Genomic DNA, 72,089 nt, shown 5'->3' on the forward strand with positions numbered 1-72,089 from the left:
AGAACTTGATCATCAGAATTTGTGATCAACAAAGGAACATCCTGATTTATAGGCTTCTTTCATTCCTTATCCCTCCTTTGAGTAGAACCAGACAATCTCTGATGTGAACCTGTCTGTTGAAAAGGAATCCTGCTCAATTGCTCTCCTTGACTGTGACCTCTACTCTTATCAAAGTTTCCCTGGTCATCACCATGATCATCCTTTTTCTTCAGTGTCTTGATTGGTGAGCATTTGGACTTAACTACCTTCTCCCCCTTTTTGGCATCATCTGTCAGGAGTAGAGAAAGAAGGAGTTCCACTGAAGATTAGATTTCATTGAGCTGTGTTTGGTGAGAGGCTTGATTCTGCAATACCTCATCTAGTTGAGCTTGCTGCTTGATTTGAACTTGCTCAATAGCATCCACTTTTTCTTGAATTGGTCTGATAAACCTCTTCTTGTCTAGTTTGTACATCATGTCTAGCTTATCAACTGTTTCCTGAAGTTTACCAACCTTTTCATGAGTCTTGGAGTGTAGACCTTGAAGAGTTTTTGTACTGAGAGCAGTGACTTTAAGTTGTGTTTTGAATTCAGAATTTATCAGCAACTCATCAGCTTTGGTAACATGATCTGTCAGAACAGTTGTGCTGGGAATGAAGTCAGGTTCATTCCACTTCTTTGTCCATTCAACTCCTCTAAAGGTCTCCTCCCATGGAACTGGAGCCTCTTCCTCAAATTGGAATAATGCCTCCTTTCCTGTAGGCAATGAAGTATTTACTGGAGCTAACTCTCCATAACTTGCTAGAATCTCCTCATCTTGAAATAACACCAAGGTGTGTATGGCTGTAGGAGACTCTGAAGCATCTAAATTCTGATCTTCAGTATCTATATCTAGAATTGGAGTTGATGGTATCTCAGCCTGTAGAATTAGTGAAACAGGAGATGTTGGTTGTTTTGCTGGTGGAGCTTCCAGATAGAGAACATAAGGTATATTCAAATTATGAATATCTATTTCAGGACTTGTCTCTAGTTCTTCAACATCATCTATAGCTTTGATTGGAGAGTGAGATGGAGAAGTCACAAATTCTTGTACAGGTTTTGATCTGTGGTCTTCAGGAATTTCAGATTCCTTTATCAGAACTTCCTCAGCTACTTGTAGAGCTTCAATCACAATAGGTTCTTGTGAGATCAGAGATTCCTAATCCCCTTCCTCAGCATCTTCAGCATCCTCAAATTGAATTTATGCAATATGCACACCTGCTCTAGTCTTCCTTGATCTTCTAGATGGAGGAGTGACATGTTCTGTATCAGAATTTGAAGATCTTTTCCTTTTCAAAATCCCAGAACCCTCAGCTTCATCCTGTTTCTGAAGAGTTACCTCTTCAGCTTCTAATGTCACAGGTTCTGATGCAGGAACCTGGACTTGTTCTTCCTCATCAGATTTATCTCTCGTAATCATCTTTCTTCTTCTCCTAGGTGGAGATTTAGGCACAGAGATAGTTCTTTTGGTTTTGGGCCTAGAGGATGTGTCATATTTTATAACTGGCACCTTTTGAGAAGTACCAGAGGTTGGTTTAGTTTTGGATTTGAGAGGTGAGGTTCTGATAGTAGGTGCTGATGGTTGTGGTTGAGAGGATTGTGCTGGTTGATAGTAGGTTCTGATAGTAGGTTGTGGTTGAGTATTGGAAGGCTTAATTGGTGGAGGTTGAGAAGTAGTAGGTTGAGTAGGTGCAACATCAGGATATATGGTTGTGTATGTGTGAGGATCAGAATTTACTAAGAATTGTTTGACAGATTGGGGAATTTGGAGGGGTCTTAGTATATCCTTCTTATTATCAGCAGATAATAAGTCTGTGAAGGCCCTTTTGTGAAGTTTAAAGGGTTCAATTAACTCACTAAAGTTTTGAGATGCATCAGAACAACAGAAGCTATATATAATCTTACAGAATCTAGCAAAATATACTATGTTGCTATCTTCTTTCATTCTATCACCTATAAACCCTAGCACAACACTAGCATAATCAAAATGAGTTTGATTAAGAAGAGCATACCCGATTTACTGACTCATGATTGGAATATCATCAAAATTTGAGCATTTGTTGGTAAAGGCTTTGGTAATACAATCGAAAAAGAAACTCCACTCCCTCCTGATGTAGGGCCTCTTCAGTTGTCCCAGCTTGGACAAAGACTTCTCGTAGCCAAGATTTGCCATCATGTTTTGAAGAACTGACTCCCCAACTTGTGAATTGTAAGTACAGTTTTCTGGCAGATGCAATGCTTGTCGAACAGTTGACAAGGTTACCAAGTGCTCATCTTCCCCTATTATAAAAATGATGCTTGGGGACCCACTTTCACCACCATTATCGTAGACTTTAGACCTTCAAAACTCCAGAATTTGCTTGCCTGAGAGAGTCCATGGTTGGGTCAGAGCATACCCAAATTCACTTTGAGCGAGAAAATCTTGAATGAAGTGAAGTTCTGAAGGAGCCTCGTCCTTGTTGAGAATAACCATATAGTTGTTGGGGACAAACTTGGCTCCATCATAGATAAGATCATTAGGTGCCATTTCTGTGAGAAATTAAGTGAAAAGTTGTGTGTGTATAGAGTGTTTGATAAAATGCCTGTGAGAAAATAGCTTCAGAGAATAATAAAGAGTGAGAGAAAATAAGAGAGATTAGAAAAGAGTAAGAAAGTAGGTAAAAGACTGTAAAATATTTTATCTCTCGTATATATATTCTCTCCACTAATTACAACGGCTAATTTCTGAAGCAGAACCAACATTTGACACCTGGCAGCATGTAAACAGTCAAAACATTATTAGTGGGCACGGTAAACGTGCAGTAATTAATGCTCACATGCGGTTACCAAAACAAAGACGCAACCTATTAACCAAATTATTATCACTATTTTTATATCACTTATTATTTTCTGATAAAATGACTGTTACAGTAAAAAACTAATAAAGAATCAACCAATTAAAATGTGACACGTAAGCATCAGAGTTTGTATCAGAACTTGACTATTATCAGAATTTAACTGTCATCAGAACATGGCTTCTGTACTCAAAAAGTGAATGACTGTTTCTGTGATTCTTCACACAAATATTAACTGGTTTCTTCAGAGTTTAATCATCAGAACATAATCGTAACTTATCCTCAGAATTTATGCAAATAATGCTTAACTGTTTATCAGAAACATCTTAATCACCACAGTAATTTTCATCATTCATATGGAGTGATAGTGTTTGTATGTGCAAATGATCAGATAAAGATTAAAGTCTGATAAACTTCAGTATATCTTAGAAATAAGGCATAACTAAGAAAAATGCTTAAATTCTGTTTTGAATTGTGAAGTCTACTATAGAATAAAGTTATGCAAGAATCCACCTCAACTGTTTGTGCTTATTTTATGCATCTTTTAAAATTCTTTTGACAATGGCTTCTCAGTGTAAATGAGTTACAACTGTCATCAAAATTTATGCTGTTATCAGAATATTTCTCCAGTAATCAGAGAATGTGAAAAGTCACCAAGAAAAATTAATTTGCTTTTTAATGCATATAACTTAATACCAGCAATGCACTTGGATCTTCCCTTTCACATATTACTCTAGATCTCAAAGGAGTACCTGATTTCAATTTTTCTTTTCTTTTATTTTCTTCAGATAATTGAGGCTTATCAAGCATGTAGTTCATCCTTAAGATTTACTGACATCAGAATTTGATATATAAGAAGCAATAATCTAGTTTGTGACTTAGTAATAGGATATAGGAAGTAAATTTGACTAAGATCAAAATCAGAATTTGCTTGTGTTATTGATTTCCACATAAATAACTAATTCAAACATGGGATACATAGTTTGTTCAAGACTACTAAGTCAGCATCTAACAAGATAATCCTCATTGGATTGAATAGTCACAGAACATTCAAAACACTTTCAGAGTTTATAGAATCACATCAGATAATAAGCAGTGTTTAATATGTTACAATTTAGGCACAGATTACATTGAGATAAAAAAATCTTTAAACACTGATCATAAAGTCTAATGTATGAAAACAAAAACTAAACATATTTTGAGAAAGAACCTGAAACCATTCCAAGTTCATTTACCAGTCTTGTAAAAGTAGCTTCACATAGTGGTTTTGTGAAGATATCTGCTAGTTGTTGATCTGTTGGAACAAAATGCAATTCCACTGTACCTTCCATCACATGTTCCCTTATGAAATGGTACCTAATGCTGATGTGCTTTGTCATTGAGTGTTGAACTGGATTTCCTGTCATAGCAATAGCACTTTGATTATCACAGTAAATAGGTATTTTAGAAAATTCTAACCCATAGTCCAGTAACTGATTCTTCATCCAAAGAATATGTGCACAACAACTTCTTGCAGCAATATATTATGCTTCTGCAGTTGATGTGAAAATTGATTTCTGTTTCTTGCTAAACCAAGAAACCAATCTGCCTCCAAGAAATTGGCAGCTTCCACTAGTGCTTTTCCTATCTATTTTGCATCCTGCAAAATCTGCAACTGAGTAACATATTAGCTTAAAATCTGATTTCCTAGGATACCACAATCCTAGATCAACTGTACCTTTGAGGTACTTGAAAATTCTTTTCGCAGCTATTAGATGAGGTTCTCTTGGATCAGCCTGAAATCTTGCACAAAGACAGGTAGTATATATGATATCTGGTCTACTTGCAGTTAAATAGAGTAAAGAGCTAATCATACCTCTATAGTTAGTAATATCTACTGATGCTCCAGTATCTTTATCTAACTTGGTGGTTGTGGCCATGGGAGTGGATGCAGTTGAACTGTCTTGCATTCCAAATTTCTTGAGTAAATTTCTGGTGTACTTGGATTGATTTATGAAAGTACCTTCTTCAGTTTGCTTGACTTGAAGTCCCAGAAAATAGCTAAGTTCTCCCATCATACTCATTTGATATCTTGACTGGAGCTTTGAAAACTTTTCATAGAGTTTGGCATTCGTAGAACCAAAAATGATATCATCAACATAAATTTGGACTAAAAGTAAGTCCTTACCATGGTTGATATAGAACAGAGTTTTATCAATTGTGCTTCTGGTAAGTCCACTTTCCAGAAAAAATTGTGCCAGAGTTTCATACCATGCTCTTAGAGCTTGCTTCAGGCCATAGAGTGCTTTATCAAGTCTGTAGACATGATTAGGAAATTTTGGATCTACAAATCCTGGAGGTTGTTCAACATATACCTCTTCTTCCAATTCTCCATTGAGAAATGCACTCTTTACATCCATTTGAAAGACTTTAAACTTATTGTGAGCAGCAAAAGGCAAAAAGATTCTTATGGCTTCCAATCTAGCAACTGGAGCATATGTTTCATCATAATCAATACCCTCATGTTGAGAATATCCTTTAGCAACCAGTCTTGATTTTTTCCTTATTATTATGCCATCACTGTCAGTTTTGTTTCTGAACACCCATTTTGTACCAACAATGGATCTGTTCTTGGTCTTGGTACTAGGGTCCAGACTTTATTTCTTTCAAATTCATTTAACTTTTCTTGCATTGCTTGCACCCAATCAGCATCTTGAAGAGCTTCTTCCACTTTTTTTGGTTCAGTCTGAGATAAAAAGGAATGATAGAGACATTCATTTGTTGTTGTTGTTCTAGTTCTGACACCTGCTTCAGGATCTCCAATTATTAAGTCAGGTGTATGTGATTTAGTCCACTTCTTTGCAGATGGAAGTTGATCTCTAGAACTGGATCCTCCCCCATGATCCATGTTATCTCTATCAGCATTTTCTGATGCTCCCCCCCGAAGTTATGCTCTATGAGATTCTAGAATTTGTGTTGGATCCTTCAGGAATTGAAGAATCAGAGTTTACAGAATTGTCAGAATTTGGCTCATCAGCACTTGATGAATCAGAACTTGAAGAGCCAGTGGCTGGTTCTGATGCTTCTTGAGAGTCTTGAGTTGTGGTATGATCATCAACTTGCTCCCCCTGAACAGGTGCATTTTCCTTTGGAGCAGTTACCACAGTTTCAATGACATCATAATTTAACCCATCAGAACTTACATGATCAGGATTTAGGTCATCAGAATTTACATCTTCATTTTCAAATCTGCTGATCAAGATCATTGAAATCTTTAAGTCCGATAATCTATTTATCATCAAAAGATACATTGATAGATTCCATGACATCCCTTGTTCTTAAATTGTAGACTCTGAAGGCTTTTGTGGAAAGTGGATATCCAACAAAAATTCCTTCATCAGCTTTAAGATCAAATTTTGACAGCTGTTCAGGATGAGTCTTAAGAACAAAACACTTGCATCCAAATACATGAAAGTATTTGAGATTTGGCTTCTTTTTCTTCACCATCTCATATGGTGTTTTTCCATGCTTGTTTATGAGTGTAGCTATCACGCCCCCAACTTGACAATACATATTATACAAATTATTACAATAGCTAACAAAAGATAGTAAACACAACCAAATTCCAAGATCTTACAGTTTAGGGTTTGGAACAGCCCAACACTATTAACTATTACAATCTGATTTTTAATATCGAGTCCTCACACAAACTATTTCTTATTCTACCTGAGCTCGAACATACGCATCGGCATCACAAGTCTTATGTGCCGTCTGCTTGAATCTAACCATAGCTGCTAGCTGTAATATCAGGGTGAAAACAAGTAGTGAGCCAAATGCTCAACAAGTGCTATACAATAAAACAAGATAAAAGAATAATAATGTGAAGATAGAGCTAATAATTACAAGAGATGGACTGTTGGGTGACGACATCATTTGTTTGTATCAAAACATTTCCAAAATCATTTCTTAATCAAAAACCATTTTATGACGCTACAGATTACAGCTGGTGATCAGCCGCGAAGTAATCCCGATCCTCGCTTGTTACGACCGGCATTTTGTGTAATATTATTTGTGAACTTTGTATAATATTAGAGCCGATTATAAATATATGTAGTGATTGTATGCTTGTGTGAATGGAATTTGCTGCGTTATAAGTTGCTTTATGTAGATTATAAATTTTTCAAAGCAAGAGTTTTATTATTTGCCTTTATTTTTGATTTATAAGGAATATTCTATACCTTGGAAAATTTTCTTTTAAAAATTATTTCATTCATAAATTTCAAAAGTGATCTCATAAAATTTTTAAAAATCCAAGTTATTTTATGGTACAACTTTTATAATTTTCGAATTATTAATTTCATTTATAAAAATTATTCTTTACAACTAAATGTTTATTTAATTTGTATTTTACTCTTTTGCCCATGCATGCAAATCACTTCTAATTCAACTCAAGGGCACTAGAGTCAATAAACACCCCACTAACCACTTCTACCAAGGCCACTTTACCAAAACACCCTTGCATGCATTTTTACTTTCAATAAGAGAAGGGAGATAGGGGTAAAAGCACACTCCACTCACTAATTTGCATAAGTATAATGATTTAACCTCAATCAAACTCACACTCAACCACATTCACTTCACTCCAACTCATCTCTTTCTTTTTCTCTCTTCTTCCCCCTCCCTCTCATTGCTCTCGGCCGAAACCCCCATTCCCCACTCCCTTCCATCATTTTTCCATCCCATTTCTCATCTTTCCTAGTGTAATCCCCCTACCTACATTTATTTTATATACTTCCCAAGAGTTTTGTGATTGGGAGATGAAGTTTCATGGTTGCATGTGTAGCTTTTGTGTGATCTCCAAAGAGAAACTCTTGATTCTTGTGAATTTAAGAGCTTTCTATGAGATACATTTCATATATGTTTTAACCAAGTGTTTTATGGAGAAACCATGCCTTAAAAATCTTTGCATGATACTGAAATTTCACTATATAATCATGTTTAGCCATGCATGCTAGTTTTAAGATGTTAATATGATGATCAACCATGTTGTGTATGCTACTCTTCTCGAAATCATGTTTTCATGTTTAAAAATCTATAAATTCGAATTATTTGTGCTTGAAATAGATTGTTTCCATGATATATTGCTTAATAATAGTTAAGAGAAGATACATTTCATGATTATTAAGGTTGAGTAATAGGTTCAAGTCGAATTTACAAGAATTTAAACTCCATGTTTAGTCGAAACCTTGTTTAGTGTTTTCCATGAGTTGCATGTTGTATTTTTATTTGCATGTCGGTGTTCTAGGGCATGGATGATCTCCACTCCTGTTGAGGCACTATTTTAGGATGTTGATGCACTAGGTTTGCTTTGGTAAAGGTTGGATGCTTGGTTAATAAGTGGGAGTTAAGGTGGAAAGGGTTTAGTTAGTGTTTGTATTTTTCCAGAATTTTGCACTAGGAGTATATAATAGGTTTTAGGTATTTGTTGGAGGTTTGTAAGACGTTTGGTTAGGTGCACGAGTGGAATCACAAAATCTGTCCAGCAGGGGACAGTTTTGTTGCAACTAAGAAATGGGAAGTTTTGACCATGTCATAGGTAGGCCCTCATTAGGCCCTGTTGGGCCTTAGTTAGAGGGAGTGTCAGAGGAGTTTTTTCAGCCATAGTTCATAGGATTTGAGTTAGAATAATGTGTCACAAGTTAGTTCAAGTCAGGACCTTTTCTGCCCAGAAAAACAGGGGAACCATGGACTTTAAGCTTAGACCCAGGGAGGCCCAAGCTAGGCCCTTGAGCCACACCAAGTTTGGGAGTTGCCTTATGATCAGAAGAGTCTAGTGTAGAAGTTTTGGAGGTAAACTTGTAGTGTAAGAGTGTCTAATGCACCCAAGAAACCATAGATGTCATTCTGAAATTTTCTATAGTAAGCGCCTTCATTTATCACATAGTTTTAGAGCACTTATGAGTGAGGCCTAGGTTGACCACTATGGTTGCAAGATAGCTTAAAGCCAGTAGAGTGAAAGGCCCAAGTGAGGGTCAATAGGATTTGGATGGTTTAGTAAAGGCACATCGAGTTAGGAGGCCAAAATTTGGAGATTTTGTCTAGTTTAGCGATCAAGTGACCTAAGTTGTGGAGCGAGATCATCCAAGCCTAGTGTTGCAATATGGTGTGTGTGATATTGTTTGGTACTTAAATATGGTATGTGAGCATATGTGGCTATGTGTACTATTATGTTTATAAGGTGATTATAAATTGCGTGCATATAGGCCTAAGCGCCATTTGTGTTTAATTTCGGGTTGTAAATAGGTTGCATTGGTGAGAATATATTATAATGAGATTATTATTAATTGTGTAGGATATCGAGACGAGGGTAAACTTGCCATAAAGGTCGAGTAAAGCTTCCAATTGCTCCTACTTGCCAGTCCAGTCCAGTCCATCCTTTCTCAAGGCAAGTGATTCAACCTACTTTTTTGTTTACACTGCGAATGTGTGATAACTAGTTCCTATATATATGATGCGAGTATCCTGATTTATCTTGTTATACTTGAACCAAGTGATTCTCAAATCTATCTTCGTATTATATAGAAATGCCATGAACCCTCAAGTATTTATTGCAAGTAGATCAAAAGTCATACCATGCTAGTATACCAAATTAATGGTGATGCCATGATAAAATATAGATTTGTTATAATACTTTATTGATCCTTTTGATTAACATGCTATTGATTCCTGAGAAATCTTGATATTGCACCCTGATGCTTTGATTCAACTCTTGTAAGAACCTCGATAGAAACTTTATCTTAATACCTAAAAGCCAGTTATTCTTTAAAGTCGTTCATGATTGTTTGATAACTCTATCCGTACCCTAAAGATTGATACCCTGATATACCTTGAGCTGATGATCACTTTCTTTGTATTTTTACACCTATATCATACCTGGAACCAGTAATGCTTATCTTCTTGATATTTTAATACCTATACCTTATTTGAAACTATTGTTTTAAGCCTAGTCTGGCATTACTCTTCCATATTATCCAATAACCCTACTAAATCTCCTAGTCAAAGTCCTTGTAAATAGAAACCTTCTAGATTACCCTGATAGAGTAAAGTCTAGTGGATCATGGCCCTGAGATTTAGTGAACATATTTCCAGTGTTTTAAAATTTATCTATAATCCCTTGATAAAGATGTTTATTGTTTAAGAAATTTATTATCAATAGGCATCAGTTTTTGAAATGATTAAAAATTTGGATTTTCAGTGCCAAAGGGGGATAAATGTTTTCTTTAAACAGTGGATCTAGACTGAGACGCAAGTCCTTTCCACACTTAAATTGTAACACCCCCAGATCCGGGGTTAGGGATCCGGGTCATCACGATCTTTCTTTCCACAATTATCACTTAACTTAATTAATAATAAACAACCTCAAGCTGTGACCCCACACTAACACACACCACCACACGTCATAGTCTCAGAGATGAAATTGAAATAAGTACAAGTCCTTGAATCCACAATTAAAAGTTATTACAACCCAAAATGATTACTTGATAAATTTACAGTTAATTGCCATTATCTGCCACAAGTTATAGTTATACAATATTTGGTTCCCAAAAGTAGAATGTCTGATCTAAAGGTAGATCTACCTCTGCAGCTATAGCAGCTACGATCTCAACGGGAAGGCGCGGGGCGCTTCCCACGCGCTTGCGCTGGGTCTGCTGGAGCCTGGCCATCTTTCCTAACTGTTGTTGTGTGATGAAGAAATGAAGCAAGAGTGAGCATTACAGCTCGCAAGATAATATATAGTGATAACAATAATACAAGTATCTAAATGGATACTTACTAGAATCCTTTATCATGTGTAAGGTAATTACTTACTGGATATAAGTTTAAAAGAAGATACAGTTACCAATTACTTCACTATACTTATACCATTTTTAGAAATCTACTTGAACTACTACTGTTCAAAGTATAATAAGATTTAAGAGGTCATCCCATAGATGAGACCATAAATTAAAACTTGAATATATTCAATCTTTGAAATATTTTTAAAAGAAATGAAGTTACGAGATACTTCATTCAAAGGAAACACCAATAATACTGTTTGACCCTGTCAATGCTTCGGTAACCACCCATTCGTAGCCTTTCGATCGAAATGCTACGGGTAGTGTTGCAGAATTATCCAACTGGATGATGAACTCATTACGGGAGTTTGCCGCGCCAGGAAGACCACTTACGATGATCAGTTGTAGTAGTACAACCCCACCATTTTCTACATGTAGAGGACAACCTCTCGGATTTACTTGTCAACCGAACACTGAACTCCTAAGGAATGGACCGCCTTAGCGGAACTTCCAGGCCATTTGGGCCAATATAATAAGGCTGGGCCGGCGCTACTCGACCACTTACGCCACTCCTAGTTCAGATGAAATCCATGACTCTGAAACGTAAAGCTCGTCCCCACTTTCCCCAAGTAGAAACTTGTTGATACGGCTCCACCAAGAAGTCGTATCTAGTTGGAAAGGAAAACTCATCGATATTTCCCAGGCGATGCCTGTTAATGGATTAACTTGTTCCAAGAATTTTACTTCCCGAGTGTTGGGTAAGTAATCAAAATTCTTTTATCAAGACAACAACCTTGTTGCGAATATAAAACACACCACAGAGCCGGATCCCTCAGGTTTTGAGCGAGTATTTAAATCCCCTTCGAAAGGAGGATCTTAAATATAAAAATGAGTTTTGGGATCCGCTCTAACTTTTAAAAATCATTTTGAAGACTCGCAAAACATTTTTGAGAATGTTCGGAGTGATGCTGATTTAACAAAATAAATCAGTCCCAATATATTAGAAAATATCTGAATATTATTATTTAAATAATATTCCCATAAAGAATAATCTTTATAAAAATAATTGAAGTATATGTTGTAAAACTTATACTTGAAATGAGTATTAAATAACCAAAGATATACTTATACGAAAGTACTATCTTTATTTGAATCATCAAAGATAAGTCTGATTATCGACACCTTATTCTTTAATAAAATAAAGAATATATCTCAGCAAATAATCGGAGTCATAGATCCTCAAATGAATATTCAAATAATATTCAATAAATAAAATAAGCTGAGTCATAAGCCCTCGAATGAATATTCGAAATAATATTCAATAAATAAATAAGCTGAGTCATAAGCCCTCGAATGAATATTCGAAATAATATTCAATAAATAAATAAGCTGAGTCATAAGCCCTCAAATGAATATTCGAAATAATATTCATTAAATAAATAAGCTGAGTCATAAGCCCTCGAATGAATATTCGAAATAATATTCAATAAATAAATAAACTGAGTCATAAGCCCTCGAATGAATATTCGAAATAATATTCATTAAATAAATAAGCTGAGTCATAAGCCCTCGAATGAATATTCGAAATAATATTCATTAAATAAAATAAAGTTATCGAATAAACCTTATTCGATTAATAGTTTTGAAAACTATAACCATATATATATAAATATATATATATATATATATATATATAAAATCTACTCGGGATCCTCGACTCCCGGTTTTAGAAAATGTTTTCACCTTTGGGTCCCTATACTAAGGGTATATGCAAATTACCTGTAATAACCCCCAAAATTTTGAACTTTTTGTAACCCTTATGAATAGTGTTTTAGCTGAATGAGAAAACTTTTCATGCCACACTATGTAGGGGTTCTGTTATGGATATTCTGAGATTTTATTAGTACTCTATATGGTATATAAGTGTATGTAAAGATCGTCAGAATCCAATTCCGAACACTTTGATTTTTCCCGGAAATCCACTAGATACGGAAAGAATTGAGTATATGGTAACATGATAAAAACGATTTAAATTAAAGGATTATAAGAGAGGATCAAAAAAAGGAATATAATATATTGAGAAAGGTTAAGGGAACCTAAGTAATAAGATCACGGGTATGATCCCTCAAACGATAAACGAAAACGAAAGTTAAGAGAACCGTATAGCAGATCAGCGGTCATTAGGCAAACAATTAGGAAGTTAATCAAAGGGATTAGAGAGGATGATGTCACCCAACCAATGAGAAGAGGACAAGGAGGGGAAGATGACATCATAGCATGACATAAGCATGACATAGGAAGGAAGGAAATATGGTGGATTGTTAACCACACAAAACCAAGGTTAAATTGGTAATTAACCTAAAATAAAACTAATCTAATTCAATCAACCAAGCCAAACATTTCATTTCATCAAAACAAAAAACACAAAACCTCTTATTTCTTCATTGCTCTCGGCTTTTGCCATTTTCAAGAGAAAGAAATTTCAAAACTCAAGATCAAGGCTTCCTAAATTGGTAAGATAATTCCCTAGTCATCCTTATGCATAGTTATGGCTATCTTATGAGTTTAAGCCTTCAATTCTTTCTCAATCTTCTTCAAGAAATCAATGAAAAAGATAATGAATAGTGATTTCAAAGTTTTTAACTTGATTTTTTCTTGTTTTCCTTTAAGATCCAAGCATCCCTAAGACTTCTCAAGGCTTCTTAAGGCTTCCTAGCTACTCCCACCACTTCAAGGAAGGTATATCATCTCCAAACCCTAGATTCCTTTGTATAATAAGATGATTTTGATTGTTATGGTGATATAGTAGCTTAATGCTTGTGGTTTAGAGTTTGGGTTGGAGTGGTAGTGAAATGGAATGGTGAATCTTGTTGTTTTGGTTAAAAGAACTTAAGTATAGTTAAATTCAAGCTTAAGCATAAGTATAAATGTTAATATTGAACTTATTGGGGATGTTATGATGTGATAAGGATGGACTTTGGTTGTATGAATGGATTGGGGTTGTTTGGTGATGAATTGGAGTGATATAAAATTGGGTAATCGCGTAAACATAGCCGTCGTAATGTCTGATTTACTTTAGACTGCTTTTGTTCATAACATTTGGACCCGAGAACTCCCTGCTAGATTTTGACCATTTCCATGTTTAGATAGTTCATGCTACGAGCTTCGTTTTGATATGTAGTTCATTTGATTCCGATGCACGGTTTAGGAGAAACGACCGTTTCAAGTAACGGCGTTTCGCGAACGAAACTTTTTCCCTCGCCTTACTTTGAAACCTAGGTTAAAGACCTTAAAGGACTAATTGAAGTATGAAACAATTATGGTAAGTGTGTTAGGCAGTTGGTAAGACACTCGCGAAAGAATTGCCTTAAAACTCGTAATGGTTAATTTATTAAAAATGGTGGAGCCGAGGGTACTCGAGTGACTTAAGAGAATTAGTAAGCGCAAAGCGAGCGTTAGAGTCTAAGTTGGTTAATGTATAGATTTACAAGTGACTTTGGTTTAATTCCAACTTACTTGTTGTTTATAGGTTACCAGACTCGTCCCGAGCCATTTGTAACCCCCAGTCGCTCAGGCAAGTTTTCTACCCGTTATACTGTTGTTGTGATGTATACACTTGTATATGCATTATCTTGTAATAGATGCATGATGGTTATATTAGCAAATTCTTGCGATATATTGTAGCATGTGATATGGTACATATGCATGCCTGTTTCGTATTCTTTCCATATATATCTGTTGGTTCAGTTGATAATACCTATGCTAGAGAATAGCGGTAATTTGCATATACCCTTAGTATAGGGACCCAAAGGTGAAAACATTTTCTAAAACCGGGAGTCGAGGATCCCGAGTAGATTTTATATATATATATATATATATATATATATATATATATATATATATATATATTTATATATATATATATGGTTATAGTTTTCAAAACTATTAATTGAATAAAGTTTATTCGATAACTTTATTTTATTAATGAATATTATCTTGAATATTCATTCGAGGACTTATGACTCCTTTATATTATTTATTGAATATTACTTGGATATTCATTTGAGGATGTATGACTCCTTTATTTTATTTAATGAATATTATTTATAATATTCATTCGAGGTATTATGACTCCACTTATTATTTATTAATATTCTTTATTTTATTAAAGAATAATGTTCAATAATCAAACTTACTTTTGATATTCAAATAAAGATATTACTTTCGTATAAGTATATCTTTGATTATTTACTATTCATTTCAAGTATAAGTTTTCCAACTTCTACCTCAATTACTCTTTATGGGAATATTATTTAAATAATAATATTCAGATATTTCTTTATATTGAGACTGATTTACTTTATTAAATCAGCATTATTCCAAACACTCTTTAAAGTGTTTTCAAGTCTTTAAAATGAATTTCAAAAGTTAGAGCGGATCCCAAAACTCATTTTTATATTTAAGATCTTCCTTTTAAAAAGGGGATTTAAATACTCGCTCAAAACCGGAGGGATCCGACTCTGTGGTGTATTTTATATTCGCAACAAGGTTGCTATCTTGATAAAAGAGTTTTTGATTACTTACCCAACACTCGGGAAGTAAAATTCTTGGAACAAGTTAATCCATTAACAGGCATCGCCTGGGAAATATCGGTGAGTTTTCCTTTCCAACTAGATACGACTTCTTGGTGGAGCCGTATCAACAAGTTTCTACTTGGGGAAAGTGGGGACGAGCTTTACATTTCAGAGTCATGGATTTCATCTGAACTAGGAGTGGCGTAAGTGGTCGAGTAGCGCCGGCCCAGCCTTATTATATTGGCCCAAATGGCCTGGAAGTTCCGCTAAGGCGGTCCATTCCTTAGGAGTTCAGTGTTCGGTTGACAAGTAAATCCGACAGGTTCTCCTCTACATGTAGAAAATGGTGGGGTTGCACTACTACGACTGATCATCGTAAGTGGTCTTCCTGGCGCGGCAAACTCCCGTAATGAGTTCATCATCCAATTGGATATTTCTGCAACACTACCCAGAGCACTTCGATAGAAAGGCTACGGTTGGGCGATTGTTGAGTGTTGGCAGGGTCAAGTTTTCAAAATGATGTTTGCATCAAATGAAGTATCTCGTAACTTCATTGTATTTTGATGATATTTTAAAAGATTTAATCTATTCAAATCTGGTCTTGTAGTCTCATCTATGTGATGAACTTTTGAAACTAATTATAACTTGAACGGTGGTAGTTCAAGTAGTATCTGGAAAAGATATAAGTATATTGGAGTATCTTGTAACTTCACCGTTTTAAACTTATATCTAGTTAATGGTTGTCTTATGAATGACAGAGACTTTCAGAAAAACGTTGAGACAAGGTTAGATATATGAGATCACCTTGCAACGATATTTTTTTTTATATACAGTTATAAACTGGAACTTTGTGTATATTATGCATGGAAGAGGACTTCCAAGATTTTGAAAAGTATATATGTATATATACTGAATATTTTGTGACTTCATCGCATTAAGATATCAAACTTGGTTCATTTCTTTTGACCAAGACTTTCATGAGTACTATGAGAAGGCTCATATATTGCTAATCATATTATATATTATTTTGGTGGGCTTCTTGCTCACCCTTGCCTTCTTCTTTCATCACACAACATCAGATAGACAAGATGAACAGGACCAAGCTCCCGATTCGCAAGCGGTTAGAAAATGTTCTGCAGTCTTCGGGAAGCGTTGATGCCGCTGTAGCTGAGGTAGGAACTACCAATAGGCTAGGCTTTCAACTTTTGATGTACCAGACTCATGTATAATATGAATTGTAATAATGGCAAAGAAAATGTAAATTTATCCAGAAAACCTTTTAAGGTGTATTGGCAGATAATTGTGGAATAAAATGACTTGTGATTATTTTTGGATGTTCATCTCTGAGACTATAACTTGTGGTGTGTGTGTTTATTGTGGGGTCACAGTACAGAGTAGTTGATTAATTATTAAGATTGGGTGTTATTAAGGGAAATGGAACTCGTGACAACCCGGATCCCCGACCCCGGATTTGGGGGTGTTACATTACCGCTATTCTCTAGCATAGGTATTATCAACTGAATCAACAGATATATATGGCAAGAATACGAAACAGGCATGCATATGTACCATATCACATGCTACAATATATCACAAGAATTTGCTAATTTAACCATCATGCATCTATCACAAGATAATGCATATACAAGTGTATACATCACAACAACAGTATAACGGATAGAAAACTTGCCTGAGCGACTGGGGGTGATTAATGGCTCGGGACGAGTCTGGTAACCTATAAACAACAAGTAAGTTGGAATTAAACCAAAGTCACTTGTAAATCTATACTTTAACCAACTTAGACTCTAACGCTTGCTTTGCGCTTACTGATTCTCATAAGTCACTCGAGTACCCTCGGCTCCACCATTTTTAATAATTTAACCATTACGAGTTTTAAGGCGATTCCTTCGCGAGTGTCTTACCAACTGCCTAACACACTTACCATAATTGATTCATACACTAATTAACCCTTTTTGGTCTATAACCTATGTTTCAAAGTAAGGCGAGGGGAAATGTTTCATTCGCGAAATGTCGTTACTTAAAACGGCCGTTTCTCCTAAACCGTACATCGGAATCAAATGAACTACATATAAAAATGAAGCTCGTAACACGAACTATCTAAACATGGCAATGGTCAAAATCTAGCAGGGGGTTCTCCGGTCCTAACGTTATGAACAAAAGCAGTCTAAAGTAAATCGGACATTACGACGGCTATGTTTACGCGATTTCCAAAATTTAAACCATTCCAAATCCACCACAATTCAACCTCAATTCACAACCCAGTCAAAACTCCATCCAAACTACATTACAACAGCCCCAAATCAACTCATTATAATCAATTTACTTAATCCTAAAACTTGAATTTAAACTATACTACATTCTTTAACCAAATCATAAGATTTCAACAATCCATTCACCACCATTCCAACCCAACTCTAAACCAACCATCACTAAGCTACTCTAATACCATATCAACCAAAATCATCCTAATATACAAAGTAAAGCTAGGGTTTGGAGATGATATACCTTCCTTGAAGTGGTGTGAGTAGCTAGGAAGCCTTAGGAAGCCTTGAGGAGTCTTAGGAATGCTTGGATCTTAAAGGAAAAGCAAGAAAAATCAAGTTAAAAACCTTGAAATCACTATTCATTGTCTTCTTCATTGATTTATTGGAGAAGATAGAGAATGAATGGGATGCTTAAACTCATAATATATCCATAACTATGCATAAGGAATACTAGGGAATTATCTTACCAATTTAGGAAGCTTGGATCTTGGATTTTGAAAATTTTCCCTTTGAAAAAATGCAAAAAGCCGAGAGCAATGTTCTTGGTGATGAGAAATAGAATTTTGTTTTGGTGAAAAATGATTTGTTTTGGCTTGGTGGATGTAGTTTTGTTTTTGTTTTGGTTAATTACCTTTTTAGCCTTAAACTTTGTGTGGTTTTAATTCAACCACATCTCCTTCCCTTATGTCATGCTTATGTCATGCTCATGATGTCATCCTCCCCTCTTTGTCTTCTTCTCATTGGTTGGGTGACATCATCCTCTCTAATCCCTTTGATTAACTTCCTAATTGTTTGCCTAATGACCGCTGATCTGTTATACGGTTCGCTTAACTTTCGTTTTCGTTTATCGTTTGAGGGATCATACACGGGATCTTATTACTTAGGTTCCCTTAACCTTTCTCAATATATTATATTCCTTTTATGATCCTCTCTTATAATCCTTTAATTTAAATCCTTTTTATCTTGTTACCTTATACTCAATTCTTTCCGTATCTAGTGGATTTCCGGGAAAAATCAAAGTGTTCGGAATTGGATTCTGACAATCTTTACATACACTTATATACCATATAGAGTACTAATAAAATCTCAGAATATCCATAACAGAACCCCTACATAGTGTGGCATGAAAAGTTTTCTCATTCAGCAAAAACACTATTCACAAGGGTTACAAAAAGTTCAAAATTTTGGGGGTTATTACATAAATTGTAGGCTTAAAAGTTTCCTAGGGATCCCATTAATATTTTAGAACCCAGCGAGGTTCGGGATTACTTCGCGGCTGATCACCGGCTGTAATCCGTAGCGTCATAAAATGGTTTTCGATTAAGAATTGATTTTGGAAATGTTTTGATACAAATAAATGATGCCATCACCCAAAAGTTCATCTCTTATTACTATTAGCTCTATCTTCACATTGTCATTCTTTTATATATCTCAATTTATATTTTGTACTATATTGTTTAGCACTTGTTTAGCATTTGGCTCACTACTTGCTTTCACCCTGATATTACAGCTAGCAGCTATGGTTAGATTCAAGTAGACATCACGTAAGACTTGTGACGCTGATGCGTATGTTCGAGCTCAGGTAGAATAAGAGATAGTTTTGTGTGAGGACTCGATATTAAAACTAGTTATAATAGTTAATAGTGTTGGGCTGTTCCAAACCCTGAACTGTAAGATCTTGGATTCGATTGTATTTACTTTCTTTTATCTATTATAATAGTTTTATATTATGTATTGTTAAGTTGGGCGTGTGACAGGTTTTGGTATCAGAGCTACGGTTTAGAGTCCCTGGACAGCCCAAATAGGTTATAGGATATATGTATAAGTTATACATATTATGCGAGAGAGTAGGTTAAGTAAATTTATTATTAATACTCCTCTTATATATCTATGTATGGTTTGTCAGCAAAGGGCGCACTCCTCGTCATCCTCTGGGTCGGACGACACTATTGCTTTCTCCTTATATGCTGAGTTGAGGCGCGAGTTTGACATGCTTCAGGGCAAGTACGACCGACTGATAGACCGATTGAAGAATGTGTATCCGGACAGCCAAAACTATGAAGGGAAGCCTAAGGAGCAGATGACTGCGAGACTTGAGACTTTGGTTCAGTACGTCAACACTAAGCTTGAGGAGATGCCATCGCACCGAGACCGTACCAGCCAGTATATCATCCAGATGGTGGAGGATGAGCTCCAGAGTATTGTGAAGACGCTTCGAGAAGAGAAGACTACCAAACCCCATTCCGATAGAGTGGAGCCTTAGTTCTTTCCATTATCTACCTTTCATGTTATTGTATTATCGGACTATGTAGAACTCCCTGTTGTTCCTTTAGATAAGCATGTTATTCCTAAATTCAGACCTTATTCTAATCTTGATGAATTGTGACCTTAAATTTCAATGCACTATCATTCCGTTTGCTTTCAATTGTTTATTTTATGCCTTTATATGCATCAACCTATTTGTTTAATTTGAAACTTGACCTCATATGTGAATAAGAATGTCATGCGACACCCTCGAATTATTTTATTATTCAAACCTGTTTTGACGTAACTCTTATTTCAGGATCATGCCACCCAAAAAGAAGAACCCAACAACCACATCTACCACAGATCCAAATATTCTTCGATTAATGGAAACCTTACAACAACAAACAAATGCTATAGCTCAACAACAACTAACTCTTCAACAACAATTTGAAAACCAAGATAACCGTGAACCACACCAACCACCTGATCCACCAGTACCACCTCGACAAGTTGTTACTTTCAAAGCTTTTCAGAATGTAAATCCACCTGCATTTCATGATACCACTGATCCAGTAATAGCTAACACATGGATTAAGGAAATGGAAAGAGCTTTTGAATTGGTACAGTTAGGGGACGATCAGAAGACACCATATGCTACTTACTTCCTGAAGGGCGAAGTCATCTATTGGTGGGATTCAGTAAAAGCTATGGAAGCAAATCATCAAGTTTCTTTGGAAAGATTTAAGAAGTTATTTCTGGAAAAGTATTACCCTAAGTACATGCAGAATCAGATGGAGCTTAAAATTCTTGAATTGAAGCAAGGGAGTATGTTATATTGGAGTATGAGAAGAAGTTCACAGAATTGTCAAGGTTTGTGACAAAGTATACCAGCAGTGAGGAGGAAAAAGCAAAGAGATTTCAACAAGGATTAGAGTCTTGGATCAGAGATAGAGTGGCTATGTTTGAGCTTGATACTTATGCAGGCGTAGTGCAGAAGGCTGCTCTGATTGAGAGTAAGGGATGCAATCAAGGAAGGAAAGGGATAACAATAAGAGAAAGGTTCCATTCTATGGAGAAAAGTCTAAAGCCGGAAATTCACAAGACAGGAATATGAAGAAGATTGGATTCCATAAAGGCGGAAATTTTCAGAAGAAGGGAAATTTGAGCAAAAGACAAGAATCAAAGAGGAACAACCAGGAAAGCCAAGGACAAGTTGGAGAACACAGATTTCAGAGACCAGAATGCAAGCATTGTGGAAGAAGGCACCCTGGAGTGTGTAATAAGCTGAGCATGACGTGCTATAGGTGCAACCAGAAGGGACATTTGGAAAACAAGTGTAAGATGCCGAAGCCGGGAGTCACATGCTACAAGTGTGGAAAGACTGAACACATAGCTAAGGAGTGCAAGTCAACTGGACCAGTCAAAGCTCTGATGAACGTGGCAAGTACCAGTGCAAGCGTGCCAGCTGAGGTATTGGCCTTACCTCCACCACCTACAACAACTCCGCAAGCAACGGCAAGGACATTTGATTTAAAAATGAAGGACGTTGTTCAGGATTCTGAGGTGATAGAAGGTACACTTTTACTAAATAATGTCGAAGCTAAAGTATTGATTGATTCGGGAGCGACGAGATCTTTCATATCAGAAACTTTTGTTGATAAACTTCAATGTGATAAAATGGTTATGAACGAGGTAGTAAATGTGGTAATTGCAAACCAAGAAAAGATTCATGTGAGTCAACTCTGTCCAAAGTGCGAGATTGATATTTTGGGGTATAAATTTTCAGCCGACTTGATACTCTTCAAGTTGGGAGAGTTCGATATAATTTTAGGCATGGATTGGTTAGGGAAGAATAATGCCCAGATTAATTGTAAGTCCAAGAAGGTGTATTTAAAGACGAAGAGTGGAGAGAAAGTAGTATTTAAGGGACAAAGGCAGGAGCAACTATTTCTTACAATTGCTCAGGCTAAGAAGTTACTTAGGAAAGGTTGCGAGTCATTCCTAGCTTATATAGTGGATTCAGAAAAGGATAACCCCAGCATAGAAGATATTCCCGTAGTCAATGAATTCCCAGATGTGTTTCCAGACGAACTACCAGGCTTACCGCCAGATCGACAAATCGAGTTCGAGATCAACCTTGCTCCGGGCACAGAACCAGTTTCGAAGGCCCCATATAGGATGGCACCAGCAGAAATGAAAGAGTTGGCGAGCCAGCTACAAGAATTGTTGGACAAAGGAGTGATACGGCCAAGTACGTAACCATGGGGAACACCTGTTCTGTTCATAAAGAAGAACGATGGAAGTATGCGGTTATGTATAGATTATCGGGAGTTGAATAAGGTGACGATTAAGAACCGTTACCCGCTACCAAGAATAGATGACCTATTTGATCAGCTGAAAGGAGCAAAGTGCTTTTCAAAGATTGACATGAGATCAGGATACCATCAATTAAAGATCAAAGAAGAGGATATTCCAAAGACAGCATTCAGGACAAGATACGGACATTATGAATTCTTAGTAATGCCTTTTGGATTGACTAATGCCCTGACAGCATTTATGGATCTGATGAATCGGGTATTTAAAAAGTATTTGGATAAGTTCGTAGTGGTGTCCATTGATGACATCCTTATTTATTCAAAGTCGAGGAAGAACATAAGCAGCATCTATGGATAGCATTGGAGATACTCCGACAAGAGAAGTTGTATGCCAAGTTTTCTAAATGTGAGTTTTGGTTAAAGGACGTTCAATTTTTGGGACACGTCATTAGAGATGAAGGAGTTAAAGTAGATCCGGCAAAGATTGAGGCGATTATGAGTTGGGAGAGGCCAAAGACACCTACGGAAGTGCGAAGTTTTCTAGGATTGGCAGGGTATTATAGAAGATTTGTCAAAGATTTTTTGAAAATCTACCCGCCATTGACTAAGTTAACCAGGAAGAATCAGAATTTCGAATGGAATGCAGAATGTGAGGATAGCTTTTAAGAGTTGAAGCAGAGGTTGGTAACAGCTCCGGTGTTAGTACTACCAGACGACCAAGGAAACTTTGTGATTTTCAGTGATGCTTCACATAAAGGATTGGGCTGTGTGCTGATGCAACACAATAAGGTGATCGCGTATGCGTCAAGACAGTTAAAACCGCATGAATTGAAGTACCCTACGCATGACTTGGAACTAGTAGGCATAATATTCGCACTTAAGATTTGGAGACATTACCTCTACGGAGAAAAGTGTGAGATCTACATGGATCACAAGAGTTTAAAGTACATTTTCACTCAGAAGGAGCTCAATATGAGGCAAAGGAGATGGTTGGAATTGATTAAGGACTATGATTGCTCGATAAATTATCATCCGGGAAAGGCAAACGTTGTAGCCGATGCTTTGAGTAGGAAGGAAAGATTGAATATGATAGCAACACCAAAAGAATTGTCTGAAGAGGTTAAGAGATTTGAATTGGAACTTTGTGATTGTGGAATAGTTGAAGAGGTTTGTCGTACAATGACTTTTCATCCAATGTTATTGTAAAAGATAAGGAAATGTCAGGAAAAAATGATGAAGAAAGAGAAAAATCAGCTAACTGGAAAAGAGATTGGTACTGAAAAGGATGAGCAAAGTATACTAAGGTTTTCCTCAAGAATTTGGATTCCTAATGTACCTGAATTGAAGAATGAGATTTTGCAAGAAGCCCACAATTCAAGATTTTTAATCCATCCGGGAAGCACTAATGTGACGCCCTCAATCTCGGGGTTAGGAAATGAGGACCCACACACCTTTAATCTAATAATTAAATATGCATAAACCCCGATTAACTACTAACAGGATCAACAGGATAAAGTATGAGACAAGATTACAACTACCAATCATAAAATATAAATTACAACCCCAAAATATTATTAAATAAACAATACCGATTCCGGCTGGGAACCGACAGATAACCCATTATATCTTTACAGATTTCCTTCTAAGCGCTTGCTCACTCAAAAATACCACTACCTGCTCTGGCAACCGGAAGCCCTCAACACGATAGGGACCACCAGGTACGCTCTTACGAGCAGTGCGTCTAAGCCTGGCCATCTTCTTTCTTAGCTGCCATGGTTAGATTAAAATAAAACATATGAGTATAAAACTCAGCAAGTAACTATATAGCAGTTCTACAATATTAAATCCACAATATACTTTACCAAACTCAGGGTATTCTACTTTATTTGTTCTAGGTGGCAGATTTCCAGCTTTTGGGTTAAGGAAATGTTATGAAGGAAAATGTGGGGCTTTCAAGGAACAGGGCTCAACGCAGGATGAAAGCCGACAGTCATCACAAATCATTAAAGGATCAGAATAGATCTTTCAGAAAGAGGAAAGCAACAGTATTTCACTATATGGGATCAAATTTATGATCAACAGATTAAAATCAGGGTTCTCGACCTTTAAGCTCCACATTAACACAATCAACTCTTTTCAAAACAATATAAACCATTTTTCATTTCAAGAATCAATTTCTGAACAGGAAATTTCAGTTTCATTTTAAGTAATCAATATAGAACCCTTGATTGGACCACTTTATCTTTCATTTCATTTTAATACGGGTGATCAACCCATACCGACCTCCATCCGGTCTTTAAGGTACCATACGGCATAATTTCAGCCTTAAACTAGACTAGCCCCGCTAGCCTGTTACAATGACTGGACTAGTCCCACTAGCCTCTTACGTCCAATCTGATCCATCAGGAATTCGTTTGGAAAACCTTGAGTTGGAAAAAGTAGGTTTTCTAAATTCATTTTTATTATTACCAGGAATATGAAATCATTCGGACTCTTTCAAGTCAAAACTCATTCTTAGGTTCAATTTCAAGAATTCAAAGTTAAGGAAATGAATCAAGGATAAACAAGATGAAATTCTAGGGGTTTTGATTCAATGATAACAAGGTATTTAAGTTAAAAGAATCAGACTGTTCCAAGGATCAATAGGGTGATCAAGTAATGAGGTATCATTAAATAGGTTTTGCAAAGGTAATTATAGGGTTCAATACAATTCATGGCTTAACAAATAACTTGAACTGAAAAGGCAGGTTACTAAAGGGTTGAATCAGTAAGCTTATAAATAGCAGTTTATTAAGATCGAAATGGGATATCTTAAATCATTAACAGTTCCATACTCTACATGGTATGACCAATAACCTCTCTATAACTGTTTTTACAAGTAATGAGAGTTGCTTGCCTGAATTTGCTTTCCTGAAGGTTGAACTACTGCCACCTAGTATACCCTTTCCTTTCCTAGCCTGAATGCCCTCACGCTCCGGATCTACAATAAAACCAAAATCTTAATCAGTTCTCAACTCTCGTTCCCGGAACGATCACTCAATACGATTGCTCGATTATACCCTTGACTCGAGTATACGAATATAGCTTATACACATAAGTACATAGCATATCACACGTCATATATATTTTACTCTTAACCTTTACACCTTTATATACTCGACCATCGCCTTATAAAAATTCTTATCTTATTTCGAAATCAAATTGTACTTTATATTAGTACACATAGCTCATTCTACTAGAAATTCTTATACGAATAAACAAACGGCAAAACTTGCAGTATCGACCTTAAAGTCATCTTTAAGCCAACAAGACTACCATAGATAATACAAATCAATCATCCCATTTCTATATACTTTAATTCGAACCAAAACAACCATAAATAAGTCACCTATCTCCTAGAATTTCACATGCAATTACTTAGCAAGGTATTAGAACCAGTTCATTCATTTTTCTACTTGTATTCTATTCGGTCATACACATAAAACACAACCATGTATACTCAAATTCATTTAAGTATCAAAATTCAAGACTGTAACACCCCCAAATTCAGGGTCGAGGATTCGGGTTGTCACGAGTTCCATATCCCTTATCAATACTTAATCTTAACAGTCAACCAACTACTGCATACTGTGACCCCATAATACACACACACACACACCACAAGTTATAGACTCAGAGATGAATACCAAAAATAACACAAGTCATTTTATTCCACAATTATAAACCATTTCACCTTAAAAAGGGTTTCTGAATAATTTACATATTCCTTGCCATTATTACAATTCATAAATATACATAAGCCTGGTACATCAAAAGTTGAAAGCCTAGCCTATTGGTAGATCCTACCTCAGCTACAACGGCATCAACACCTACAGGAAACTGCAGAACGTTTCCTATCCGCTCGCGAATTGGGAGCTTGATCCTATTCATCTTGTCTATCTGTTGTTGTGTGATGAAAGAAGAAAGCAAGGGTGAGCAACATGCCCACCGAAATAATATGTATAATAATTAACAATATATGAGCATTCTCATAGTACTCGTGAAAGTCTTGGTCAAGAAGAAATGGACCAAGTTTGATATCTTAATGCGATGAAGTCGCAAAATATTCAGTATATATACATATATACTTTTCAAAATCTTTGAAATCCTCTGCCATATATAATATACACGGAGTTCCAGTTATAACTGTATAAAAATATCGTTGCAAGGTGATCTCATATATCTAACCTTGTCTCAACATTTTTCTGAAAATCTTCGTCATGCATAAGATAATCATTAACTAGGTATAAGTTGAAAAGATGAAGTTACAAAATACCCCAATATACATATATCTTTTCCGAATACTACTTGAACTACCACCGTTCAAGTTATAATTAGTTTCAAAAGTTCATCACATAGATGAGACTACAAGATAAGATTTGAATAGATTCAATCTTTGAAATATCATTCAAAAGAAATAAAGTTACGAGATACTTCATTAAGTCCCGATATATATATACACCCATATATATATACATTCCATACACTCCTTGAAAACCTCTGTTATGAAAATTATAAACAGAGTTGTAATATCCAATGAATTTGGAAAGGAGAAAACATTGGCATAAACCTGATATCTTGCTGATCAGGCAAAGATACCAATAAGTAACCTTTTCTACTAGTAGATGGACGAATTCCCCACTGGTCATCACTCTGGCCACATTAGGACCTATGTTGGACTGCCACTCAGCCACTTACGCATTGATGGACTCCCACTGAGCCACTTACACTTTCATGGATGCCCACTGAGCCCATGTTGCTTATGCCGACTCAAATAGATGAACTTACTTCCCGAACGATGGGCAAGTAATCAAGATGTTTTCTCAAAACAGCAACCTCGTTGCGAATGTAAAATACACCACTGAGCCGGATCCCTCAGGTTTTGAGCGAGTATTTAAATCCCCTTCGAAAGGAAGATCTTAAATATAAAAATGAGTTTTGGGATCCGCTCTAACTTTTAAAAATTATTTTGAAGACTCGAAAATGTTTTTAAGAATGTTTGGAGTAATGCTGATTTAATGAAATAAATCAGTCCCGATATATTAGAAAATATCTGAATATTATTATTTAAATAATATTCTCATAAGGATAATCTTTATAAAAATAATTTGAGGTAGAAGTTTTAAAACTCATACTTGAAATGAATAATAAATAACCAAAGATATACTCATACGAAAGTACGATCTTTATTTGAATAATCGAAAATAAGTTTAATTATGGAAACATTATTCTTTAATAAAATAAAGAATATTATTTAATAAATAAGCGGAGTCATAAGTCCTCGAATGAATATTCAAAATAATAATATTCATTAAATAAAATAAACGGAGTCATAAGTCCTCGAATGAATATTCAACTAATATTCATTGTTTAAAATAAAGTTATCGAATAAACCTTATTTGATTAATAGTTTTTAAAACTATATCTATATATATATAAATATATATATATATATATATAATATACTCGAGAACATCGACTCCCGGTTTAGAAAATGTTCACCTTTGGGTCCCCTATACAAAGGGTATACGCAACTACTGCTTATCTCTAGCATAGGTATTATGCAACTTATAAGCATTTGAATCAACAATTAGATATCAAGATTATGAAATAAGCATGCATATATACCATATCAACATGCTCCAATATATCGCAAGATTTGCTAATAACAATCATGCAATTATCACAAGATAATGCATATACATATATACATCACAACAACAATATAACGGGTAGAAAACGTGCCGGAGTGTTCCTGGATAGACTTAAGCTTAGAGTGGGTCCGATAACCTATGAACAACAACATAAGTCGGAATTAAACCCCGGTCGCTTAAGAAACTAGACTTTAACCAATTGAACCCTAACGTTCGCTTATCGTCACTTCTACGCTTAATGAATCACATAAGTTGTTCGAGTACCCTCGGCTCCACCATTTTTAATAAATTAACCATTAAGAATTTTAAGTCGATTATTTCACAAGTACTCTACCAACTGCCTAATCCACTTTACATAATTGTTTCATACTCCAATTAGTCATTTAAGGGCCTTAACCAAGGTTTCAAAGTAAGGCGAGGGGTAATGGTTCGTTCGCGAAATGCCGTTACTTAAAACGGTCGTTTCTCCTAAACCGTACATCGGATTCAAGCGAACCACACATCAAAATGAAGCTCGTAACATGCACTATCTAAAAATGGAAATGGTAAGAATCTAACAGTGAGTTCACGGGTCCTGAAGTTAAGAACAAAATAGTCTAAGGTAAATCGGGCATTAAGACGGCTATGTTTACGCGATTTCCTAAATTTTACCATTCCAAATCATATCAATCCAACTACCAATCAACAACAACTCAAGATACACATCAATGCTACTGATTTCAGTCATAATAAGCCCTAGAATCTCAATTTAATCCAATATCATACTATCTTCAAATTTAACCAAACTACTAAATCAAACAAGGTTCAATTCATGCTTAAACATTTAAACTATTACTCCTCCATTAACAATCATCAACACCTCAATTAAAATCCAATCACTACAAACCCAACCAAACTTTAGACACACAAGCATCATGCTTCTCATGAACTATATTAATCAAAACCACTCCTAAATATTCAATGTAAAACTAGGGTTTGAAGTTTTATACCTTCCTTGAAGCTTTTAATCAATGAAAGATCCTTGGAATGCCCATGGAAGCGTTAATTTATGTTTAAGTTACCTTGACATTACAAATAAAATCAAGAATCAAAAATTTGTTCTTGGAAGTTACTATTCACCCTAAACTAAAATGATTTATTTGAGCTAGAAAACCTTGGATTCAAACACTCAAACTACTTGCTCTTCTTAGTTATTGTGGTGCCCTCCAAAACCGGGTCAGAAGTTTGGGGTCCACAACACAAACACAATATATCAACCTGTATAAGAGATATTATTTATAATGACCCTGCTTCATAAAACCACGGATCGCAACAGGTTAAAGTATGAAAACAAGCCACAACCTTAATTTATTACATCGTACCAATCCCAACTAATTTAAATGACAATTGATAATAAAATCATTCTTACAATCTAACTATCTCTTTACCGCATGGAACTTCTGCTAGCTCGATCTAACTCAACTGGAGCCTTAGCCCGCACTTTGGACTGAGGAACTTCACTATCATCCATATTCTTTTCAACTGTACAATATATAAAAGAATCGCAAGGGTGAGCTAACTAGCTCAGCAAGTCATGATAACGATAACTGAAGTTAAACAATGATCAAATGAGAGGATTTAAAGGAATCAAGTTTCTTTTTAACTAATCATTAGAATTGGATATTCATTTTAAGTTATAAAACCAAGGTTAGGCTGCTGATCAGTCACGCACTAACCCCGAGCAAAGCACATAGCACTGCTCTAATTACTGGATCCAAGGCACACATTGGCCTAATTCGACCACGAATCTGGTCTGACCATGAATCTGGTCCACATAAAGAAAACTATCCAATTCTAAAACAATTTAGTATAATAACAATGTAATTCAATGAGCAAGATCATAATCAACAGCGATAAAGCATCGGTAATAAAACATAATGCAATTCAAGATGCATTACAGGGGTATAGCAAGGTACGTATAAGAAACGATTTTCAGTTTGTAAAGTGATCAGGTATTAAAAAAATAATGATTGTTCGAGGTATAGTTCTTTGATGTTGTAAGGAATGGTTGAGATATAAAAACTTTTGTGTTTTCAAGCAATTTCGTTCCAGTGTTTGAAGTTTGGTAGTTATACATTTGAGAAGTAGTATCATATTTGTGTGGTTTGGTGTCTAAGGATCAACAAAGTACGGTTTGTAAAGAATAAGGCTTACGGCTCAAGATCAAGAAAGAGTCAGGGTTTAAGGGTAAATAGTTTGAAGCGTATGCATTATAAAACAGGAGTTATGTTTAATGATAACAATATGTTATAAAACAGTTCGAAAATATTGGTAATATATCTTGAAGAAAAGTTCAGAAATACTTGCCTTACAAGGCTTTGCAACTATTACTGATCAACCCTGAGTCGACTCTGCTGCTCAGGTTCTAACGTCCAACCATTAGATCCCATTGGATTCGATTATGACACTCAGGTCTTCCTGTTGGAATTCTACGGAGCTCGTCGACTGACCACTAGGTCATCTTTAGTCCATCGTCCACTTTCAGGTTCCCGACTATAACCTACAGGGTCGAAATACCCTATGTTAGACGTCTAGGTATGCTTGACATATCCTTGATACTAATTCTTACCCAACGATATTCAAACCCAACTCGTAATTATTCATATTAGAATAACACAGAAAATATTTAGGGTTCACATTCTCAAAATCGATCCAGTGTTCATTTTCAGAAAATACGTATACTTGTCATTTTACGAAATTAGGGTTACTGTGTTTTGGTTAAACCTACGACACAACATACAATTAGGTTCTGTATAAAACATATGTATATGTATTTACTTATACTCGCTTTACGTCCCGATAATCCTCGGATACGCTCCCGTATTTTTGTAGTTCGATTTTCTCGGAAATCGGGCAGCGCCCCTTTGTTTATCGGACTACCCGTCGAAACATCAATCGACGTTAATTCAACAACAACAACAATCCAATCACAACTCGCAAATTCCAATCACTGATACAATTTAGTAATCACAACTAACTTAACCATCACGATTCAATATTTACTAATTAGCTATTTCGATCCAGAATAGAAACACAACATGCACTACTAGAAAAAGTAGAATAGACATCACCTCTTAGACATCGGTTGCTTTTCTGACCGATGTAAAAGGTGTTTTCTACATCGGTTTTTGGCAATCGATGTCTTTTGTTGTTATAAACATCAGTTGTTTAGCACAACCGATGTTATATGTCTGTTTTAAAAAAATTAATCAACGCACCTTCCCCGTTCCCCCCTTAACCAAATTATTCATTCCCTCCAAGTGTTTCCCCCCCTTGTTTTTTGATTTAGTAAAATTTTCCCCCTTTTTTCACCCACATCTTCCCCCTCTTTTTTATTAAAAAAAATTAAAATTAAAATCAAAAACTGAAAACTGAAAACAAAAACAAACAAAAACATTTTATCCCTCATCACTCTCTCATCTCTCAGTTCATCACTCTCTCATCTCTCATTTTATCCCTCTCTCAGCTCTCATTTCACTTTCCTGTGTAGATTTCACCTTGCTGCTCTCATCAAGGTTGCTCTCATTTCCCTCATTGCTCTCGTAGATTTGGGGGTTTCATTGCATTAAGTCAAAGTCGGAGTTAAAGTTCAACTCAGAGTTTAAGGTTGTAGTTCAAGTCGGAGATTGAAGCTAAGTTGGAGGTTAAAGCTTGAATTAGGTAAGTTTTAAACCCTAATTTCAGAATTGGGGGTTTCAATTTGAAACCCTAATTTTTTAATTTTTAATTAGTTTAAGCTTAAACTATCTGCATCTGCTTGTTTGAGTTGCTTGTTACATATTCTATAGTATGGAAATTAGTTGTTTGTCATATAGCAGACCCTAATTTGCTTATGCCTGTGTCTTTGTTTATTTTATTTTGTTTAAATGATAGGATTTTTGTTGCTCTTTTCTCTGTTTTCTCTAGGAAATGCATGTTATTTTCAGTTAAATAATGTAAACATTATTTTATAGTAAGGGGATGATAGACGAAATTCGCTTTTTATTCTGTATATGTTGTTACAGCATATATTTTACATATAAAATGACAGGAAGATGGTTCTGTGTAGAATTTATAGTATAATGTAAACATCTTTCATCTATTGATAGTATAATGTAAACATTAAAATGCATGCCCTGTCTTGTACTACCAAATCGATACAAGCAGATTACTGAAAAGGATAATGACTTTACCTTTTCAGTAATAAAAATCAACTTTGATTTTTGATGTCATACTTGGAATAAAAAAATTTATAAAAGAACACTTCACTAACACATACATATGGTGCTTATAAAGAAAATAATTACCTGGTAGAGAAGAAGGGTTACCTGGGAGGAGTTAGAAAAGCAGAAGTGGTTGGTTTGGGAATGTAATCTTTGAGCAAGTACTTAATAAACCCACTAAAAGTTCTGATTCTTGTTTGAGAAATGATAGTTAGCATGTGAATAGAGTTTTCTTGGCCTATGGAAGCTAATTCTTTATGAGCATCGGCGTCGGGTGGTGGTTAATTCTGCTCATTACAAATTATATTAATTTGCTATGTTTATTGTCTAGTGGCGTGCTCAGCTTTGTTCTGTGTTTCGTTTCATCATTTTAATCAATCAGTGTTGTGTTCTGCTTTGTCGGTAATTATACATAATAATACATATATATTACTAATTGTACGTTGTTTTTTTGAAATATTTGATATGGAAATTAGGTAGGAAATAGGTTATCCTACGAATATGGAGAAAGATTGGATTTCAAAATAGAGGGATTCGTTGGAATATGAAGTCGGGGTTGAAAAGTTTTTGATTTACGCTGAAGAAAATTGTAAAAATCCTAAAAAAATACCTTGCCCCTGCTGTAAATATGTTAATTTCAAAAAAATTCCGGTCAAAGTAATAAGGGGTCATCTCTACGAGAATGGTTTTCGTCTTGGGTATATTGATTGGATTTGGCATAGATCCAAGACTGGTAGGTCGTCTGTTGGTAGCACAGTGCCTCCTCATGAAGAGGAGCAGAATGCAGATGCATTTAAATCAGCCTTTGAAGCTGCATCAGAAGCGGCTGCTGCATCGGAAGCGGCGGCTGCTGGTGCTTCACAAGCTGCTGTGGTTTGTGAAGCAGCATATCGTAATCCGGGGGTAAATCAGGGGGCGATGACTACAATAAAGACTCGCATGATTTTAAGAGGTTTGTGGCTGATGCTCAACAACCTTTATTTGAGGGCAGCGACTTCACAAAATTAGATTCGGTGTTAAAATTACATAACTGGAAAGCGAGATTCGGTGTGAGTGATAGCGCATTTAGCGATCTTCTCTCTACAGTTGGCTCATTCCTACCTCAGGATAATGCATTACCTGTTAACACATATGAAGCAAAGAAGACTCTTTCGAATTTAGGCCTCGAGTATACAAAATTCCACGCGTGTCCCAATGAATGTGTTCTATACAGGGGTGTAAATGAGACTGCTTCGGAGTGTCCAGAGTGCAAGCTATCTCGCTGGAAGGTGGGTAAGGATGGTAGAGAAAGGTATAAAATCCCGGCAAAAGTTATGTGGTACTTTCCGATCATCCCGAGATTTAAACGGATGTTTAAATCTTCTTCGACAGCTGAGTTGTTGACATGGCATTCCAACCAAAGAATTCATGATGGCCAGATGCGCCACCCTGCCGACTCTCCTTCTTGGCGGAATATCGATTACAGGTGGCGTGCCTTCGGAAGTGAGCCAAGAAATCTTCGACTAGCTTTTTCGGCTGATGGTATTAACCCACATAACAATGGGCTGACTAATCGGTATGCTTGTTGGCCGGTAGTATTGGTAACATATAATCTTCCTCCGTGGTTATGTATGAAGAGGAAATTTATGATGTTAACTATATTGGTCTCCGGTCCACATGAACCAGGTAACAACCTTGATGTGTTCTTACAACCGTTAGTTGATGATTTGAAAAAGCTTTGGGAAGAAGGTGAACCGAATGTATACGATGCCTTCACAAAAACCTTTTTCACTTTAAGGGCGACTTTGTTATGGACGATTAACAATTTCCCGGCATATGGTAATTTGTCTGGCTGTGTCAACAAGGGTTATTTGGGTTGTCCAGTGTGTGGTGATGATACCGTTGCTAACTATATACCTTATAGTAGGAAAATATGTTACCAAGGTCATCGTCGGTATTTGCCTAGGCATCATCCATACAGGAAGAAGAAGGCAGCCTTTAATGGTCAACAAGAGTTTGGACAGCCAAGGCAACCCCTTTCCGGACAAGAGGTGTTGGTACAACAAGAAAAAATTAAATTTTCTTATGGAAAGGAAGTAAAGAAGTCGAAGAAGGTGGACTGTGCTTGGAAGAAGAAGTCAGTATTTTTTGAGTTGGAATACTGGAAATTCCATCACGTTCGTCACTGCCTCGATATTATGCATATTGAGAAAAATGTGTGTGATAGTCTAGTTGGGACGTTACTGAATTTAAAACACAAGTCCAAAGATAGTGAGGCATCTCGGCTAGATATGATGGAAATGGGGGTTAGAACTAATTTAGCTCCAGAAGTAGGAGAAAAAAGAACTTATATGCCTCCTTCTAGTTTTACTCTAACAAAAGCTGAAAAAAGAAAAGTGCTGAAATCACTCTCATCAATGAAGTTGCCATATGGGCATTCCTCAAACATCAGAAATTATGTATCCATGGCGGATTTAAAGATATTTGGGATGAAGTCTCACGACTGCCATGTACTCCTTCAACAATTACTCCCGGTCGTAATTCATTCTGTACTTCCGAAGAATGTTAGAGTTAGCATAATAAGACTCTGCTTCTCTTTCAATACTTTGTGCAACAAAATTGTTGACGTATCAAAACTTGATAAATTGCAAGCTGATGTGGTATTAACCTTATGTGAGCTCGAAAAAATATTTCCGCCTTCTTTTTTTGATATAATGATACATCTAATAGTACACCTGGTCAGGGAATTGCGTTTATGTGGACCAGTTTTCTATAGATGGATGTATCCATTTGAGCGTTTTAATAAAGTGTTGAAAAGTTACGTGCGAAATCGTTATTTTCCAGAAGGTTGTATAGCCGAAGCATACTTGAAAGAAGAATCTGTAGAATTTTGCGCTGATTTTTCTAGAAATAGTTTGACAACTGTCGGACTTCCGAAGGACCAAGGCAAACTTTCTGGTCCATTATCGGCTGCAACAGTTAAATCTGTTGAAGAGAAAGAACGAGATGAGGCGCATTTACACGTCCTCTTAAACAACAGTGAAGTGTTTCCATATGTTAAGTAAGTCACTTTTCTTTTTCTTTTATTGATTAATTTTGTATAAGCATTATTTTAGTTTGTAACCAAAAAATTTATGTATTTTCAAAGGATGCATAAGGAGTTGCTTGAAAAAATTTATGAAGGAAAAAAAAGACTATTCAGTGGATGATTGGGGAGCATAATAGGCTATTTGCTGATTGGTTTGAGAACAAAGTTATGACTGAATTGAATGAGAAAGTCGAAGGTGTTTCTGAAATGATAAGGTGGCTAGCAGGAAAACCATCATTTACTGTTTTGACTTATGATGTCTATCTAGTTGACGGAATCCGATACTTCACAAAGGAGCGAGACGATGCTAGGGTTGTTCAAAATAGTGGAGTCTTGTTAGTTGCTAAGACTATCCAAGTTTCTAGTGCTAAGGATTTAAACCCCGTAGAGAGTGATATGACATTTTACGGGAGGATTGAAGAAATATGGGAATTGGATTACCACTCATTTAAAGCCCCGTTGTTCTTGTGCAAATGGGTAGACTGTGACAGAAGCGTCAAGGCTGATGAACTTGGCTTCACACTTGTGGACCTTAGTCGACAAGGCCACAAGAATGACAAATATGTGTCCATTGATCAAGTGAAACAAGTTTTCTATGTCGAAGATCCCGTTGATTCCAACTGGTCAGTCGTATTGACCTCAACAACTAGAGACTATCACGAGATATACAATGATGATGATCTTGGAGACACAATTCTAGAAAACCCTCCATTCTGCTCTAACATCCCCATAGTTGATTCTGGTGTTGATGACGACGAAGAGTCTAATGCTGGCAATAAAAGAAAGGATGGCGAAGGAATCTGGCTGAAGAAGCGATCCAAGGATTAAAAATTTGTTGTATGATATGTATGAAATGCTAAAAATATGATATAATTACTTGGAGTTTTATTACTTGGAGTTTTATTATGAGTGTAAGTATTAGAATTTGTAGAAGCAACTGATAAAAATATGTAAATGCTTTATGTGTTCTGCTGTATGTTGTTATACGTTGAAAAGGCGATTGTGTAGTTAATTATATATCTTGCATTAGATGTGTGTTGTGCTAGAATGATTATGATAATCCTAGTATGATGATAATCTTATCTCTTATTCCTACTCCTTTTGGTTAATGCAGGAAATATGGTAAAGAAAGGAAAAAAATCTAAAAAACAGTCTAAAGAATCATTGGATGAAAATCACATTGTTCCAGCGGACACCATTGTTCCAGCGGTACCAAATCCTGACCCGGTTGCTCTAGCGGACACCATTGTTCCCCAGCAGACAGCTCCACAACCCACTGAAAGTACTACACAATCTACCAAAAGTAGGACATCTGGAGCAGCACGAGGCGTTTGTGCTATGCATAAAGTGGTGATGAAGAAAGCGCAGGGAGAGAAATTGAATTTGCGGTTCAATCGAGTTGCAGTTCCAGTTGGAGATGAACGACACAAACTGCAGTCCTACATAGGTATGCTGGCAAGGACAATGGTGCCAATTGACATTCCGACTTGGCCAAAGGTTGACCCTGAACTGAAACAAAAAATATGGAATGATCTTGAGGTATGTCATTTATAATCGCAATTGACATTAATCTCATGGTTTTTATTTAAAAAAATTTGCACTGTCTGAACTTGTTAAATTTGTGCTTCAGGATACGTTCGAACTGATTCCTGAAAGTCGGAAGAGGATTCTAGAGTCGGCAGGCACAAAATGGAGAAATTTTAAGGCTAAATTGACAGCGAAACATGTGATGCCTTTTGTTGGGCAGAAGAAGAAGCTACAGAAGCCACCAAAGCAATATGCTTTTGTCGGGAAGAAATCATGGAGACGATTTGTTGCAGCTAGAGTCATAAAAAAGTGGGAGGTATGCATTACTTACATATATATATATATTTAAATTTAGGACCATATTTTTTTTTTGATTTTTTGGGAGTAGATTTAATTGTAAAAATACAGTAATCAACAAGATTTATTTTGTATACAGGAAGAGAATAAAAAACAGAGTGAAAGAGTGGGATAACGGAAATATCCACACCGAGTGTCAAGAAAAGGATACATCGGATTGGAAGAAGAAGAAGTAAGAGTCTTATCATTTTTCTTGTAGTATTCATATTTTCAATTTTATGAATGTATCTTAATTTTTTTGTAGAAACGCTCGGGGAGGTTGGAGCCTGAAGAAAGGCCAGATAGGGCAATTATGTGGAAAAATTCCCGTATGACAGAAGATGGGACTCTTGACCCAGAACTGGCAGAAAAAATTCAACAAATTGTAAGACTTATTATAATTTTTTGCTTCTTTAATTTTCCAATCATACCTAATTACTCTCATGGTTTTAACAGGATTCTTTACTCGAAAAGCAAAGAAATGGTGAATTCAAGCCGGATGGAACTAATGATGTACTCACCACTGTATTGGAAACTCCCGAGCATGCGGGAAGGGTTCGTGGGGTTGGAAACTTCATACCTCCAACATTGTACTTCGATTTACCGAAACAGACAAGAAATCACGTTACCAAAGAGCAGTTTCATAATCTTGAGTTGCAAATTGCTGAGTTGAAAGCTTTGGTTGCTGGGGGCAATCTACATTCACCAATGTCTGAAAAAGCAAGTTGTCCTGGGGTAAAAGAACAAGAACAAGAACAAAAGAACAGAAGGAAAGTTGCAAAAGATTTGATGGAAGATGAATTGATGACCGTTGAGGATAAAGATGGTGCAGATTTTGTTGTTATTATTCCTCCTCCTCCTGGTCCACCGGGACAAAAGGTATACAATTACAATGTATACTTGATTGATTTCTATGATAATATTGCATGTTATTAAATTGTTTGAGCCGATAGTGTCTATTTTGTTTTATAATTATAAACTATAGGGTCCTCGCAAATGTGAAATGGCAGTGAAGAGCAATGATAACAAGGTAGCTTTTTGTGTTGTTTTTTATGACGGAGATGGAATGAGTAGAGCGGTTCATGGAGTGCCTCTAGAACTAGGATTTGTTCGTGTTGGGGTGGACGGAAGCATCCAGGATGATGCTTTGGTGCCTGTTCCTGTGGTTGGTGAGATAGAAACCGTCCAGCAAGCCATCGGTTCTCATTTGGCATGGCCCAAAGACATGATCATATACACCTCCACTACTGGTTCCGAGGTATATAATTTAATTACAAACCAAGTGTCATTATTTTTAGGAGGTTGTACAAATTTGCACTAAAGTGAATAATACCGGTTATATGCTTAAATATTTATTTACAGAAAAGGAAAAATGCGCGGAATGTGAGTGAGGTGCAAAGAATTTATAATGCATTTAATTCTGTGAAGCCAAAGGACAATGTGCCTCCTCGCTTTAGGCTTTTGTACAAATTTGCATCGACAGTGATGAAGGAAAGTGGAAATTCGATACCGGTTCCATGTGATTTTCAAATCTTTGGAATTGAAAGAACTATATATTTGCTTCATGAGAACATACTTGAATTGCTAGAGTTTAAAATGATTGGACAGTCTGCTATATCAACATACATGGCGTAAGCTTCTTTTTATACTTTTTTAGAATCTGGTCTCATTTTATATAGTAATGATCTATTTACAGAAAATGTAATTTGTAATTTTTTTTTATTTTTTAGGTATTTGTATTCAGTGTTTCGGGATAGGCCGGGTAGAGATTTGTCATCGATGTTTGCTTTTCTTCATCTGTCCATATACAAGTTGAATGATGAATTTAATGAATATGTTGTGCAAAGGCTGAAAGATGGAGTTCTTCGGATGAACTTTATGCCTTATAACTACAAGTATGTCTCTTTTTGTGCGTCCTATTTTAAAATATTGTATGGCCTTGATTAGTCATATAGTTGTTGGTAAATTAATTATAATGTATGTAAAATTGTCGGATATGTATTTTTTAAATTACATTTTGCTCACTTTAATTTGTTTATAATGAAAACAGTTTACATTGGATTTTAATTGTGTTTTGGGAATCAAAAATTTTCATCCTTAATCCATTACCTCATCATCCTCATCCCCAGGACCTTGAAAAGGCTTTAATGCAGTAATTTTTTACTTCAATTTACAATTATATATTGAATGTAATCGGTAATTGATGGATTTGACACTGTATTTTATAATTATAACATTTACAGGGCAGTGAGATCTTATAATGCTCAAGAAGGACGGGTAAACAAGAATCCCAAAATTAAAAACCTTGTTGTGAGTATTTAGTCAATTTTTTTAATTTTTCATTTTTGTAAAATATGGAATTATGATTAATCTTCGATGTCACTAATTGTCAACAATTTATTGGAATGTATAGGGATGCCCTAAACAACCAGGTGGCACAGAATGTGGATATGTGGTCATGCGATATATGAAAGATTTAATTGAGGACCAGGAGATGAAGCTGCTAGACAAGGTATATTTTTTACTTTTCTTAATTCTATGAATATTACTTTTCAGTTGGTTGAGGAATGACATAGGTTTATTTGTGTTCCAGTTGGCCTCCAAGAGTCGCAAGTCTTATACAGAGGAGGACCTTGACATCGTTCGCTATGAGACGCTTGATTATATCCAATCCATCATGTAGTTGTTGGCGACTCTAGCTTGGCGACTGGTACCTATATTACAATCTGAAAAACACCTTTATTTTGGTTACATGTATTCGGATTGTAACTAGTAATTAGAAAAGATTATGGATGAATGTCTAGTACTTCATGTTTGGTGGTTTAGATTTGAAACTATGTAGCTAGAATGGTGGGATGATAATTTGGATGTTTGGAGATTGGGATGTTAATTTGGATGGTTGGAGATTGAATGATAGTTTGGTAAATATTGGAGCTGAATTTGGTTGTTAAATGGCAATTGCTTGGTTTTCTGGCAATTTTTTGGCATCTATGTTTCTGATTTTTGCATGGATAAAACAGGTGATCAGACATCATTTTATACAAACCAACTGATTTTAAAACAAAGCCATTTATCATCATTTTTTTGACATAAAACTGGTGTTAATGTAATACTATAAACATCTGCTACAAAATAAAAAAATGATGTCTATCAAAGCTTGATACATCAGTTCTAGTTGACCATTGACATCAGTAAAAACCGATGTTAAAGACTACAGCAAAAAAAAACTTGAAACAAAAAACTGATGTTATTAAGCATCATAGATATCAGTTTGTCAAACATAGACATCAGTTACCAATGAAGAACCGATGTCAAAGGTACTATTAACATCGGTTGTTTGATGAAAACTGTTGTTACTGGTACTAGTAACATCAGTTTATTATTTAAATTGAAAGATTTTGCTTAGCTCACATATATTTAAATTGATAAAAATATCATATTATGATGATATATGAAGATTAGATATGCATGGGAAATTTAATATCAAGATATAGAAATCGGTTTTAAACTTGGAACTGATGTTATATGCTCTATTTAACATCAGTTTAAAACCGATGTTAAATGGGGGGGTCTTTAACATCACCCACGAAGACATCGGATTTTTACATACATAGGCATCGGTTTTTAACCGATGTCTATTGACGTTTTTCTAGTAGTGACGACTTTTATTTAATAAAAATATTAAGACTCAGAATCGTGTCATCACCGTCCACCGTCGGCTCGCCGGGGCTCATCGCCGTCGGCGGTAAAATTTGCGGGTACCCGATTCATTTGGGTTTCCAACGCTAAATTCTACCGATTAAAATTCCGAATAATTACGACTACATAATCCAAATAATCATCACAATATTCATTCGAATTTTCCAAAATAATTCGAATATGTAATATGATAATAATCGAATTAATTTTAACCAAAATACCACAATAAAAAAGAATCAGGAATCACAGAACCATCACCACACACGCACACGCGTATATAACAGTACAGCACACAATCGGAAACAGGAGGGACACGGCCGGAAAAGCACCGCACAGGCGGCGATACCACACACACCCGCACCTACAACTCACACTAGCGCACGCACACAGGTAACACATACTAACACAGATATATACACAGGTACACATACGGAAACACATCACACGCGCCTCCACAGCCACCTCACCGGAAAGCGAGGGACGGCGGCGATCGGAACCACAAGAACAGCGACACCGCATGCAGCACACGGCAGTATACACAACAAATACGTATATATATACTCGCACATAGGCCGCACCGGAGTTTCATTGAACTCACCAGAACAAGGGCGGCGACGGGGTAAAATATCAGATATGAAAACCAGAAAATGAAACAGGGGAGAGTGATGCTGTGGAATGAAAGAAAAAGAGTGGGGTTTGGTTTTATTATTTATTTATTTTCATTTTTCATTTTTTTTTCTTATCAACTGTACAATGCAGTACACATGACAGTACAAGTAGTACAATCCTGTAATTCAAATACGTATATTATTGGATAATTACGAAGATTCTAAGACCCGGTTTATCCCGAAATTCGAAATTAACGAAACGAGGTGCGAATAAAACAGCCCCCGAAAATTATGAAAATATTTTTAAAGTATCATAAGTATCCCGGAGTTTATAAAAACATAAATTTTAAAATTTTAAAATGATTTTTAAAATTCACTTTATATCCGCTTTTATCAATGAAGCGAAACAACGAGCGCGTGAAATTTATCCCAAAAATTTCCAAAATAATTTTAAAATTTTCGGAATATTCCAAACTTATATAAATATGAGTTTCATAATTTTTGAAGAATTTTAGAATTAAATATGGATTTTACAAATAAAAGCATTCAGAAAATCATTTAAAGATAAATAATTAATAAAATATTGATTTCTTAATTTTATAAAATCCTAAAAATTATTATTGTAATTATAAAATCAAAAAAAATAATTGTTTGAAACATTCCCAATATTTATGCAAATAAATTTGCACCAAATCCACTTTTGAAAATGAAAACAATCCAATACGACTCCATAATTAATCACACGAACAACCCGGTATATTATAAATTACACCTATACAATAATCAACCAACACAGAGTGGTCAAAACCAATACACATATTTTATTTAATAATTTCCGTAATAATCACATATTTAACTATTCTGAACTTAGTAGGCATGGCAATTTTGCAATTAACAGATATTGGGATAAGTTCCAGGATGATGTCAAATCACTTTGATTTCAAAATATCCCAATTCAGGGTTCGCAAATAACCCGAAAGAATGGGTATTTGCTCAAGAGATCAATCGATAATCAAGGAACAAGATCAAAGTGCACTTGCATAAATAAGAGTAATTGCAGCGAAATATAAAAACATTTAACTATTCTGAACTTAGAATAGGAACGAAGAAATATTTGCAGTATTTTAGAAGAAAGGTTAGGAATACTTGCCTCAATTGATAAACTTCTGATCTTTAACTATCTTTCATATCACTCAGTCCTGATGCATCTACATTTCCATTGACATACCACTTGACCCTTCCTATCATTTACCACTTCAGGTTTATCTCTATTCTGAATCCACTCGCTTCATTACTATACGTAATCAAGCTTTACTTTTACAATCTCTGTTTGTCTTTAAATACCTCACAATATGTGTATCTATCATAAAAGATATCATTCAATTAACTGACAATATATAATTGTCTAGTCTATACGTTTATCCTAATCGCCTACCCGCCCGATAATAACAGATAAGGATCATCTTTAATCATATAAAGTTTAATCGACACATGGACTCATAGTTCACATAACACATAAACACACAAGGCACGTATCACATATTTCATATAACACATAGTCACATAATTCATGTAGCACATGAGTTGAATCGTCAAAAGATAGGTCTCGATACGTTTAGAATTGAAATCGGGTCAAAAAGAGTATTTTATTGATCAATAACCGACTCAGAATGATTCATAAAACAAACGCCCTTTTGATACAAAAGAATTTAAGTCTCAAAAATATTTTTAATAGAAGCAAAATATTTTTCTGAGTCTAAAGGCGTTCGTTTCGTATTAAACGGACGAACGGTCTATTTAATACGAATTTTTGAACATTTTTCGGAATTAAAATGGGTCTCCGAATCATTTTATATTTAAATAATAGGGTTCGAACACCTGAATCTGACTTTAAAATAATTTTATAATAATTATCGAGCCTTGAAAATAATTTAAAATAATATTTTAAAGCTCGAAACTATTTTTCGGAAAATTTTAAATTAAAATAAATATTTAAATCTAATTAGATATTCAATTAAAATTAATTAATAACTAATTAAATTAATTAATCAATCAATATTTAAATTAATTGATTAATTAAATAATTAATTATTAACTAAAATTAATTAATTAAATAGTTAAGATTTATTTTTAAATTAAAAAAATAATTTTCAGAAACTAAATAATGAATTATTCTGAATTTTAAATAATTAAAATAATTTATGGAAATAATTATAAAAGAGAATGCAATTTTTGTAAATATTTAAAACAAAATTCCGATTTTATAACCTTTTAAAACTTCAGGGACTAAAATAATAATTCTGCAAAACAGGGGGTTCTAACTGCATTTTGGTCGTCTTCTCCGACGACCCTGGCGGCGGCGACACCGCCGGCCGGCCCTATCCCCCTCCGTTCTTCACCAAAAACTGCAGACTACCTCATTGTTATGCCAGAAATCGATCTATGTGATTATATTTTGCAAACAAGTAACAAATCAACCGGATTTTTGTCCGAAAGAAAACGAACGCCGCCGGTACTAAAATTTTCCGGCGAGTTCGATTATGACATTCCAGGCACCGTTCGTTGCTTCCATATATACCATTCGAACTGATTTTCGACGATTTACAAGTCCGTGCCATCAATTTCAAGTAATAATCCCAAAAACAAAAATACCCAAATTTCAATTAAGAACATTCAAAGCTATAAATCCTAATTTTAAAATCTGAGAATCAAACTCAATTTTCTATATGTTATTGAACTCCAAATTAGTCATATAATATACCAAAATGACAAGGAAGAAATTATCTACAAGATACAATCATCAAATCATACAAACAACATCAAGAACAAAAATTCCTATTATAATCCTTAATTAATTCGAATTAAAATAAATAAATAAGAAAATAACCTTGATTCCTGCACTGAAATTGATGATTGATTCAGAAATTACTTTTCGAGAGCTTCGATTTGATATATGGCATGCCCGAATCGGAGTTCGATAACGCCTTCGTTCAAGGATTTGATTTTCAAGAACGTAACGAATAATTAGGGTTTTACTCTATAAATTTGATATTTTTACTGATCGATTATGATTATACGAATAAAATGAAATAATATATAGGCTATTTAAATTTATGGAATATTGGTTCGTTTTGGATCGTATTGGATCGATAAATTAGTTACCTAGCCGCTAAATAACTGCAAAAACGATCCGATTTGATACCCGTATTGGGTAATTATCCAAACCGGGCTTTTTATAAAACACTTTATACGAAAATAATGTAATATTATCTCGTCTTTTGAGAATACGGGTTTTGTGGATTTTTCGAAATGATTATCGTATCAAAAATTTTGCGCCGGGCCGCGCACGGGTCAAACCGTATTCCGGATCGAAAAAGTTAGAACACGGAAAATGTCCGGAATTACCAGATTAGGTTAAGAAGGAGTTTTCGGAAGAGTTTCGGGTTTTAAAAATATAAAAACGGAAAAACGGTTGAAGTTGGACGATTCCCGGCTTTATAAGATAGTTTCGTAATTATTCAGAAAATAATTTATAAATTCATAAATCATTATAAAATCACATAACACTCCAAAAAATACCAGAAAAATACCTTAATTATCTATATTTTATTCTGGACATATTAAAATTAACATACTCACATTTTATTATATAAAACATCCAAATAATATTATCAATCATCAGCTAATTCACCAAAAATTCACATAACAATCAAATGATAATCACATAATAATCACTTAACACTTATTTATTGATAAAATAATTACACGATATTTCCCGGATGTTATAGAGTGTGCTCAACAATAGTTTTCCTTGGTTCCACTTCTGCTTCCTGCTGCTATACTTCTTTCCCAGCCCCAGCTTCTTCAGTCAAAACTTGAATTAGATCGGGATTCGCAACCTTCCCAGACCTTAGAATGATTGCCTTTACCTGCTCCTTAGCTTCCTTCTTTCCTGGCACTTCAGTGTCACTAGGCAATGTACCAGGTTGACGATTTAGCAAGGCATTGGAAATTTGTCCGATTTGATTTTCCAAGGTCTTGATAGAAACAACTTGGCTCTTGCACATAAGCTTCAACTCCTCTAATTCAGATTTTTCATTAGCTTGTGGAAGCAGAAGTTGCTGTCTTGGTGTATATTGCGGTTGCTGAAAACCAGGGGGGTTGTATTACTTAGCTGGGTACTGCTGATAAGGCTGTTGAACTGCATTCTGAGCGTTGCTCTAACTGAAATTAGGATGATTGCGGTTGTTGGGATGATAGGTGGCTGGCACAGGGTGCTACGAACGTTGAAAGTTGCTCATGAACTGAGCTGATTCACTGGAAATAGCACACTGATCAGTCTCATGGGCACCCGCACAAAACTCACAGACACTAGTGATTTGATTAACTCCATAATTAACCAAAGAGTCCACCTTCATCGTCAAAGCCTTAAGTTGGGCAGCTATAGTCGTTGCTACATCCAACTCTAGAATTCCTGCGACTTTTCCCTGAGTCAGTCTCTGGGAAGGATTCCGATATTCATTAGCAGCCATCAGTTCAATCAATTCATAAGCTTCATTGTAGCTTTTAGCCCACAAGGATCCTCCTGATGCTGCATCGAGCATGGGTCTAGAAGTAGCACCTAATCCATTGTAGAAATAATTTATAATCATCCAATCAGGCATGCCATGGTGTGGGCACTTCCTTAGCATCTCCTTATATCGATCCCAAGCCTCACACAGAGATTCTCCAGTTTGCTGAGCAAACTGAGTAAGAGCATTCCTGATTGCAGCAGTCTTCTCCATAGGGAAGAATTTAGTGAGAAACTTTTGAGCAAGATCTTCCCATTTAGTGATATACCCTGGTGGTAGAGAATGTAGCCATCACTTTTCCTTATCCCTTAAAGAGAATGGGAAGAGTCGCAGCTTGATAGCATCTTCAGTTACACCATTGAACTTGAAAGTATCGCAGATCTCGATGAAATCCCTGATGTGCATGTTGGGGTCTTCAGTAGGAGAACCCCCAAACTGAACTGAGTTCTGTATCATCTGAATCGTGCTTGATTTGATCTCAAAAATGTTAGTCGAGATGGCTGGTCTGATGATGCTCGACTGAATATCATTGATCTTAGGCTGAGAATAGTCCATCAGAGCCTTAGAAATTTATGCTTGATCTCCCATCACTACTAAAACTGGTTCCTCGAGTTTCTCTTCTTCTTCTACCTTCTCTTCTTCCTCAAAAACTTCCCTTAGAACCACTACAGCTTCTTCCTCGGCTTTATCCAGAGTTCTCTTATGAGACTGAGAACGTGTATGCATACACGCTCGCTAGAGTACCTGAAATAAGACAAGGGAACAGATAAGTAACAATGTCTGAGTCAATGAACTTTAACAACCACTGATGAAAAACACATAAACTAAAAATTAACACCGAGTCCCCGGCAGCGGCACCAAAAACTTGTTAGTCGCTAAACACGCACTAAAATATACGCAAGTATACACGTTCGCAATTAGTATAAGATATAAATCAGATTCGTTCCCACAGGGACTGGTTTAGGTTAACTTTATAATTTATGCACTTATGCAACAATGTATGGCTATTATTCAATGCTAAGACAAATAACTCGTTCAGATTGTTTATAACTAATAATTAAACTAACAATTATAACTAAGAGAATAAGAATGATTGAATTAATATATATATGACAAACATGGGATTCTAATTTCATTAAGTACTTCATTCAATAGCCTTTTCATTCTTAACCTTAGCATGTAATGGTGATGACACTAATCAGATAACACAAAACTAATAAATGCCAACTTTCGTTGTACGAGTACCATGCTACCAGACATCCACAAAAGAGATAGAAGCTGAATAGATACCAATTATATTGAGACCCTATATGTCTATAGAATTTGACAACATAACAGTTTAATGCATAAGTTATCAATCGTGATTACATAGGGCAAGTGAGATGGTTAAAATTACCTACGAATCATGCATATCAATACATGAACCTATGCTAGCATGGCAAGTTCTAAATCCTTAAATTCACGTTCGCTTCATTAAGAATTAACACACTATCTTATAAGTTCACGACGTTCATAAGACGAATAAGTACAACCTATACTAGGTTATCATACAATCACCACACACTAAGGCATCGAAACAAATCAACTAAAGAAATCCATAAATAAATCCGCTAGAACCCCACGATAACGATTAGCCCATTATCGGACTCATCATCAACGTGGGTTCCGATGAAAGCATGGTATAATAAACGTAGTCTTTATAAATGAATAATAATCAAAGTTAACACAAGAGTATAGGGTCAACAAAACAAGAAATGAGCATCCAAGATTACAACACAAAACAAAGATTCATAAGATTAAACTAGATCGTCTTCGCCTTTGTTGAATTGTGCTATAGGTCTCTTGTCATCTTCTCCTTAGCTCTGATATGTCTCTGGCTTGATATCTTATAAAAAACGACCTAAAGTTGTTTATATAGTAGCCCCAAGCAATGTAGAAGTCTTTCTCTCAAAAGCCAAGTAGAATCAGGATTCTTCTATCCCGACACGGCGCGGCCGCAAGCTTCATCAGCGCGGGCGTGCGGGGTTTTTGATGTTTGGGCGCGGCCGCGCGCTTTGAGAGCGCGGGAGCGCTGGCTCACTGTTCAAAACTTTGACTTCTTCTTTTTCCTTCTTGATTTGAGCTGGTCTTCGCGAGCTTTTATTACAACACCTTCTCAACACCAAATTAGCACCAAAACAACGCTAATTCACCTGATTACCTGCAGAATGTCTGAAAATGCAAAAACACTAGAAAACACATTAAAACACCAATAACTTGAGTACAAATACACCAATTCAAAGTTTTACGGAGCGTAATAAAGTATCATAAATGCCACTCAACAGTGTCATCTTGAATAACTGGATTTACTCTTTCAATCATTACATCCAGTTTAGATGCTCTTAAGGTTTTAAGATTTGGAAGAGACACCTGAAGACATCTGTCCACACCACCATCATTGATATTCACAACAATTCTTTTCTCCGAGAAATTATCAATTTTCACAACTACTGCCCTAATGAAGTTGATGTTTTTGGCCAAAGCTTTCTTGTTGGTCATGTAGTTGTTTTGAAGAGACATTATTAGTACTACAAGAAGTTCACTGAATTTTTGGTCTTGATTTGGTCCTTCTGCAGCCTTTTGAAGTCTTTCTTTTCCAACATCATGAGAGACTTGAGCATATGAAGAGCTTTGACCAACCTGAATAGGCTTTTTAGACTTAGATTTAGCATCCCTGGATTGTTGAATCCTAGCCTCAATTTCCCCCTAGTCTTGGTGACAGGCATGAGTAGGGGAGTTGGTAATTCTGGCCTAATTTCTTCAGGTAGTGAGGGCAGTTGTATGTTGAGTTTCCCCATGATGGCCCCCAAAGCAACAGAATTCTGCATTTGGAGATGCTTGTGAGAGTCCACCAGGGTTTTAATATCTGATTGTTGATTCTTTACTAGAGAAGTCAAAGCCTGAACTTAGGCATTGAGGGAGGCATTTGAGGTCTCTAGAGAAGCAACTTGTGCCTTGAAGTCTTGAATATCTTGAGTAGAGGAGCTTGAAGTAAAGGTTGAGGTAGATGGTCCAAATGAAGCTTGCACATGCTTCTGTATTTCATCAATGACCAAAGGGGAAGGAGTGTATCTTGTAGTGTGCATTTGATCCAACTTCCACCTTGTGTCATTAGAATTTGTTATATGATCTTGAACTACCTTGTGCAAGGCTACAAAGGATTCCTTCAGTTGTGTGACACTCTTGTCTACCCCACTTAGATCATACCTTGACATTTATTCAGAAAAGGTTTTGAATTAATTCTTGATCTCCACCTGTGAGGGGATTATCTCATCCATCTTTCTTCTCACCATTCCCGTGATTTTATCTTGATGGCTAGTTAATGTGACAATGAGGGCCTTCCCAAAATTGTGAAAGGCCTTGATTTGAGCTTTGGTTACTTCATTTACTGCATCATAGACTTCCTGTGGAGACAGGCATCTGGCATTGCTTCCCAGAATGATGAGATACTCTTCTCTAAACTGTGCCAAGAGTGTGTTCATCTCTATCTTGAATTCCTTATCCAATCAGGCATCACAGTTTGCATCTCTGCCAGCTTCATCTACTATTTTGGCTTATTGATCCTCCACATCAGTTTGATAGTCATGATTGGACATATCTGATGTCAGGAGTTGTTGAGAGATCTGTGCAAGTCCTGCTAGCTGATCAACCCTGAAATCTTCAAGAGTAGGTTGAGTTGCAGCTTCTTGTAGCCAGTTAGAGACTAGATGAGTTTGTTGAGCTTGAGAGGTGGAAGGTTGTTGAGTATGATCAGAACCACCTGTGACAGGAGTCACAGTTTGACTCACAGATTTCTCTGTGTTTATGACAAGTTGTTGTTCTCCACTTGTGGTGGGAATCTTCAATTAAATTGGAGGGGATTTGACTGGGTTACTGTCATATGCACCAGTCTCAAACCCTTGTGCTTCTTGCAAAGCACTGTCACATGAATGTGATATACTTGCCTCCTCTATAACAGGATCATTGGCAATTGTACTCCTAGCATCAATTGCTAATGCAATTTATGATAGGGTTTTGAGGGGAATTATTCCTGGAACAGGAACCTCCAATTGAATTGGAGAGGATTTAGATAGCTCCCCCTCAAGAGTACTACCCTCAAACCTAACAACCTGTGAAGGCTGATTTGCACATGAAGGCGCATTTGTGACCTTTATGGGGTTTTCAGTAAAAATTGATGAATCCCCCATGGTTTTGATGGTGTCATCAATGTCTACCCCAGCTAGTAGCCTCTCACCATCTAAATGAAGTGTCTGGGTGGTGAGCAAGGTTTCTTGAACCAAGTCAATTAAATGGGGTTGTACTTGAGAATTAGATTCAAACACATTATGAGAAGAAGAAATTTGAGAGATAAGTAGAGTTTGATCATGAGTGAGTGTTGGCATCTCCCCCTGAGTGAATGAGGGAGCTTCAATAGATGTGCTCTCACTCTGTGTGCCATCCTTATTTCTTCTTTCATACACCAGAACTTGATCTAGTGCAGGTGCAGACTCATTACAAGATGCATTGGGGAGAATGCTCTTTTCAATAGAAACGCCCTATTGAGAGGATGTCTGTAGAATTAGTTTTGACCCTATTTGTACAACTGCATCCTTTTTGGAAGATATAGAGGTGGTTTGAGTGGTCAACTCAGTTTGCTTAGCCTTCTTTGACTTTCTGACCAAGGGTGACTCAGTTGGTGTTTGTTCCTCACCTATCTCATTCAGTACAGTAGGGGTTACCTCCTTTCTCTTCTTTTTACTCACTTCACCCTTTTGAGAGGATGAAGTGGTTGGTTTCCTGACTGCTATTGGTTTTGAAGAATTGGTCTCAGCTTGGGAAGGCCCCTGTTGGTTTTCCTGTATTTGTACTTCTACGGGTTCAGGGAACATAGTTGTACTAGGTTGCGCATTTGATCTCATGCCAGGCATAGGGTAAGGGTAAGTCTTAAACCTCTCCATCATGAATGGAGTGATTTTCAGACTTACAGTTACCTTGTTCTTTGTAGTAAGTGAACCAAATATGATTTTGGACACTTGTTTACAATTACCTATTTTAGTGTTGTCTATACCATTCAGCAAATGTATGTCTGATACTTTATGATTTAAAGTAGACATAATAAATACAGGAAAGAAAATTTACTTACCTCTAGTAGATTGGGGCATAGTTAGCCTGGTTGCAAGTTCTTCCAGGATCAATAGACCAACATTCAAGTGTCTGTTATGGGCTATTGAGAACACCAGCTTCTGCACCACACTTGAGATGTTGTCATATCCTGTCTTCCTGCATGTGAAGGCCCTTACTATAGAATCAAACACAAAGGACCACTCCTTCCTTAGGTTTGTTCTGTTCAGACTTGCCAGGTTGATTCTTCCACCATACTTGATGAAATCCATGAACTCGGTTAGTTCATCATGTGTTGGAACCTCCACTAGATTTACAGTTGGAAGACCCAAAGATGCATTCATATCTTGCTCATTGAACTCTTTTTGTTGGCCTCCAATTGAGCAAGTTACCACCAAGGACACAGAGTTCTAATTCATAACAGTTCTGCCAATACTTTTGGCAAATAAAATCAGAATAATTTTACCAAAATAATTTATTGGATTAAATTATTTTAGTTCTGAGTTATTTATAAGTCTAAAATTAAACTTATAGAGAACTCAGTGAATTAACACTTATAGAGAACTCTACAATGACTTATCGATAAGTCATAATAAAGCTTATCGAGAAGTCAGGAAATTGACTTATCGAGAACTCACTCGAGAAGTCTTAAAATGACTTGTCAATAAGTCAATTAGACTTATCGAGAACTCAGTTCTCTATGTACTTTTGATTACTTTGATTCTGCCTTGCTAATTTTACATATAGAAAATGTAAATCAGCATCCAGACAGTTACTTAGATTTTGAAAAATTCCAAGCTGAATTTTATTTTTGAAAAATAAATATGTAGAGATTTCTGAAATATTTATAATTCATATTTCAATTAATTTCCAATTAAATCAAATATATTTTGATTTATTAGAAATTAATCTGCTGCAACACATTAGCCGAGTTCTTGCCTTAGGATGAAGAATTAAGCATTCCAATTTCACCTACAAGTCTAGTGAAAGTTGCTTCATCCAAAAGTTTAGTAAAAATGTCAGCTAATTGTTTTTCTGTTGGAACAAAAATGAGCTCAATGGTACCATTTGCAGCATGTTCTCTAATAAAATGGTACCTTACATCAATGTGTTTTGTCCTAGAGTGATTAACTGGATTAGCCACAATAGATATAGCACTAGTATTTTCACACATAATTGGAATTTTGTGTAACACTAGGCCATAATCCATTAGCTGATTTCTAATCCAAAGCACTTGAGCACAGCAACTTTCAGTAGCTATGTATTCAGCTTCAGCTGTGGAAGTTGACACAGATTGTTGGTTCTTGCTATACCGGGATACAAGTCTTTGTCCAAGAAACTGACAGCTTCCACTAGTACTCTTTCTATCAACCCTGCATCCAGCAAAATCTGCATCTATGTATCCAACAGCTTCAGAACCAGTTCCCTTAGGATACCATAATCCCAAGTTTGGAGTCCCCTTCAAGTATCTGAAAATCCTCTTCACAGCCATCAAATGTGATTCTTTTGGATTGGCTTAAAATCTAGCACACAGATATGTAGCAAACATGATGTCTGGTCTACTTGCAGTTAAGTAAAGTAATGATCCAATCATCCCTCTATAGCTTGAAATATCTACACTATTGCCCTTTTTATCTTCATCCAACTTTGTTGTTGTAGACATAGGTGTAGATGCATGTGAACAATCAGTCATGCCAAACTTTTTCAATAAATCTTTGACATACTTAGTTTGGCTTATGAAGATTCCATCACTTCTTTGACTGACTTGAAGTCCAAAAAAGTAACTTAATTCCCCCATCATACTCATTTCATATTCACTCTGCATAAGCTTAAAGAATCTTTGGCACAACTTTTCATTAGTAGAACCAAAGATAATATCATCCACATAGATCTGTATTAGGATCATATCATCATCATGCTTCTTGTAGAAGAGAGTCTTGTCTAAGGTAACTCTAGTAAAACCATGTTTAATTAAGAATTTTGACAATGTATCATACCAAGCTCTAGGTGCCTGCTTTAGTCCATATAGAGCCTTGAGTAGCTTGTACACAAAGTCTGGAAATTCTGGATCTTCAAAGCCAGGTGGTTGTTGCACATAAACTTCTTCTTTTAGCTCACCATTTAGGAAGGCACTCTTGACATCCATTTGATACATTTTGAAATTTGAAAGTGCAGCAAATGCTAGAAAAATCCTTATTGCTTCAAGTCTTGCAACTGGAGCAAAAGTTTCATCATAATCAATTCCTTCTTCCTGTGAATAGCCTTTTGCAACCAACCTTGCCTTGTTTCTGGTAACTGTACCATTTTCATCCATCTTATTTCTGAACACCCATTTTGTTCCAATTACACTTCTGTTCTTTGGTGCAGGAACTAACTCCCAAACTTTGTTTCTTTCAAACTGATTAAGCTCTTCTTGCATGGCAGATATCCAATCAGGATCCATTAGAGCTTCTTCAGTTTTCTTAGGCTCTACTTGAGACAGAAAGCATGCATGCATGCACTCATTAGCAGTTGCACTTCTAGTCCTTACACCAGTATTGGGATCACCAATTATTGCATTTGGATTGTGACTCCTGTCCCATTTTCTGGTGTGAGTTTATTGATTGGTGCCTTCATCATTTTCTTCATTATTGGTATGGCTAGTAGATTCTTCTTCTCCTTCTCCCTCTGAGTTTGTGCTATCAAATTCAGGTGTATGAGATGAGTTTCCATTTTCAAGATTTTCTTGTTCAGCAGTCTCTTCATTTGTCATCTGTTGTACATTGACTTCAGCCTCTTCATCAGAATCACTGTCAATGTTGAGATTTTCAAATGCAAGGGATTCAGCTTCATTATCATTAAGACATTCCAAGCCTGGACACTTGTCATCATCAAAAGTCACATCTGTGCTTTCCATAATTTTCTTTTGATCAATTACATAGACTTTGTAGGCAGTCCTCTCTAATGAATATCCCAGAAAAATTGCTTCAAAAACCTTTGAGTCAAATTTTCCCACATATTCAGAGTTGTCTTTTAAAATGTAACACTTGCTTCCAAACACATGAAGATGCTTTACAGTAGGCTTTCTCTTAGACATGATTGAGTAAGGTGATTTGCCATGAATTTTGTTAATGAGATATCTGTTTTGAGTGTAGCATGCAGTATTTACAGCTTCCTCCTAAAAACTAGTTGGCAAATTGGCATCTTGCAACATTGTCCTTGCAGCTTCTACTAATGTTTTGTTCTTTCTCTCAACTACTCCATTTTGTTGAGGTGTTCTAGCAGCAGAGAATTCTTGAACAATACCTTTATTTTTGCAGAATTCACTCAATGTTGCATTTCTGAATTCTGCTCCATTATCACTTCTCAATCTTTTCACACAGTTTTGATCTTCAACTTGTTTCTCTATCTTCTTTATGTGCTCAATTATGATGTGTGGAGTCTCATCTTTAGAGTGCATAAATTCTACCCAAGTATATCTTCAGAAATCATCCACCATCACAGGTGCATATTTGTTTCTTGAAATTGATAAGACATTTACTGGCCCAAACAAGTCCATGTGAATAAGTTGTTGTGGTGCACTTATGGAATTCACAGTTTTTAACTTGTGATTTGATCTTTTCATTTTTCCTTTAGGACAGGCTTCTCATACTTCAATTTAAGCAAACTCTAATTTTGGCATGTCTCTCACCAACTCTTTCTTGACCAGAGTGTTGATTGCCTTGTGGTTTAGATGTGAGAGTTTTTTATGCCATAACTTGCTTTGCTCTATGGATGCCTTGGTGTAGAAGCAACAAATTCCATCCTCATTTGTTGAGTCCAAATCTGCAACAAACAAGCTTCCTTTCCTTGCTCCTTTCAGAGCAACTTCATTGGTTTTCTTGCTAATGAAGATACATTCTTCTTTGTCAAATAGAACTTTAAAACCTTTGTCTACAAATTGGCTGACACTAAGAAGATTTATTTCAAGACCAACTACCAATGCTACATCATCAATGACAACATTTCCAGAAACAATCTTGCCATATCTCATTGTGAATCCTTTGTTGTTGTCTCCAAAGGTCACCAAAGGGCCAGCCTTCTCCTCAAATTGTGATAGCAGGGCCTTATCACCTGTCATATGCCTGGAGCATCCACTGTCTATGATCCATATGACCTTCTTCATTTTGCCCTGCACACAATGAGTTTAAGTGTGTTTAGCAACCCAAGCAGTGTTGGGTACTTTGTTCTTGTTAACAGATTTAGCAAAAGTAGAGTTAGAGGTGTCAGAAGGAATAACATTCATAGATGTTTGTGCATTTTCCCTTGCAGCTGTAGATCCAATACTGACTTCCTTGAGATCTATTCTCAGCTTGTGACAACTTTTCATCACTTTTAAGTTACAGGGAATGCAGCCAAACTTATCATAAAATGAATAGGGATCATTTGCCTTGGCTTCATTATACTTGCAGGCTCCTTCAACTGGATTGTTAACAACCTTTTTACAAAGGTAGGTTAGGTGATTCACAGAGCCACACTTTTCAAATTTCTTTCTTGGAGCATCTACAACATAAGCAAAATTGTTGCTTTTGTTTATCTCAATCTTCCCATTTCTATTCTTCTTCTTTTTTCTTGCATCATCACTTTTCACTTCCTTGACAGGTGTCTTGGAATCTTGGTTGACCATGGGCTTCTTTTCATCTTTGGAAGTTGGAGTTGTTTCTGCATTCTTCTTCTCATTGTCTTCATCAGCAATTTCTTGCTTTATGATCAACTCTTCTTCACTGAAATCCACTTCACATGCTTTGAACATAGGTGAACCAACCTTTTTAAGCACAGCTGGAACATCTTCATTTTCATTTGCTTCTTTTTTTCACCTACAACTTTCTTCTTGTTGTTCAAGACATCATAATCAAGACCAATAGCAATATTAGCACATGGCTTGTTCTTCTCATGGTATTGTCCAACCAACTCAGATGCATTCCTGAAAGATTTCAACTTGACTTCATTCTTTTCTAGCTTCTCCCTTAACACTGCTTCAATCTCATTTGCACACTTGAGCTTGTTCTTCAGATATGCATTTTCTTGTTTCACAGCTTCAAGCTCTACTAGCAATAACTCAGTTTCTTGTTTCTCATTTTCAAGCTTCTCATTTATCTTTGTTAATCTGCTAACCTCTTCATTAGCAGCAATCATACTTGTATGAATGTGAAACATTTATGTGCTCATCTTTTCAACAGCTTCCTTATATTGACTCACATTTAAATCAATGGTGATAAGAGTTGGTACCTGTGCTTTTGATGAGGATGACTCTCCTTGCTCTAAGGCCATAAATGCATAATTTCCAACTTCCTCATCTTCATCATTATCAGAATTATCCCAACTCTTTCCCTCTGCAATATAGGCTTTGCTTTGCTGTTTCTTCAGAAGAGCTTCATACTTTACTTCCAGTTCAAGATAAGCTTTGTCTTTCTTTGCTTTCTTAGGTTTCCTGTATTCTGTAGCAAAATGGCCTAGTTCATCACAATTATAGTATCTTATCTTTGATCTGTTAACAGATCCAGTTTTGTAGCCATTTTTGCTATCAGGTGTGTATTTCCCTTTTTCTTTCCAGCTGCTGTATTTGTTGAATAATTGTCATTTTCCCTTGAAAAATTTTGGCTTCTTTACTCTAATGTTAGAGAACTTTCTTGCTAGATAGGCCATTGATTGATCTAGCTTATCAAGTTCATCCAGGGTGTAGAACTCATCTTCCTCCAGTTCCAGTATGACTTGCTCCTGCGAATCATTGTTTCTTTGCTCACTTGTTGAGGCACTTGGAGTCTGGAGTCTTGGCTCATCATTAGAGATCTGGCTTTCATTTACAATTAAAGCACTTGAACCATCTACAACATGCCCTTGACCAGCTCTTAATGATTTCCTTTGAATCATTTCCAATTCATATGTTTTTAAGATTCCATATAGAACTTCCAAAGTCAACCTGCTCAAGTCTCTCCTTTCTCTGATTGCTGAGATTTTCTGTTCCAAATGGTCAGGGAGTGTGAGAAAAAACTTCAAGTTCACTTCTTCAACTTCATAATATTTATCATGCAGCTGCAAGTCATTTATTAGCTTGTTAAACCTTTCAAACACATCAGTAATGTTTTCCTTTGGCTTAGCCATGAAACCCTCATACTGTGAAATCAGTATCCTTATTTGATTTGACCTAACTTCCTCTGTTCCTTCACAAAGTATCTCTATCTTCTCCCAGATCTGCTTAGCAGTGTTACAGTTGACAATGTTATTGTACATTACATTGTCAAGTGACTCTATCAAGATCAGGTGTAAGCCACTATCTAGAGAGACCTTTTATTTCTCAGGCTCAGTTTATTCTGAAGGATCTTTAGGAGCATAATGAGCTGGAATGACCATGTCTCCATCTGTAGATTCCTCAACTCTTATCATAGGAGTGAAAGGCCCATTCTTGAGGATCTGAATGTATAATGGATTGGCCATCCTGATAAACAACAACATTTTCTTCTTCCATAGAGTGTAGTTAGTCTTATCAAAAGTAGGGATTTTGATGCTGTTGATTTTCTGTGTGTTCATTCTTCCAAGATCTTGAATATGTTTACTTTCAGATTTTGCTCTGATACCACTTGTTAGGTAATGAATCACACACGGGGGGGTGAATATGTTTTTATGTTTTTCTGCTTTTCTTGAAGTGTTTATGGTGATGAACAAAGTAAATTAAAACCTTTTAGTGAAATGTGTTAGTACTGAAATTAAACAGATAAAAATAGTGAACACAGATCTTTGAACACTCACTTAATTTTATATTAAAATTAAGAATGTCTTGCTACAAAATTTCTAGGCTCTTTGCTGATAAAGAGCTTAGCTTCTTCCTTGAGAGAATACAAGATTTCTGATCTAAATTGTTACATCTAAACAAAGCATCCAGTGTTTACTTTATAGAACAGTAAACCCTGGTTTTTACACAACATGCAATAGCATGTACTAAATCCTATTTTTGGATAACCAATTCTTTCTATTTCTGGCTTAGTGAATCTTTGCTAATCTTGCACGCCTATGACTTTACTTTGCCAGTTAATCTTGGCATTTGATCTTGTACTCTTCAAGCTGCTTTTTGTAGACTTGTCAACCCAACTGATTGGATTGTTTGTTGATTGATAATATTGGATGTTTAACTGGTCTGCACTTTGTACTTTGAGTTTTACCTCGAGATCTCCAGTTTGATAAATAGAGAACTTGACATCTCGATAAGTATATTGGCTTATCGAGATCTCTCATCACTCCATAGTTGTTTTGACTTATCAAAGTCTCTGAGTTCTCTGTATAAGAATTTGGCTTGTCGAGATCTCTCATCTCCATGTCTTCACTTTGGCTTATCGATATCTCTGAGTTCTCTAGTGACAGATTGGCTTATCATTATATCAGAGATTTCTAGTGATATTTTGAATTATCGATATCTCAGAGATCTCTAGTGATATTTTAACTTATCGATAATTCAGATTTCTCTAGTGAAGAAATGACTTATAGATATCTCCATTCTTCATGTCTTCAATTTGGCTTGTCGATATCTCTGAGTTCTCTAATAGCTTTTCTTGACTTCTCGATAAGTCATTCTGGAGTTCTCGAATGACTTTTCTATAACACAAAATCTGTGACTTGTAGAATTCTTGACTTATAATGTTTTTCACAAAACAGATTTATTCAACTCCAAGCTTCTTCATACTTTCTCTGAGGCATGATCTTCATGATCTTCTTCCAGAGCTTATTCTTAGGCTTGAGACTGTTTACAGAAAAATACTCCAGTCTAGTCTATTTATATTTTTACAGACTTAAGTGTTACAATACACAATGCAAACATAGATTACCATACAACTTACTTAGGGTTGTCAATTTGACTTAGTCTTGTTATTGTACATGCATGTCTTGCACAACAGTTATTATCTTCTAGTGTACCAATAAATCTGAATATAATATTAACACTGAATCTTCTAAAATTAGTAAAGATAAAGTCATATGTGTGTGTGTGTATGTAAATTATTATTTGTTATATTTTTTAGTAGATTATGCTAGCCTCATTTATTTATATGCTAGATATCTTAGTTATGTATATGTCTAATCATAGCCAATAAATTACTCAAATAACATGCATTTATAATTATCCAAAAATTATAATTATCTAATAAGTAAATTGCAATTATTTATATATATTAATCGTAGTAGCACTTATAATAAATCCATATCTATTTTTACTCAACAGAGCATCAGTCATTGATGTTATGCAAAAAATAATTCATATATCATAAAGGCTAAAAACTGATATTCACATGCCTTTTTTTCAAGAATTCGAAGAGAAATTTGTACTAATATCATTATTGAAATTGTTTTCAAGTTTCTTTCATATACGATTCTAACATTTTTATAATAACTTGATACCGCTGTATGTTATTTTTCTAAAATTGAATATTTTTCAACTCGTTATTTTTTAAAAAATATTAGTTGAACTCATGTCAAAAAAGAAAAAAAAAATATTAGTTGAACTTGTTAATCCTTTTAAATTATCGACTAATATTACTAATTTTCTTTAGATAGCATAACATGGATTAAATCAAATGGTACAATACATTATAGTTTTAACCTTTTTTCTAATGATTCAAAATATTAAAGTAATTCCAAATAGTTGTACGATGTTTTCCAGTATTAAATATTATTTTCAAAAAATTATTATTGCTCGTCGTAAATATTTTTTTTCGAAATATTGGATTTTATAATTCTTTAAGTTTCTTATATAAATATATGTGAGTTAAGTTCTATTGAATCCTTATTTTTGTTGAGTACGGGAGTTCACATATGTTCTGCAATTAAATAGTACATAAAATATTGTAAAACGCATTATAATGTGATTATGTTCTACAAAACAAACATCATTAAGTCTTGCAAATCTAACACACTTGACAAGTTGAACATTACAGAATTTATGTTTCTATAGAACATGATTGGTTTGTAGAGCACACATCTTCACATTGTAGAACACGTTCACGTTCAACTTGTTTAACATTAATGATACAACACCATAATATTAATAAACATGAACCATTAGATTGAATAGTAATATTAAGTTAGGATTTTGGACTCGAGGACTCTAAAAAAGGAAAAGAGTTTCCATGGATAAGATTACTTATAATAACTATATCAAATTTAATAATTCAAAATTTAAGATCTCTCTCACAAATATCTGAATACAAATGTATTTTTAATTAAAAAATGTAATAAATAATCTATAGTTTTATGAAGAAACATCAAATGTCTTATCATTTTTCAAATAACATGTTAATGAAAAATCTAATTTTTACTATTTGATTGTGTAATTTAACTTTTTTTAAAGATAATGAAAAAAGTTCGACTTCGGTATCAACTTTTTATAAATTCACCATCGTTGAATAATTTCATAAACATAATTCCTTTTTATGTAAAACGTTAAAAAATAAATCGATTTAGTATACGTTGTAATTTTAACGGATCTTGTGACATCTAATGCCAAATTCTAAATATATTTAAATATTAGATGAAGTCCTACAAATAATAATGTACAACCGGTCAGTTAGTAATTTTGAAACATATTATCAATTAAATTGATCGTATAAAGACCTCAAAAAAATAATTTTTATTAATATAAGATTTTACAAAATAATTTAATACTAAACCTAGACAGTATCGATGTATTTTCGACCGGCCGGATTATGTAGTCAAATTTCGAATATTTTTTGAAAATGGGTAAAGTAATTTTGATAAATATTATTAATTGACTTGATTCGATAAAACCTCAAAAATATTAAATTTTATTGACATGAGATATTACAAAATTTCCCCTTATTGGTAAGATTTTCTCGTCCGACTCGTAATTAAATTTTAATCTAGATAGTGACGTTATATTATCGACCGATTCATGTAGTTATAATGGGTGAAGTTCTCATTTTGAATTCGAAATAAACCGAAATACACTAATTAATTATGACCCTAACTTATTGAAATATGTGATATACATACATATTCTTTATATATAAGTGCATCTATTTTCAATTTTTTTAAAAAAATTAATTTGTTAGATATATTTGTGATGTCATGGCTAATATGATTTGTGTTTAATTTTTCAGATCTTACTTAACAGAACAAATCAGTACTTAACTGGAAATCAGTACTTATACTGAAGTCAGAACTTAAGATATCAGAAGATATTCATCAGAAGATAATATCAGAACTTAAGGAGACTTTTAGATAAGGAAGGCGGTTGATTGAAAGGAAAGAAGATCAAGACTAAAACAAGAAGAGATATGCATGGAGAAGAATTCTATGAAGAATAGAATACTTGGAGGAAAAGATAACTGATTGATATATTTTATAAAGCAGAATTATATTCCATATCAATTAGAACTTATCTTGTAACTGTGTGTACTATATAAACACAACATAGGATTTACACTATATGTGTTATCTTAATCGAGAATATTATTCATTATAACCCTAGCAGCTCTCGTGATAATTTGTTCATCACTGAGAGAGAACAGTTCTTTGTAATAGAGTTTATTGTGTTGAATAAAATCTGTGTTCTGTTACTTGAGTTCTTATATTCGATTTGATTATAGTAAACACTGTATTCAACCCCCTTCTACAGTGTGTGTGACCTAACAAGTGGTATCAGAGCAGATCTGTTAACACATAAACAGTAAAGATCCAAAAACAATCATGTCTGAAGAAGAACGAACTCCAACCAAGCCCACCAAAACTGAAAAAACTCCAAAGACTATTACCCATAGTCGATATGAGACAATAAGGGTTCCCATGTTGAGACCTTCTGAGTATTCCATATGGAAAGTGAAGATGGCTATATTTCCGGAAGCTACAGATCCAGAATATCTTGACAGGATTAATAAAGGACCACATATGCCAACCAAACTCTTTGTGGAAGTTGCAGGACAGCCAGCAAAGTCTGTACCAAAGGAGAAAAGTGATTACACAGCTGAAGATATCTCATCAATTGCAAAGGATGCAAAGGTAAGACACTTGTTGCATAGTGCCATTGATAATGTCATGTCAAACAGGGTAATTCACTGCAAGACTGCAAAGGAGATATGGGATGCCTTGGAAACAAGGTGTCAGGGAACTGATGCAATCAAGAAGAACATGAAGACAATACTCTCTTAGGAGTATGAGCACTTTGACTTAAAATCTGATGAGTCATTAACTGATTTATATGACAGATCTGTCAAACTTTTCAATGATCTGTCACTGGTGGATAAGGAATATGATCTTGAAGATTCAAATCTTAAATTCCTGTTAGCTCTTCCTGAAAGATGGGATTTGAAGGCTACCACTATAAGAGACAACTATGCTCTTGATGAAACAACTCTTGATGAAATTTATGGGATGCTCAAGACTCATGAACTTGAGATGGAACAAAGAAGCAAGAGGAATGGAAGAAAGTCAAGGACAGTTGCTCTTAAGGTTGAGGAGTAATCCCCTAAAGCAGCTGCCTCAAGGAAAGGCAAGGGAAAAGCTCTCATCACAAAGTCTGATAGTAAGTCATCAAGTTCTGATAATGATGATGCCTCAGAAACTGAAAGTTTACCTGAGATGGATGCTAATGAAGAGATGATGAAGCTGTGTGCTCTTATGGTGAAAGGAATCACAAGGATTGCATACAGGAAATTCAGGAAGGGAAAGAAGTCTTCCAGGAAAGGTGCAAGTTCTGAAAAGAAAGGTTTCAGAAAATCTGAAGGCAAAGGAGGAAAGTCTGATAGAGGAGATCACTCAAATGTCAAATGCTACAACTTTAATGAGAAAGGCCACACATCTCCTGATTGCAAGAAAGGAAAAGGTGACAAAGGCGGGGAACTGGTCACAAAGAAGAAAAGCTGGACAGACACTTCAGATTCTGAAGATGAGGTGAACTCTGCCTTGATGGCAAATGCTGATAGCAATTCTGATGCTGCTGACTTAAAGGTACCTCAAACAACTTATGCCTTTCATACTGATGATATTACTGAGTTGAGAAGATAGCTTAAAACCATGTTTATTAGTTATAGAGATCAAACTTTAACATGTGAAAGATTAACTTCTAAAAATCCGACTTTTAAGAAAAGGAATGATTATTTAGAAAAAGAGTTAGTCATGTTCCATCAAACTCAAAAAGATAGAGATGATGCCTTTTATGTTAGGGATGAAGTGCTAAAAATGAATGAATCTCTAAAAACTGAGTTAGAAAAGGAAAGAGAAATTATCAGGACTTGGACTAACTCTGGCAGAACAACTCAGAATTTGTTAAGTAGTGGAAAATGGAAAGAGGGCTTAGGTTATGGAGATGATAAAAGTGAAATAGAAACTGAACAAGTTAAGCCATTTATTGTTAAACAGACTAAGAAGCCAAAGGTAAATCCTGTTAAGTTTGTAGCTGTAAAGTCTGATACTAATAAATCAGAAGTTAAAGAGAAATTAACTTCTGACAAATTAAAACAGGATAAGCCAACTGAAGTGAACATAGGCTTAATGAAAAAGAAGCAGCTTAAGCATAAGCTGAAAGATGTTAAGAATATAAACAAGGTAAAGCCACTTAGGAAAAATAGGAATGGAAAGGAAGGTGTGAATAAAAGTAATGATTATAAGCCTGTTCCTAATGCTCCTAGAAAGAAATGTTATAACTGTGGAAACTCTAACCATCTGACTTCTTTTTGCAGGAAAAATAAGAACATAAACTCCTTATCTTCAAAATCAGGAGTTAAGAGTCAGTCTGTTAGATATAGGCCATAAAATCCTTGTTTTCATTGGGGTAGTTTATGGCATTCCATTTATACTTGTAAGGAATATCATAGTATGTACTATGATTATTATCAAATAAAACCTTCTTTGAAGAAAGTTGCTTTAATTCCTTCTAGTATAAGTTCTGATGCAAAGTCTGATATTGTAAATTCTGATAAGAAAATTGATAACATAAACTCTGATGTTAAATCCGCTGCAAATGTTAACAAACTTAATAAGGCCAAAGGATCCAAGCAAGTCTGGGTCCTTAAAACTAATCATTAGTGGTCTTTGTGATTGCAGGGCAAAAGGAAGAACATCCTAGTTCTTGATAGTGGATGTTCAGGACATATGACTGGAAATAAAGCCCTGCTATCAGACTTTGGGGAGAAAGCTGACCCAGGTGTTTCTTATGGAGATGGAAACATGGGAAAAACTCTGGGATATGGCAATATCAATCTTGGGAATGTCATCATTGAAAAAGTAGCTCTGGTCTCAGGACTTAAACACAATCTGCTGAGTGTGAGTCAAATCTATGACAGAGGTTATCATGTGGATTTCTTTGAAGAACACTGTGAAGTTGTAAGCATATCTACAGGCAAAGTTGTTCTGAAGGGATACAGGCATGGTAACATTTATGAAGCCAAGCTTTCAACAAGTTCTGATGGCTCTGCAATCTGTCTGTTAAGCAGAGCATTAATTGAAGAAAGCTTGGATTGGCACAAGAAACTCTCTCATTTAAACTTCAACAATATAAATGAACTAGTCAAGAAAGATCTTGTGAGAGGACTGCCAAAATCAGTGTTTGCTCCTGATGGCCTTTTTGATTCATGTCAAAAGGCAAAACAAAGGAAATCTTCATTCAAGAGCAAGACCGAATCTTCAATTCTTGAGCCTTATCACCTACTACATGTTGATCTATTTGGTCCAGTGAATGTCATGTCTATTGCAAAGAAGAAATATGCTATGGTCATAGTGGATGAGTTCACCAGATACACATGGGTGTATTTCTTGCACACAAAAAGTGAAATTGCATCTATCTTGATTGATCATGTCAAGCAACTGGATAAATTGGTTAAAGATTTTGTGAAGATCATAAGAAGTGATAATGGCACTGAGTTCAAGAATTTGATCATGGAAGAGCTCTGCAAAGACCATGGAATAAAGCAGGAATTCTCTGCTCCTGGAACTCCACAGCAAAATGGGGTTGTTGAAAGAAAGAATAGAACTCTTATTGAAGCTGCACGAACTATGCTTGATGAAGCAAAGTTACCAACCTACTTCTGGGCTGAAGCTGTGCAGACTGCTTGTTTTACTCAGAATGCAACACTTATCAACAAGCATGGAAATACACCATATGAGATGATGAAGAAAAAGAAGCCAAATCTGAAGGATTTTCGTATTTAGATGCAAGTGCTTTGTTCTTAAGACTCATCCTGAACAGCTTTCCAAATTTGATCTAAAAGCTGATGAAGGAATTTTTGTTGGATATCCACTTTCCACAAAAGCCTTCAGAGTCTACAATTTAAGAACAAGGGTTGTCATGGAATCTATCAATGTCTTTTTTGATGATAAGAAAATTACTGGACTTGAAGATTTCAATGATCATGATCAGCTGAGATTTGAAAATAAAGTCTTAAATTCTGATTCTGTAAATTCTGATAGTCTAAATCCTGATACTGCAAATTCTGATGGGTTAAACTCTGATGTTATTGAAACTGTGGTGACTACGCCTAAGGAAAATGCACCTAGAAGCATCAGAACCTAGAACAGGCTCTTTAAGTTCTGATTCATCAAGTTCTGATGAGCCAAGTTCTGATAATTCTGGAAACTCAAATTCTGATCCAACTCAGAAAGCATAATTTCTGGAGGAGCATCAGAAAATGCTGATGGAGACAGCATGAATCATGGGGGAGCATCCAGTTCTAGAGATCACCTTCCATCTGCAAGAAAGTGGACTAAGGCACATACACCTGACTTAATTATTGGAAATCCTGATGCAGGTGTCAGAACTAGAACAACTACATCAAATGAATGTCTCTATCATTCTTTTCTATCTCAGACTGAACCAAAGAAAGTGGAAAAAGCTCTTCAAGATGCTGATTGGGTGCAAGCAATGCAGGAAGAGTTGAATAAATTTGAAAGAAATAAAGTCTGGATCCTAGTGCCAAGACCAAGGAACATATCAGTTTTTGGTACAAAATGGGTGTTCAGAAACAAAACTGATAGTGATGGCATAATTACAAGGAATAAGGCAAGATTGGTTGCAAAAGGCTACTCTCAACAAGAGGGTATTGATTATGATGAAACATTTGCACCAATTGCTAGATTGGAAGCCATAAGGATATTTTTGGCTTATGCTGCTCACAGACAGCTTAAAGTCTTTCAAATGGATGTAAAAAGTGATTTTCTCAATGGAGAATTGGAGGAAGAGGTATATGTTGAACAAGCTCCAGGTTTTGTAGACTCAAAATTTCCTAATCATGTCTATAGGCTTGATAAAGCACTTTATGGCCTTAAGCAAGCGCCAAGAGCATGGTATGAGACTTTAGCTCAGTTTCTTCTGGAAAGTGGATTTAGCAGAGGGACTATTGACAAAACATTGTGTTATCTCAACCATGGCAAGGACTTACTTTTGGTGCAGATACATGTTGATGATATCATTTTTGGTTCTACAAATGACAGACTTTGTAAAAGGTTTTCCAAGCTCATGTATTCAAGATATCAAATGAGTATGATGGGGGAACTTAGCTATTTTCTGGGCCTTCAAGTCAAGTAGAATGAAGAAGGAACTTTTATTTGTCAATCCAAGTACACCAGAAATTTGCTGAAGAAATTTGGAATGCAAGACTGTTCAAGTGCATCCACTCCCATGGCCACTGCAACAAAATTGGATAAGGATACCGGTACATAAGTAGATATTACTGATTACAGAGGTATGATTGGATCATTACTCTATCTAACTGCTAGTAGACCTGATATCATATATGATATCTGTCTTTGTGCAAGATTTCAAGCAGATCCAAGAGAACCTCACTTAACAGCTGTGAAAAGAATTTTCAAGTACCTTAAGGGTACAGCTGATCTAGGATTATGGTATCCTAGGGAATCAGACTTTAAGCTAATAGGTTACTTAGATGCAGATTTTGCAGGGTGCAAAATTGACAGGAAAAGCACAAGTGGAAGCTGCCAATTTCTTGGAGGCAGGCTAGTTTCTTGGTTTAGCAAGAAACAAAAGTCAATTTCCACATCAACTGCAGAAGCAGAATACATTGCTGCAGGAAGCTGTTGTGCACAGATTCTTTGGATGAAGAATCAGTTACTGGATTATGGGTTAACATATTCTAAAATCCCTATTTACTGTGATAATCAAAGTGCTATTGCTATGACAGGTAATCCAGTTCAGCACTCAATGACAAAGCACATCAGCATTAGGTACCACTTCATAAGGGAACATGTGAATGAAGGTACAGTGGAATTGCATTTTGTTCAAACAGATCAACAACTAGCAGATATCTTCACAAAACCACTGTATGAAGCTACTTTTACTGGATTGGTAAATGAACTTGAAATGGTTTCAGGTTCTTTCTCTAAATCTGCTTAGTTTATGTTCTGATACATCAGATTTTATGATCAGTATTTACAGATATTACTCTCTTTGTGTATTCTGTGCTTGAATTGAAATTTTCATAAGTGCTGATTGTTGTCTGATGTGAAATTTTAAACTCTGATAGTGATATGAATGTTTCTGTGACTATTCAATCCAATAAGGATAACTGTGTTAGATACTGACCTAGTAGTCTTTAATATACTAAAGATCCGATATTTGAAGTAATTATTTATGTGGAAATCTTTTTATACAAGCAAATTCTGATATTGAGCTTGGTTAGGTTTACTTTGTGTATCTTATTACTAAGTCAAAAACTAGAGTAGTGCTTCTTATCTATTAAGTTCTGATGTTGGTAAATCTTATGGATGTACTAAGTGCTGATAAGCCTCACTTATCAAAAGAAAAAGAAAAGAAAAGAAATAAATATCAGGTACTCCTTTGAGATCTAGAGAAAAATGTATGTGGAAGGGAAGACCCAAGTGCATTGCTGGTATTAAGTAATATGCATTAGAAAAGCAAAATAAAGTTTTGTTGGTGACTTTTCACATTCTCTGATTACTGGAGAAATACTCTGATAAACAGCATAAATTCTGATAAGCAGTCGTGACTCACTTACACTGAGAAGCCAATGTAAAAAGGAATTTCAAAAGATGCATAAAATGAGCACAAAACAGTTGAGGTGGACTCATGCATGAACTCATTCTATAGCAGACTTCAGACTAATGACAGATTTTGAATAAAGTTCTGAGTTATGCCTTATTTCTAAGATATACTGAAGTGAATCAGACTTTACTCTTTGTCTGATATTTAGCTTAATGCACACACTTACACTCCATATGAATGATGAAAATTACAGTGGTGATCAATATTGTTTTAGATGAACAGTTTAAGTGTCAGTTGCATAAATTCTGAGGACAAGTTCTGATGGAAGTCCAGATGATTAAATTCTGAGGAAATCATATCAATATTTGTGTGAAGAATTACAGGAATGAACATTCACTTTTCGAGTATAGAAGCCATATTCTGATGATTTTTAAATTCTGATAATAATCAAGTTCTTATACTAACGTGGCAGTATTTATTTACTTGGTTTATTTTTGGTCATTACTTGAACGGTCATATTTTTACAGAATATTGGTTTGTGTGAGATAAAGCAGTAATAATCATTTGTTTAGTGGGAACAGTTTTCTTTTTGAAAAACTGAACGTGCAATGTAATCATTATTTATGTAACCGTGCTCATTAACTTTTGCCTTAATTGCTGCATGTTTGACAGGTGTAAAGGTCTGTTCCATTTTTTTACTGCTGTCACGTGGGGTGTCTAAGTAAAAGAGATAAAAGATTTTCAAATCTTTTATTTTCATTTTTATACTACTCTCTCTCTTTTCTTATTTTCTCTCACACTTTCTGACAGTTTTCTTTACAGATATTTTATCAAACACCTTACAGGCACTCTAACTTCTCACTCATTTTCAATGGCACCCAAGGATATAATCTTTGATGGAGCAAAGTTCGTCCCCAACAACTATGCTGCCATTCTCACTAAGAGTGAAGCTCCTTCGGAATTTCATTTTATTCAGGATTTCTTATCTCATTGTGAATTTGGGTTCGTATTGACGCAGCCATCCAGTATCTCTGGAACTCAAGTTTTGACATTCTGGCGTACTGGACATTATGATGATGGTGGTAAGCATGGGACTCCAAGTATTGTCTTTACAACGAATGAGGTTGAGTATGTTGTTACTCCAGGAGCAGTTCGTAAAGCTCTACACCTACCTGAATCTTGTCAATTCAATTCTGCTGTGGAGGAGCCCTTGCTACAACAAATGATGGCCAATCTTGGGTATGAACGGACTTTGGCTAAGTTGGGTCAACTCAAACGCCCATATATTCGAAAGAAATGGAGCTTCTTCTTTGATTGTATCACGAAGATGTTTGCCAACAAATGCACAAATTTTGATGTCATTCCTATTCTGACAAAACAAATTGGGTATGCACTCCTAAACCAGTCTCATTTTGATTATGCACAGACTGTGTTATGCTATATAGGAGATAGAATGAAAGAGGACAGGAATTTAGTTTACTTTGCTAGGTTATGTCAGTTAATTTACACTTATTGTACAGAAGATGAACCAAAACTAGCAGGTGAACTCATAGAACCTTTTAGGTTAGCAAAAAGAGCTTTTACTGATCTTTTCACTGCTGACAACAAGAAGGGAGTTTTGAGACCTTTACAAATCCCTTTATCAGTAAAGCAAGCTCTTGTAAATGCTGATGCTGCCATATATTCATTGCTATACCCTGATGTTCAACCCACCAACTCATCACAACCAACACAACATTCATCAGAACACACTATATCTCACCAACCTCAAACTTCTCAACCTACTCAACCATCCATCAGGACATATTTCAAACCTACACAGTCATCTCAATCTTCACCATCAGCACATCTGGTGAAGCCTTCATCTTCTAAACCCAAGAGGACAAAGACTGTACCTCAGACACAACAGAAGAGAAAGAGAATTATTCTGAGAGATGAGTCAGACAATGAGGAACAGGTTCCTCTATCAGAACCTATTGTTATAGAAGCTGAGAATATCTCTTCTCAGAAAGATACTAACACTGGGAGTTCTAGGCTTCTCAAAAGGCTTAGAAAGATATATTCTGATGAAGCTCCCAAAGTCTCTCCACCTTCAAAGAAACTTAAAAAGCAAAGAGCCAGGAGGGTTGTAAGTGAATCATCACACTCTGAAGAAATTCTGGAAGCAGCAGCTAAGGAAGGGGGTCAGGAATCTCTGATCCCAATAGAACCTATAGTAATTGAATTACTTCCTACTGTTGCATCAGCTCAAAAGTCTCCTATTAAAGAGCAAGAGGATATTCCAGAAAAAGTGTCTACACCTCCTGTGTCTCCTGTAATTAATCCAGTACATACTGAAGACCTAGGTACAAGTGCTGAAATTGATATTCATAACTTGGTAGTGCCTGAGGTTCTGTACTTGGAAGCTCCACAAACTCACATCACTCCACCAACAACACCAATTCCTGATGTTGATTTTAATTTAGAAATGCCTACAACACCTTCTTTGTATCTAGATCCTGAAGACTAGATTTTAGGTGAGCATCAGAATATGACTGTTGATCAGAATTAGCTGCAGATCAGAATTTAGAGGATGATGTTAACGCCTCTATAGCCTCACATACTGAAATTTTATCAGAGGATGCTGATGATGCAGGCTCTGTAAGTTTTGATGTTGATAATGCTGAACTTACTGGAGAAGCTGCTGTACATGTAGATGCGGATGCAGCTGGTACATCTGGACATGCACCTCAACAAGCTCCATCAAAAGCTGATCTAGTCAAGAAGTTTATTAGAGGGAACGCACCAGTACCTTGGAGTTAAACTCCTAGAGGACAGGAGTGGACTAAGGAGTGGAACACAGTTACTTTTGTTCCATTTGAAGAGATTCTTGTTGAGCATCTGGCAAAAGCTGATGAAATGTTGTTAAATGATGATTTCAAGGCACAGCTGAGAGTTACTGCATTGAGTACTAGGCATCTTCAAGGACACCACTCAATAACTCATACCAAGGTGAATAAAATTCAAGAAACCTTGCTCCAGCAAGATATGAATGTAAAACTTGAAAAGAACAGATTTTTCAAGCCTAACTTTGACAGAATTGCCAACATTGAGAAAACTCAGGAGAAGCAACAAGCTCAGATTTCTGAAATTCTACAGAATCAAGCTTCTCAGCAATCTCAACTCAATGAGATCCAATCCTCAGTGGAATTGTTTGTCTCTCTTCTTTTACCTGCTGATGCCAAAAAGGGGGAGAAAGTGATTAAGTCCAAATGCAAATCTATTAAGTCACTGAAGGGTAAGGATGATGGAAAAGATGACCAGGGAAACTCTGGAATGGGTAGAGGTCATGGTCAAGGCAAAGGTTTTTCATCAAGCAAAGCTGGGATTACAAGTCTAGGAACAAGTTCTGATACTGGGAGAAGAATAAGTTCTGATACTGGTAAAAGGATAAGTTCTGATGATCATCTGGAACTTGATGAAGAAATTTCAAAGCAATTATTTCTTAAAGAAAATCCAGGAATGGACTTTGAGAGTCTAAAGGAAGATGAATCTAGACTCAAAGCAGAAGGATCTAAAGCTTCTGTTGTTGAAAAGAAATTTCCAAAGCTTAAGGGTATTATGATAAAGGAAAGAACAAATTCTAAGGCAACCAAAGCCAAATCACAAGTGGAAATTGATCCAAGGTCCAAGGGCAAAGAAAAAGTTGGTGAACCTGTAGAGGTTTATATGCCAGTCATTGATAAAGAAATAACTGAAGAAGATGCTAGTCTTACTCTGATTTCAAAGAAGATTTTTCAAACAGCCTCTGACATGGCTCATGTTGTTCAGATTCAGGACTTAGTAACTTCTGATATTCAAGTGAAGCTAGCAACCTCTGACATTGCTCAAGCTGGCTTGACATCAGAAGATGTAATGAAAGGTAAATTAACCTCTGACATTGCTCATGTTAAACCTACTACAAGTCTACTACCAGGATTCACCAAAGCTAAACAGACTCAACCTTCATCAAGTGGTTTTGAAGCAAGAGTTGTTAGAGGATAGGATGCTAAAGATAAATCTGGATTGGGTAGTTCTAGAGAAAAGAGAATAAGCAACACTACCAATGATCCAACTTCCTTAAGTGAACCAGGTGTAGGTGCAACTCCTGAGAGATTGAACAAACTTGAATC

General features: G+C 35.6%; 1 non-coding gene across 1 annotated transcript; it reads left to right on the forward strand.

Annotated features, from left to right (window-relative positions):
* Positions 1-45,918: 45,918 nt before the first annotated feature.
* Positions 45,919-46,025, forward strand: LOC141682112 (small nucleolar RNA R71). Its single transcript, XR_012559514.1, has one exon. It is a non-coding gene; the product is annotated as a small nucleolar RNA R71 (small nucleolar RNA).
* Positions 46,026-72,089: the final 26,064 nt, after the last annotated feature.

This window comes from Apium graveolens, chromosome 8 (assembly GCF_009905375.1).
Source record: "Apium graveolens cultivar Ventura chromosome 8, ASM990537v1, whole genome shotgun sequence".
In the NCBI taxonomy this organism is placed as follows: domain Eukaryota; kingdom Viridiplantae; phylum Streptophyta; class Magnoliopsida; order Apiales; family Apiaceae; genus Apium; species Apium graveolens.